Here is a 72089-nt window from a genome sequence, read left to right on the forward strand (position 1 = left end):
CTGGGCAAAACAGTGCATCATACGGAAACAATTTTTGAACCAAGGTGCCTCAAATGGGCTAACTTACAGAATGCATCCAAAATCCAGGACCCATGACTCCAGTGGAATAGAAATTTGGCAAATTTTATAAAACATTTTATGATATAAAAATTACCATAAAACATTTTATGACATAATACAAAATGTCATAAAAAATTTCCTGTGGTCAACTCCTGATGTTTGACTGTGCTATACAGTTCAGCTTGAATGACATGGGCTACTTTCAAGGCAGATACATCTCTGAATATCTCCCTGAATTTTAAAGATTTTTTCCAGTGAAGGCAGTACATTAAAAGCTCTGCCATTGTTGAAGGCATTGAAGAATCTGATAAGGAAATATCTCTGAAACAATGACCCAACTGGCTGTCTAGTATGAAATAAAATCCCAGCAGTTCCTATTAGTATGAGCTGAAAAGTTGTCAAGCTGCCATTCTGCTTAAAAGACCTGGTAATGCATCATAGCTAAGAAGCCAGGCATCCTCAAAAATGGGGAAACAGGCAACCCACAAACTCTGTGAAGTTAAAAAAAAAGCCATCATCTTGACCTTTTTTTTACTGTGCTTTCAAGTACATTACAGCTAAGCCAGAATAAATTGCCACACCTCTCAAATACAGCCTGTATCATGGGATCACAGAGGTGCTTTTGAACTGGTTCAAGGTCTTTGTGTGGAAAAGCTATTCTTAAAGGTAAATAATGACCACCTGTATATAGTTCAGGGAAAGAAGGAGCTGGAAGAGCTGTTTTTTCATCACCTTCTTCTTCTGAACCAAATACAAATGCTGACATGTCAGAGGTAGATCAGAATGGCATTTCAGTCCAACCAGAGTCAATAGTCATGTATGCTAAGATGCTCTTTTTCAGCCAGTACTTCTAGGAAATGGAGATTCCTATGAATTAGCTTTTGGGGTCTGGCTGGGGAGAAATGTTTCAGCATCTGCGTGGAAGACGGTTTATTCCTTTTTATCCAACCTTCCCTACAGACAAACTTAGCTCACAGCCTAGCTCTAACTTCTTAACTTAATCACACCTGCTTCTATTCATACCCTTCCTTTATTTTCCAACAGTTGATTTGCCATGTCCAAAGAAAAACCTGAGGACATGGGTTGAGCTGCAAAAGGAGCTAGTGCCTGCCTCAGACTATGAAATCCTCTGGGTTAGAGAAGAAGAACCTGTGAAGCATTCATCCTGTTTCCCAATTAATATATAGACAAGGTCACTGGCCCAATAGAGAGACAGCTTGTGAGTAAAGGAAGCAGGTGGGATTAGCAGGGGCAAGAAAGGTCAACTGCAAACCTTGTAGAGCCTAGAACATCCCATCTCCAAGTCCTAACTGATTAATCCACTCTCAAAGCAATGCTGTTTCCATACTGCTGTTAACAGCAAAACTGACCAAGATTATAGGGAGAGGAGAGTCATACATTCTTCTTCCATCGACCCAGTTTTAGGTCACTGCTAGATCAACACTCCTGTGGATCAAATGGAAGATGAAAGGCAATGTTATAACGCTGAGCTAAATTGGGGCCTAGCATTCACAGAAATCTTTATTCCCTGAAAATAAGAAAGGTTTTTTTTTCCCCTACCTTGTCCATTACAAGTATAAAAATTCCACAAGGAACTGTGAGGTAGCAGGAGGATTAGCATCATTAAGATTTTTTTTTCCTTTAAAAAAGCCTATGATAATTTTCTTCTACCCCTCTCTATCTTTAGGACTACCAGATCTGAGCTGCAGAAAATTTGACTGACCACAGATGGCACCAGAAAAATATGGAACAGTGTGGCTCTTGCTGCCACCTAGTGTTCATATAGATTTTTTCTGATCATATATGTTAGCTCTGATAAATAGTCATCTGATCACACAGCTGTGTTCTGTATCTTTAATTTTTGGTGATATACTAGCACCTCAATCTACAGATCTCTTTCTGCAAGAGCTGGGCATCTGTAATGTGGCTTGATATGTTGAACTCTCCATAAATTCATCTGTGCAATAATGTTTGGGGTGCAATATAAGTGCTCAAGGATTATTAACATAATCTTCTTATTAAATTAACATACTCCCTCAAATATAAACATAGAAAAATTAAGTTTTATTTAATTAATAGCCACATCAATATTATCAACATGAAGAGTCAAAGATGGCCTTGAAAAGTATGGAAGATACAGTATATTTCAGCTGTTAGCATCAATAACCACAAAATGCTTGTTGTTCAAGTCACTACTAAACGATGACTTGGTCAAGATGATTCAATGCTATCAATAAAATCCCCCTTAATGATTGCAGGGATTTAATGAGCCTATGAAGGAGCTGTGTAGGAAGTGGGAAACCAGCAGTAAATCAGCAGCTATGTACTTTGAAGCAATGAGATCTCAGGCTGTAGGATTTCAACAAGTCAGAAGGTGAAGAAGTCACTGTAATATTCACTATCATAGGGCAGTGAGGTCCAAAGCCAGGCTAAGAGGTTCTCAAGATGCATGACAGAATCAGCTCTTGTTATATCGATGATGTGATTTATTTTACCTATTAAATACAGAACTGGCAAAGTGATCACGAAGGAAAATCTAATGTTCTGGCAACAGCTTTGTTGTTTATTCGTTCAGTCGCTTCTGGCTCTTCGTGACTTCATGGACCAGCCCACGCCAGAGCTTCCTGTCGGTCGTCAACACCCCCAGCTCCCTCAGGGACGAGTCCGTCACCTCTAGAATATCATCCATCCATCTTGCCCTTGGTCGACCCCTCTTCCTTTTGCCTTCCACTCTCCCTAGCATCAGCATCTTCTCCAGGGTGTCCTGTCTTCTCCTTATGTGGCCAAAGTATTTCAGTTTGGCCTTTAATATCATTCCCTCAAGCGAGCAGTCTGGCTTTATTTCCTGGAGGATGGACTGGTTTGATCTTGCAGTCCAAGGCACTCTCAACAGCTACCTCTTATGATTTCACTCCACAATTTTACAGAGCAGAGATTCCAGATGAAATAGTTAAGCTATAGACTGCATTTCTGAAAAACAGTATGCTGCCGTTCTTTTTCCCCTTCTCCAAGTCTGCTATTTATTGTTGCTCTTGGCAGTCGACAGAACCTGATACACAACTAAACTGAAGACAAATTTTGCACTACCAGAAGTTTGTCCAGACCCATGGATCTACCTAGAGAGAAGATGCTGATGCATTTTATTTGTGATATTTTCCATTCATTCTGGACAAAATATCATAAATATAAATATCCTGAAAAAAGTAATTTCACAAACTGCTGTTAGGGCAACATGCCCATAAGGTTTAAAATGGTGACAGTCTACAGCCAATGAGAATCACAAAATCTGAGAAGGAACAAAGGAATAAGAAAGCAGCAGGGTGAATAAGAAAAAAAAGGAAGACTAGAGAACTTTGCCTGGAGTAGGTACTGTAGGTAGGTAGGTGGGTGATGACAGAGATAGATAGATGATATAGATAGATAGATAGATAGATAGATAGATAGATAGATAGATAGATAGATAGATAGATATAGGATAGGTAGCCCAATCAGCCATCAATATCATTGCATCCACAAGCATCAGTTGGCAATCAGAAGACATGAAGAAAATTCCTTAATCTTTCAACACATAGACAAAGTCAACTGCAATTTCAACTAGGAAGAGCTGAGGATCTTTTGGAGTGCAGGTGGTGTTTTCTGTCTAGTTGCTGATGCTGTCATGCAGGAAAAGAAAATCTGATGCTGCAAAGATGGAATTACCGTGGGAACATGGAAGGTAAGAAGCATGAACAAGGGAAAGCTCATCCCAGTGAAAGATGAATCAACTACGCATTTGCATCTTAGGCATCAGTGAATTGAAATGGATTGGAATTGGACACATTCAGTCAGAAGATCATATTTTTTATTACTCAGCACACACCAAAAACGAAGAAGGAAAGGCATTGCTTTCATAGTTAGGAAGCATATAGCAGACAGAATACATGGGTATGATGCAGTCAATGACCAAATATTATCAATTAGACTTTAGGGGCAAACTTTTGATATGGTTATCCAAATTAATGCTCGAACTACTGATGCAGAAGAAAAGAAAGCTGATGAATTTTATGGTTACATACAACCTGAAGTTGACAGAACATATAAGCAAGGTGTGCTGCTTGTGGTATAAGACCAAAATGCCCAAGTTGGAAGTAATGAGGTAGAAAACCTAGTAGGAATGTATGGCCTATGAAATGACATGAAGCAGGAGAATGATTTATCAGTGTCTGCCAATCCAGTGATTTCTTCTTTGCTAACACAGTCTTCAAGCAATCAGAATGAGGCCTATATGCATGGTATTATTGCCTATATGTAATTACTGGGTGGTCAAAGGATATGATTGTGAATTAGTGGCATGCAATACTTGGTACTCTAGTCAAGGCTTGTTGCTATGTTCCTTAGAATGTTCTTTTTTTCTTCCAGAATGCCTTAACCCGGCCATTCTGCAGACAGTTGTTCATTTCACCAAAGTCTTTCTTGGATGCAACTTATAGAATTCAGGAAGCCTTACACCTAAATAAATATATAGAGAACCTAGTAGTGATGCCCCTTATAAAAGCTTGGAATTTATAATGGGGGTATTGCCAGCCCAGAATAAAGCTTTTCTTCCTTAATCGCCTGTTGCCATAAGTGGTTATTTCAAATAAATAAAAACTTCATATTCCATGCACAGAACTGCATAGGCTGGATCTAAATTAGTACATCTTAAGAAAGAGCATTACACAATAAATGTGGTTTTTTTGCTCAACTGCCAACATAATACTTAAAAACAAACCCTGTTGTGTGTCTTACATCTCTTCATTTAAGAAAACATGAGGCGATAATGGGTTACCTTGTCAATAATGCAGAAGAGGATCGGGTGTTGGGAAGCTGTTTGCTTTACAGGAACTACTAGTCTACCCATCTAATCATTGTTTGCCTTGACTGTAGTGGCTTCCATGTTTCCAAAACAGTCTATATTTAAAGCAGAAGCATCCACAGCAAGCAAAATGATAAAATGGTCATTGTGACATGACAGCACAAGCTCCACCCCTTATGTGCATTGCAACACAAGCATAAAAGGGGTGAAGTCTGCATCACAACATCACAATATTCCTTTTGTCATTTCTCTTCCCTTGTTCCTTCCCCACTTTGTGGACACCTAGGATTTCAGGCAACCTGAAAATGCTAGAGGTTGCCCTGGAACATTTTGAATTCAAAATATTTGTTCTACATTGAGCAATGGTCTTTCAACCCTGCAAATGGACAAAGGCATCGTGTTGTTTAGACATTACTCTCTTCTTCCACAAAATGGCTTTCCAGTAAATTAGCTCACTCACCTTAAATGTTCAATTCTGCCTTACTTTTTATAAGTCTCTCCTGTGTGTGTGTGTGTGTTTGATTTGAAGATAAATGCTGAAGAGGATTAGAGACAAATGAGATTGAGTCAAAGAAGATGATCTCACCGATGGCCTGAACTTTGATGGGTTCAGGGAAAATGGGCAAATACCCCAAGATTAATTCTAAGAAAAGTAGATTCTCAAATATAGAAAATCTAACTCATTTTTCCACTTTTCCTTCTCCAAATCCACTTACAAAAGACTAGTAGCAAAGATAGCAATAAGTCTCAGTAGAGGGCCAGGCAAGAAGCAAAAATGCCAATGTTTCCTTAAAAAATAGCTTCTATTCCTTAAACTCAGTTTAGGAGGAGGAAGACACTAGTAACACTTCACAGAGTTGGTGGAAAGTATAAGGCAGCCAGCTCTCCATCTGAGTTCTAGCTATTGTTGATGCAGTGCTACATAGTTCAGGATCTTGAAACTGTTTTAGAAGGCTTCCATGTTCTTGAAGAAATTGTCTGATACACCAGGCCAGAGGCCATGCGATTGTCACCAGTATCTTGACTTTTTTGACACCCACACACTCTGCAGACATCCCTGGATTGAACAGTGGCTCATGCAAGCAACTTAAGAGATTTTTAAAGCCAACCTAAACAAAATGGATAAAACAGATTCTGATACTGTATTTTAAAAGTGTAGAAGAACATTAACGGGAACTTTTGGCTTGACCCGAATATAAGCCATAAATAGTTGAGGAGGAAAAAACAAGTAAGAACATTTTGGGTACAATCTCTTTCAGTCCTACAAGTCCATGACCTTTCATTGTCCATATCCTCCTGCACTTAATCACTATTCTGCATGGCCTGGTAAGTGCAATTTTCTTAATTGGTGTCATTAAATCAAATATGTTTTGACTCTACTTATCAAAGGTAAGAGACCTAAATGCCATAATTAATTAACATATGATCATCATTATGTTATCACCACCTGAACACCAATCACTTTGCTTAGTGGGACTTGTTGATCTGCATTTAATCTGCTTAAGCATCTGTCAAAATGGATTAATCCCTCTCCCCACCACCACCAATGAGTGGAGGAAGCAAAGGAAACAAATCTATGGATGATATTTCTCTTTGCATTGTCCCTTCTTTAGATGTGTTCTTAAAGCTACATTTCATACTTCCTTACTAAATAACACGATAATATTATGCATCCGAGAAGTATTTTCCGCTTTTGCAGGGGCATTTTTTATCAAAGCAGCTCCAGATTCTAAAAGTCCGTGATGCTATTTCATCTAAATCGTCAGCTCAGTTTTGTGGAATTTCCACGAGTGTCCACCAATTGCAAACTATTGCTTAATGTTAGAGGCATGTGCGAAATTCTGTTGGGTCAAATTCTGCTGCAGGTTTTGCACCCCAGTATGTATGGATTGAGTAGACTAGTCTGGGCCGTTGGCATTTATTTCTTCGAATATTGCAATGAACTTTTTACCTCCAGCCTTCTTAATGTAAGAAAGAAGCCTCCTATTACAACCATGAAACCCATTTCTAGTTGACCCTTTTAAGTTACTATTCATTGCTTTTTTATATACAGCAGGTGTTGCACTACAGCCAAAAGAGGGTAGGTGTTTTTGCATGATACACCCATCTATCAAATCACTAACTGCATTGTTAACATTCCATATTCTGAGAATCCCCACTGCATAGTTAGCTTATGATTCAAAATATGGTGGGTAGCTAAAAGTAAAGCCTCTGTCAAGCTGAGCTTGACACCTGTCCTGGTGTCCTCCTGGACATGTCCATGTTGCTTTATGGGGAGCAGATGGTGTTGCCTTCTTCCAGGACATTTTCCCAATTTCCTACCATAACCCACCATCCTGGGTTCTCCTGATGATCTCCCGCCTAAGAATTAACCAGGTCCAACTCTACTGAGCTTTTGAGGATCAACTAGGCATTGCCACTCAACTGGTAAATAAACTAAATCATGGTTAAATTAACCATGTGGCTTATAGGTAGCATATGGCCTAGCCAGCATTTGCAGTTCCTGTTGCCCCATGGAGTAGGCAGGGCTGAAACATTCAAATCCTATTTTACTGGGAAGCATCAGTGACTTTTCGATAATGGGTATAGGTTGCAGCTTCCCACATTTCATTTAAATAAAAAGGTAAAACTTCTTGACAGTAAGATGTGTACAACAGTGGAACAGTCTTTCCAGAGAGATTTGGGTTCTCCATCTCTGGAGATTTTTAAGAAGTGGCCTGATAGCCACCTCTTGAGGATGGCTTAATTGATTTTCCTGCACTCTGCAGAGAGTTGAAGAGCACAATGCCTGGCCCCTTCCAGTCATAATTCTATGATTCAAGGATTAAAGGACACAATGGATGCCTTAAGCCTTCTAGATCAGTGGTTCTTAAACTGGGGGTAATTTGGGCATACCTGGTGGTAATGGAGCAATTTGTAATTGCTTGTTTGTGAGTCGAAGATCCAGTTTGGGACTACCACTGTTGAGACATGTATGTAAAACGACAGTCTGTTTTTTTGTGTGGGGATTGATAATTACATTATTCAAGACCAGAAAAAGGGGAAATGGGTCCAACAGTTTAAGAACCATTGTTCTAGAGGCTTAAACACTCCTTGCACCTCTAAAAGGAAAACAAATCAAAGCACTCCAAATATCAGGCGATTTTCCCATTTTGAGTAGATTTTTAAGAGATAAATTGAGGGCCTAAACCTTGCCCAGCTACATCTCACCCACTCTTACAATATCATGATGTCCCCTTTGGCTTTCAGAAGAAACGCAACCACCTGTTCAAAATTAGTTTTTCTTCCTAGCCTATCATGGTATGTGAATAGAACCAAATCTTTTATTTGTCACCTGCATTCCCTCTCTCTCTACTTTCATATACCCTCTGTCCAGCAAGCATCTAAGAAAGGGGAAATTGCTCTCCCCAGAGGCCTTAGCCAAGGACTTCAAGTGGCTTTCTTCTTATTTTTCCCCCACTTCTGTGTCCTCAGTATGAATGGTTCCATACAAGTCTCTAAAGCAATATAATGTTCCAACATGGAGGTTTAAAGATTGAACATACTTGGTTCAAAGCCAGTTCTGACTGAATTCAAGAACCTTCTGGAGTCTAAGACCAAAAGATGTGACTGTTTGCCCAAAGTCCCTATTTCACAACGATTGCTTTATCAGCAAATCAGTACCGCTTTTATGAAGAAGGGATGAGGAAAGCATCCATTTATATGCACGGCAGTAAAATTCACATCTCATTCAAGGAAATATACTGTGTACATGGGTCCCTTGATATACACCAGCAACTTTTTGAAACCCCAGGTGTTTATTGCAGGTTTATGACCTCCTATCTGGGTTCAAATCCAAGAACCTTCTGTTCAGGATTCAAGAGCCATTATTTGTGTATAGGGGAAAGTCACAGTTTCCATTTCTGTTGATTTTGTTGACATGGAAACAGATGTATAATTCTGAACCATCTGGTACATGGTCTTGCCAAAACTTCAGCCAGCAACACTCAGATGGAATAGTAGCCCATTCTAAGATGCAGGAAAACAGGCTTGAAGGCAACCTGTCACCAAGGACATGTTCTGGAGAATGTGAGGCCAACTAGCCATCACCCTTCAAAATGGCATGGAGACAACAGCTTTATTAGTCTACCAATCTAGACTTAGCTAGAGCTTTTATATGGGTGAGTGTCTGTGTACCATGTGAATCCAGGGCATAGTTCATCATATTATACCATTCAGAAAATGGCTTCATTCAGTAAACAGTTCGAGCATATTGTAGAATCATAAGAAGATAAACCAAGACTTTGAGTTGCTTATTAGCAGTTAGCAACTGGAGACCATACACATCAACTGTACAATCTTTCTCAGCGTGGTAAAATGTATTATTTGTCTATTATTTCAGACATAGTTATTACATTTACATTTGTGGATGTATTACGTTATATGTGCCTTCCCATACAATCACATCTTGAAGTGGCTTGCAGTAAAAACAATTAAAATCTAATGATTGAGCAAATCAGTTGAAACAATATTTAAAAAAACATATTTATTGAAAAAAGATGGGAAGGAAACGTATTTAGCATATCCATTCAAATTAGAGTATGCAAACGTTACACAAATATATGTCTTTTTACATTCATTTTGGAGTGGCACCGTGCAGACCTGTGTGCAGGGGAGGGATCGAAAAAAGTCAAGATGGCAGCTGTAATTGTGCAATCAGAGCCCTGCCCCTACCGGTGTAAGTAGGTATCTTTGAATGTTCTTACACTGCTGCTGCAAACAAATAAAACTTGGCAGCAAATTCATTGGCTTTTAATTAATATGATGACTTAACAGAACATTAGGATTGGCTGTCTGGCCTCTTAAATCCCCAGCTTTGCCCTCTTACTGGGAGAAAGGCCAGCCCTTTTTGCTGCTTCGAGGGATTTCCCTGAATCATTTAGTTATGTTTTGACACAATACCAATGCAGGAAACCATTTCAGAAATCAGTCTGCAACCAGAACCCTATGGAGCTTGCATGAACATTAAACTGTTATTATCCACAAGAGGCTTTGCAAGCAGATGGCAATTCGTCTCGGTATTAATAGGCGTGGAGCATCAATCCAAGCATTTTACTTTCAGAAGGAAACATGTTATCATGTTTGGCTTTTTGAGAATACAATAGGAAGAGAAAGAGAGGTTTGGTCTTGGGTGGTTGTGATCTTAGTCCCTGCTCTTTCTACTCTGGGCTGGTCAAATTGGGTGGGGGGAAAAATACCGTTCCTGCTCCCCATTTTAATTTTGTTTTGATTGTGTTTCATGGAGCCTATAGTACATGTGAATGATGTTGCAAGATGCCTGGAAATAGAAAAGGAAAAGAGAGATATCAAAGTAGCCCCTACAAAGGCAGTCATTATAAAGTCATCAAAATGGACTGGTCTATGCTTTGACTATACAGGTAGTCCTTGGGTTACAACCATTCGTTCAGCAACCATCCAGTTATGATGGCGCTGAACAAGGGGAATTTACAGTGGGTTCTCAGAGTTCCAGCCATCACAGCATCCCCATGACTGTGTGATCATGATTTCCAACGTTCCCTGTCAGCTTCCCACAAGCAAAGTCAATGGGGAAGCTGGCAGGGAGTTGGAAGTCATGATCAAGTGAGATCCTCACTTAATGACAGCAACAGACTGCCAGAAGTACTGTCACTAAGTGACACAGTTACATGACATCGCACTTTACAGCTGCATTGCTTAGTGATGGAAATTCTGGTCCCAACTGCCTTCGTAACCAGAGGACTACCGGTATATGTGTGTGTATTTTCTACATTTCTACCCAGCTGCAATCTAGAGACTCTCAGTATCTTACCTAGATGATAAAAACAATAAAACAATTCAGGGCATAATAACCATAAAAACAGTAAACCACACACACACACAACGTAAAGCGACAAAAGATAAAAATGGAAAGTAAAGGTGTAATGATAAAATCAGAAGCAGGGTCTTGGGAACAGGGCTGCAACTAGGGTCTGTGTCACCTGGGGCAAACATGGATTCCACGCCCATTTTGGCGCCCCCCCCCCGCACCCAGCACTCATTTTGGCTCCCCCGCCCCCCAGTTGTGGCCCTGCTTGGGAACAACTCCATCTTTAAAGGCTTCTGAAACATCAACACTATTGTGTCTCATCCTGACCCACCTTTGACTTTGGGGATCCCCTTCAGTAGCCAAAAGAGCGCTTGGCCTGGAAAATATGGAATCAAGCAAATTGTAGCAAAGCATTCCTTGAATCAAACTCGATTACTGTTGACTTCCTGACACGAACATGCTATCATCTTCACAAGGGTACTAGAAATGATTTGCTATTGCCTTCTTTCAGGAGGTGTTTTTGATGTCCCAGTCTTGCCTGTAGCTCTGACATCTCTTGAAAGTCTCCCATCCAAATACTAACCAGGCTCAGCCCTGCTTAGTTTAAGATTAACCAAGATTATTAGGTAATGCGCATTCATTGTGATGATGCAGATGAGTTTATTAGTAGTAGTAGTGATGGTGGTAATAGTAATACTCCTCCCACTAACATCAGTACTAGACATGGTTCTGTTTGGGTTCTTTGTAAGAGACAAACATTTAAATTTCAAACAGGTGACCCAGAATCTCAGATCTGACTTTGACAGTCTGAAAGTTTTCAAAGAAAAATACTCACTTCCTTCATAATGTAAAGCATTGTGCCTTTGGTTGATCCAGGTGCAAAGAAAATTGTGATCCAGCCCAAGTTAGGCCTGGCTCTGAAATGTGTTATTGCTGCAATCCATCTTGGAGGGAATGTCAAATTCTTGCTGATACAGCAATGAAAACCAACCTTGATCATTCCAGCAGAAAGCCCTTTATTAGATCGGCAGATTATGAACAGGTTAATCGTATCCTTCTTTAAGTTTAGGCTGGCTGGTCACTGATTGCTTTTCAAAATGATTAAAAAGGGAGAGTGAACTGCAAGGGGAAAATGGCCTTTTTTTAACCACAGACTTTCATATAAAGTGCAAAAAGAGAGAGAAAGCAAAGAAATTATATTCCGAACAAGCTATAATCTTCGTATAGAAGCATGCAGCTGTGATCTTTGCTCCCAAGGCACTGCATTCCCACTACGGTTTACTTTGAATGTATTACTCCTTTCTAGTTAAAACGTCTTGTTTTAATCATCCCTTTCATGAAAAGGATCTGGAAGCTAATATTTGAAAGAGGCTTGCATGCAACAGGGAGAGGAGACAGCATTCCCTATGCTGCACAGACTGCCTATCAGGGCTATGAATGAAACCAACATAGAGTTTCCAGTCCAAATAGTAAAGACTCCCCCTCATCAACCTTGTTTTTTTTCTTATCAACAGTGCAAGAATCGGCTTGCTTTCTTCCAGGATGTTTTCCAATTTGCTAGCCCTGGTGTTTCCAGCTGGCCTCCCATCCTACAGCATCGTCATGGCTCAAGGTTCAGATTCTGAGTCTGAAGCCAAAGAAGCTGCTCCAGCTGAGCCCGTGGAATGTCAGTCTCAGGAAGGACGAAGCCAGGCATCACATGAGGCTGATCAGTCACAGGCACCACCTCAGCAGCTGCAGCAGTCAGGTGAGGATGAGGTAACACCTCCCAGTCTGGCACCAGGCAAGTAGCGAGGTAAGTAGAACAGTGAAAATCTATTACACTACTTGCCGGGCAGAGGAGCAAGCAGACTGATTATTGACAGCTGGATGCAGGCTTATTTAAGAAGCAACTCAAAGACATGGTCTTTGCTGGAAACAACATCTGGGCATCTCACTGATGTGTGACATTTGTGTGTGGATTCTTTTTCTTGGACCTCTTATCTTTGGACTGGCTGACAACCTTGACCCGGCTCTGAATACCTGGACTGACTCTGGACAATTCTTCAAGGCTTCTGAACATCCCCTAGCACAGAAATCTCTTCCGCTGGAACAAAGCAATAGTCATTCCCAGGGCCCAGTGAAGGCCAACTCGTTCCCTAATCCAGGGTTTCTCAACCTGATGTCAGTCTTCCCAGGTAAACCAGACAGGAAACACAGTCAGATGAGCTAATTCTACTTTATTGTAGGGTACATTAACAGAATCTTGCAAGTCTGAAAATACTAATCTCCCGCCTTCACTTTTAACAGCCTAATACGTTAGGGCAGATCCCTGAACGTCCGCATTCAAGTAAGGTGAAAGGTAACCTGAAATAAATTTGGAGCATTAAGGGACGCGGTGGCGCTGCGGGTTAAACCGCTGAACTGTCGATCGGAAGGTCGGCGGTTCGAAACCGCGCGGCGGGGTGAGCTCCCGTTGTTAATCCCAGCTCCTGCTCACCTAGCAGTTCGAAAACATGCAAATGTGAGTAGATCAATAGGTACCGCTTCGGCGGGAAGGTAACGGCGTTCCGTGAGTCATGCTGGCCACATGACCCGGAAGTGTCCTATGGACAACGCCGGCTCCAAGGCTTAGAAACGGAGATGAGCACCGCCCCCTAGAGTCGGACTCGACTGGACTTTACGTCAAGGGAAACCTTTACCTTTTAACCTGAAATAAATTTGGAGCATTCAGTATTCTATTTTTTAACTGTGAAATGGATGATGTGCAAATTAGCACAACATGTTAGCTAATGCCTTGCAAGTATCTAATTGCTGAACCACCCTCACAACTTTAGTCGGATGCTTCCAAATTAAATAAGATACGATACAGCACAGATTTATTTCAATTTGCCATTAAGGAAGGAGCCCACCTGCAACTACAGTGCCTTATGGAGGAGACAAAAATCTTATTATGCAAGACAGATTCAAAATATGTTTAGAAAAGACCCAGCATTGAACTTCTAAACATTTCCATTTTCATTGCAAGTCTTCATTCTGCCATAAACTTGACAGCACTTCAGTATTCAGCTGGGTGTATCGGAGTACCTTATCTAATTTGGTTCTTTATAAAACAATTATCATTTGATCAGGAATGCAGTCATTGGTAATAATCTAGTCTACCATCACAGATCACTGGCACTTAATGTTGGTTATTCATATCTCCTTGAATTTTCCAGGACTAGCAAACACAACACAGTCTGTCTTTGGTTCTCCTGTCGATTAAGCCTCTGATAGTGCCAAGAAATGATTAATTCAGAGTAGAGCTGAATTAATTATGACAGCCTTGAAGAAGGCTGTGAAGAAAACTACACAAATGTCTCCATGAGATTACCTGAAGTTAATCTTAACTTAACTTTCGCCCAGCTCAGTGGCAACAGCTGACTTTGCCTAATCTCAAAAAAGCTAACCAGGATTAGACCTTTGTAGCATTTGGATGGAAGTCATCAGGAATTTCCAAGGCTGTAGACTACACTCAGAAGTTGAAAAAAGATTCCTGAAGGACCTAATGGCAACTCAAGACAACCACATGGATGTATCCATGAAGTCCCAAGCCAAGCGCAGCTTAAAGACTTTATTGTGTACTTATTGGTAGCTTTAGTTTTCATTGGTGAATATAATAAAAAGTATATTTTGTTCTGTTACCCTCAGAGATATAGGTGGGCAGCCCCACCTTTTAGTACAGGCATAACCTGATTTCTTTGAGTTCTTCTGGGGACCCACCTGGCTGCTGAGTTGCATGCTGAGGTTTCAATCAATGCATTGAACAGTCAGATCTGGTTGTTGCAGCACATGCATCATACTTTTAGCACCATTTCCTTCCATAAAGGGATGCAGTTGTTCCATTAATTGTCATTAATACAAGGCACTCCTAGATATTGCTTCAAAAAACCTAGAGAAAGATTCACATTCAAGAGTATCCACAAGCTCCTTCTAAATAGGACACCATTTGGGGGAAGAGATCTGCCACCTCCCTAGAATTTTGACTCCTTATATGGAACTCTTCTATCTTCTCTAGATTTGGCATCAATTTCTCCTTCATCCAACTTAACACAGAGAAACCACTTTGAGTGTCATCAGCACATCTGATAGCCCCTCAGCTCCCAGTTCTCTTCATCTCTTCCCATTGTATCACATAGATATTGGAAAGTATTGGAAACAGGGCGGAATCTTTGAAGGACGTCATAATGAATATTGTTTAGAGCAGTAACAGTTTCCAAGGGACAGTGTCTGGAATCTGGAAAAGAAATCAAAAACTCTCACCCCAGCTCTTAAAATGTCTTATAAAACAACACGTCTCTGGACTTCTCCCCCACCACCACCAAAAAAAGAAAAAGCTTACAAATCTCATCACTGGGGGGGAATGAGATTATACAACAATAGGTTTACACACAGATAATCTGAAGCAACTCCCTCCACCACCTGGTCCCTGGTAGTTGCAGCCCTAATGCATCTGGTGGCATCAGACTGGGGAAGGCTGAATCTTTCATTTGGATTCTTGCATAAGCAGAAGGTTGGAATCTGTGACTTGAATGGGCCCTTTTAACTCTAGGATAAGCCTGTCTTTTTCCTTCTTTATTAAAGTCCCTTGTGCAAAATATTGATTAACTGAGACTCTCTCTTAAGAGACCCTCTTGGAAAAGGGGAAGTCCATGCCATTTGGAGCTTCATGAATGCCCAGCCCAACACCCCCAGAATTCAAAACCAACCTCCTGAAAGGGTCTAGGGACGCCTGCAGCAGCCACCAGCCACCTAACTGCTCTTACGGCCCAGGTCTGTAGACAGAGGCTCCCCGGGCAGAACTGCTCTGCACCAGGAAAGGCTTCACACCATCTCTACCAGCCAGCTGATGCACCTCACCAAGTCTCCTAGGCTCTAGGACAGGTTCTGATGCTGCTTTAGAGTGGCCTGGGCAGGTTCACCCAAGGAGAGTGGTTGCTCTACCAGCAGAGAAGGCTGCCCTGCAGGCAAAGACTCCCCAAAAGGTCCTTCTTTTGCACAGGTAGGTAAGCACCAAAAGACAGGTAGGCACCAAAAGGCTATCTCCAAAACCAAGAGGAGGAAGCAGCCTATCCTGGCCACTCCAGACCAGAATGGTAAAATAACTGGAGCAACACCATCCAAGAATGTGTACCCTTACAGCACAGAGAGTTTTATTCATTGGGAAGCCACATCAGTTCATTTGTGATTTTAGACGGCCACCGCACCACACCACAAGAACCCATTTTAAGCAGGAGTGCAGTTCATCCCATCTGCATATATTTCAGCTTTGCCCATCCAGCAGTCAGCTGTGTATAGCTTTGGGAGAAAATAACCACTTGCAGAACAGCACAAAGCCTGGTATTTTTTCCTATTCAAACGTACGCCACTTTCACAGCAGAAAACCTGCTGCTGTGATGAATACGTACAGCAGGATTTATTTCCCAAGTATGTAGATAAGAGGAGGACACAAGGAGTCAAGCACAAGCAGTCAAATTTAGATCAGCTTATGAACCTGCCAATAGCTCCCCATCACACCTGCCAACTGCCCCCCCATCTCTGAAAGACCATCCAAAATGATGTGTTGAAGAATTTTGAAGGAAAAATGCAGAATAGTTATGTTGCAATGTTTTTTTATTAAGCTAAAAACTCCATAGGCAACTGGGCACATGGAACACATACAGGGTTTTTCACACAGAGCCTGCGCCTAAGGAAGTTAGTAATGAGTAATTGGCCCACTCTTTAATGCTGCCAATGTATACATTGCATTGAAGCTGCCCACAATATAATCCACTTCAATATAAATTCACGTGATGCATATAAGCATAAGTGCATCCTATTCTTTGCTTTATAAACTTAGAAACATCCACTGGAATTCCTTTTCTTTAATTTGCCGTTGTTGCTTCTTTCAATGGGCATTGTTGTTTTAAACTCTGTAGTCATTCATTTTCTCCAGTTGACTTCGCTGGAGCTTCCCATCACGTTCCTATCCATCTTCAGAACCAACACGTTGCATTATAATGGTGCTTTTTCAATTCTTTTTAAGACCTCTGGCAAGCATTCGCTGGAACTTTATTTCCTGCAATGCAACTGCTCAGATTTTAACCTGATGTGTAAGCCTTTGTCCTAGAGAATTTGCTTAATTTTTTTTTTAATAATAGACAAAAAAATACATAGTGCCACAACACTATTCAAACTCTTTGAGTAGTGCTACTGAGGAGAAGGCATTCTACTGGTACAGTGTGCTGGATCAGCCACATTGAAGTAACAAGGTTTTTTTTTTCTGCCGTTCAGTTAGGTCCAATTCTCGGCAACTGCCTGGACTAGTCCCTGCAGTTTTCTTGGAAATATTTCAGAAGTGGTTTGCCATTGCCTCCTTCCTAGGGCTGAGAGAGAGTGGCTGGCCCAGGGTCACCCAAATGGCTTTGTGCCTAAGGCAGGACTAGAACTCACAGCCACCTGGTTTCTAGCTTGATGCCTTAACCAAACTAGCTCTCAACAAGCTCCTACATGGTAGGAAAACACTGAAAAATCCACTGTGGAATTGACGTACATGTGAAACATCTGGTTTTATACTGCTCCATGTCCCATCAATGACAGCAATTGAGTAGTGTTGGGAAAGGAAAAGGAGAGTAACTCTGCGACCAGAGGAAGCATAGCAACAAATCTGGCTGGTTGCTAGGAGGGCCAGATAAGAGCAGCTGAACTTGATGGTAGGGTTGACTGAATTTACATATACTTCGGAGGACAGGAATCCAATAGCATTGACTATGGATGTGGAAAGTCTGCATCTACTTTAAGAAAAAGACCATTTCTGTTTCTCTTACAAAAGGCACGTAATATAGTTTACAAGCATAGCTTTGGACAGAATTCTGCCCATCTTGTCATTTGGGTGGGCCACAGATTAGTGTCACCCAGCATCCTTCAGCATGGTGGCAAAGATTCCAAGCACAGTTCAAGGGACAGACAATGGATTTCTGAGTGCATTTCTGAACCATCTATGTGGACCCCGAGTACTGGCAAAACCGAAAGGGGAAGAAAAACCAGAATCAGTGTTCTCTTGACAAGACCAATTTGCTAAATGATTCTTTTACAATGTCCAGACTCAAAGCCAATGCAGATGTGATCGTGGCAGAACCCTAAATTTGAAGATATGCCTGCTCCAAATGGGTGGGAAAGGAGGGATGTCTGGTTAAAGACCAGGTCAGATATTGGGGTTAAGAATATGGCTCTCCCGCACACCACCTATTTACCTGCTTGCAGCAAACTTGAAATGTACATTCAGAAGGTGACAAGTGATACTGAGCAGAAGGTCTTGCTTGCAAATTGGAGCTCGTCCTCCTCCCTTATTTCTACACGACTACAGCAGAGTCAGGCTTAAAAATACCGACAGCGCATCACATCCGTTGTGGCTCTCAGGTACAAGCAACACTTTTACAACAATATACATTTTCACCCATTTGTTGCAGTGCAATTTGCCAAAAAAAATCATGACGCATAGTAAAAGTTATTGTTCGCCAACCAATCAGGAAGAAGAACATGGATGTCAAATCAGGGAAAAAAAATATGCTGAAAGTTATGCTCTTTACTTGAAGGCCGGTTTCTCAACCTTGGCAACTTCCAGGTGTGTGGACTTCAACTCCCAATGGGGAGTTGTCTGGGGAATTCTGGGAGTTGAAGCCCACACATCTGGAAGTTGCCAAGGCTGAGAAACCGGCCTTATTTGCTGCCTTACTGGCTCTTTCTGTTAAAAGTACAGGCTGAACACAGCTCCCACCGCGTTTTGCAGTCAACAAAAACTGGAGGCCTTCAATTCACAAATTCTGCAACCCAACCCAAGAATAATATGGCAACAATACAACCTCCTTTCCACATCTTTTAGGAAAATAATTATGTTGTTATATATTCACTTTCTCCCTCCCCTTCTCCCTGCCTCTGGCTAGGTTTTTCAAAGGTGGGCTCTATCAGGGAAAGAGGCACAAGAAGGAATCCAAGACTTTAGTGTGGGAATACAGATCCCAGGCAGGATAAGGTGTGACGGTGCATGACACGTGTTGTATGTTAATGTTGTACAACATGGATATACAGCAGAATGAAAACGCAAAGGGTAAAAAAAGGTTTGTAATGCAGACTCCACAATAGGTAACTGTATAATACAGAGCAGAATTCTCTACTTTCTTGAATCCCTCACATCCCAAGATTGTGTGTATCTGCTGTTTTGCTTGCTTTGAATTATGAACTCCATGGAAACAAAGGGACCCAAGCAATGACAGCCTCTGACAATTTCAGGGCAAGCTATCACAGCCACAACCAAGCAAAACAGCAGATACACCCACATTTCTTGTTATTCAAGTCCTTAGCAAGTTAGCGAGAGAGGTTTAGGAAGAATAGGTCAGCCCCGAGTTATGAATCCTTTAACATGCGAGGTCCAATGGATTTTAATGGAATTCAAAATGTTGGGTTAAGACCCAACTTTGTCATGTTTAGAATATACCCACTGAAATTTCTCAGTTGAAATCGTGGCTATTATTAAGCCTAACTGCTTTCAACTGGCCTACTCTGAACATGGTTAAACTTGGATCCAACCCATTAATTTTTCCAGGTTCACTCAAGGCATCTCCACACCATCAAAACTTGCTTCCTTTAAAAACAGATTAAAGCATAAAGGGTATATACATGTGATTTCCATAGAAAGTGGAGCTCGGCAGAAATTCTCATTTGCAACCAAAAGGTGCTAACATACAAATATAGAAATGCTCTATATAGTTAGAAATAAATAGAAAAATACAGCTTTTTGTAGAACGGTAACACTATTCTTATGCGTGCGGGGAACTGTCTGGAACGGTCCATTAATTGTGGCTTGCCTCTCCAAAATTGCATCATTTCAAGATTGCGTCATTTTTGTTCCTATACGTCATGTAAACAATTTGCATGACCAAGAGCTGAGTCTCGAGACGTATTTCTTTGCAGGCATTAGGAAAAATTAGTAACAAAATCAGTTTATCTTGCTCTCCTGAGATCCTGCCATGGAGGCTGTTAATTCAGTGACATCAGTGCTAGTCTCCTGGAGGGAAAACTGCAGTGATGGAACTGACTCAAGCGCCTGGCAACTTGGAGACTATAATCCACTGAGAACTGTTTGTACTTGTGCTCTACAAAACATAAAAGGGGCTTCATACATACACGCACAGACAGTATCTGTATTTTTGCATAAATCTTGTTAATCTCTGAAGTTACACGAAGAAGACTCACTAAACCTTAAATAGAGACGTTGGCAGAGATTATCCTCTCAATGTGAGACGTCCGAACATGATATCAAGAAGTATTTTTGATTTCCGGTCCCATTTGCAAATAAATACGTAGCAGTCCATGATACTTGAATGGAAAGGAAGATCTTGACTAAGTCGCATCTGCCACAGGAGCAGATTTAGATGGCCAAAAAACCCCCCTCTGACTGGTCTCTCGAAACCTTTCCACTTGGAATCTGTCATCCTCTTTGGTTTGTAAACACATCCATATTATGAAATTCAAGAGGCCCACAATCTTCTGACGTTAATTGGCACCCCTGGCCAAGTGTGAAGTGTTGAAACAGCTCGCTGACCCATCTGTGGCGTTGCTGGAAAACAAGGTTGTGGGGCAGATGATCTCTTTAACACTTACATATGTGCCAGCTATGAAGCCGATCACACCAAGGGAGGCTATGGAAACATCTTTGAATATCACCCATGCGCTTAGTTTCTCCTTGGAAAAGGTGAGGATTTCAATCAGGGGGGGCATGATCAAAGCCAAAGTGCTGCTGCTTACGGCTCCAACAAGCGAGATCACAATATCCAGACGGGGGATTAATATCGCTATAGCACCTGAAAAAAATGAGAGTTCAGGAAGGAAGGCTTGTTATTACTTAAGAAATGTGGCATTTACATGAAGAAAAGTAGGCATCTGAATGAGTTACAGTAAGGAGGCATTTATTTCAATGGAAGTTAAGTGGATGTGGTGGGTGGAATCATTAAACATCAGTTTCGGCTATAATAGACTTCCTTCAATTATCCTCAAGCAATTGCAATCAAGCTGGATTATTCATTAATTATGTTGAATTAATACATCTGAAATTCATACTGATTATGAAAAGAAGGGATTATTTACTTAGGCGATGTTTAAGTTCCTGAAATGTAATGACTGAAAATGACCAAAAATGTATGCAGACCCATTTATCTAAAAAGAATTAACAAAAATATAATCCACAGTATTGAGAAATTCTCTTTCAATGGAGTGTCTTTTGCTGCCTACAAAGTTTGGGGTGAGTGAATATTCCATCTTCCCTCTGTTGATGGCAAATAACTGTTGCCTTCTCTATCATGGTAGCTCTCCAGCTGTGATGGAACTATAATTCCTAAAATTCTTGGCACCATGGAAAATGGAGGGAAATCTGGGAGCTATAGACCCAAATTTATCAAACAGTTAAGGAAAGTAGTTTTACTGCTTTTTGTTTAGGAAACTTCGTGTAGATTAAAGTATTAATCTAAAACATGCTAGTTTTCCTACTGTGTTTTACAAAAAGGCTGATGTTAAAGTTAATATGTGTCTAGATCCGCCCAGACAAATTTGGTTTTTATTTTGAACACCCTGTTCTACTAAGCAGCTAAAAAAAAAAGAGCTAAAACATCTGAATAGCTTGGTCTTTCAAGAAGCAGGAGCAGTCAAGACTTGCCATCACACCCTTAATCTTCTTCCTCCTCCTCTTTTATCTTTATTTATTTATCAATTTCTTTACTGCCCATCTCGTATTGCAATGACTCTGGGCGGTTTACAAACAATTAAAAATAAAAGATTAAAATATTGTTAAAACAATATAAATATAAATACACATAAATATAAAAATGCAAAATATAAGAAACAAAGTCCAAGATGGTGAATAACGGTCTTCTCATTGGCCTCATCAAGGTGCCAACCACCCCCATGATTGGATTTCCATGTCCACATCCTTTCACTGCTCTTTCTTCCAGCATTCTGCAATCCCTCCTCCTCTCTTTGGCCACCCCAAACAAGGATCCAGCCTTATTCGCCTTTTCATTGTCCATCACCCAGGACTCAGCCTTCCTCCATCTGTTGTTGTTATTGCTGCTATTACTCAAGGGTATGGTGTTCAGGAAGAATACAGTGAGGAGTATGAATGTATGCGTGTGCAGAAGTGCATATGAATCCTGTGTTTGCATATATGTAGGTATGTGGATATGTTGGACTTTGAACAGGGAGACCCAGGTTCAAATCCCTACTTGATCACCAAGCCGAGTTTGGTGTCATTTCTCAATAAGTAATTCTATGCTTAAAATATTGTAATATTTATTGTTCTTACGCATAAATGCCCTCCACCCCACAAGATGCTTAGAGGATAAACTACATTTCTTCAATGAACAACAGAGGCATCATTTTAGGGTCATCCAAGGTCACTTAAAAATGTAATTTTTGTACTGTTGGACAGAAATTGCCACTCAGGATGCAAAATTCTACATTGGAAAACAGTTTTCATTTTGAATCAGCCTTTCTCAACAAAATGGAAGGACCCCATCTGAACAAATTTTAGTCTGTTGTCTAAAAAGCTTTCCCTGTGGCCGTTCCCCTCTTCTGAAACAGCATACCCCCGGAGACAAAGGGCGGGGGTATCTTTGGTATTATTTCAGAAGGCAATTTAGACCTGATTTTCAGGGGGAGAGAAGCTTTGGGAATGATGTAGACAATAGCATTGAAAGGTGAAAGCACTCAGTGCAAGCATTGAGTCATGTCTGACCCTTTGGGGGGATGCCGCTTTCGCAACGTTTTCTTGGCAGTAGCTTCTACCAAATGACTGCTGAGGATTAAGACTATGATGAGTATGGCATCATATGTATGATGTATGATGTATGAGTATGACATCTCTGAAGATGTTGCCTAGTCTGGCAATGAAACATCTGCAAGAAAACAACAAGGCTCAGAGAGCACCAAGGACTCCACAGAGTATGGCATTGTCAGTGATTATGATTATACCTGCTATTATGTTCTATTAGTTTTAGTATTTGGGGTTCTAGTTTGTATTTTAACCTGATTTCTGTAATAAGGAGTGTGCACCGCTCAAAGTTTCTTTCTGAGTAGAGCTGCATGTAAGCTCTAATAAATTACTAGAATTTCCATGATTCCTTACCATAAAATGATGCTGGCTGAGCATCATGGGAAGTGTGGGCCTAAATATTGAACATCTCCAGGTAGCGTACCAAATTGTGATATGCAATGTAACTGCAATGTGATTGCAATGTAATGTATGCACATCTTTTTTTTTTTATTGACCTGGCAATTGTCATGCATGCCCACTGACATGGCCACAAAGAAAAAGACAAACTGAATTGTAGAAAGGTTCACACTTAGGCAAATTTGAGAAACTGCAGGAAACTAAACAAAGGGTTAGCACTTAGAAATTAAAATTAGGTCACGATGCCAAAATCCTGGTAGAAAGTCTGAACAGTAAAGGTACCTATCTTATGCGCTCTGAATCTGAGTAAAATTTCATCACACGGGCATGACAACCATGCAAGGTTTGAGTTCTATTGGGCTTTGAAGAAATTGCAAGCAAGAAAGATATTTTAGGAAAGATCTGAAAACTTACATAACTAACAAATACATTTTTAAAGGGCTTAGGTTAAGAGCCTTGCAGAAGAGCATCCTTGGACAGTATTCCCTGCATATACTCCTTCATCTTCCTTACCAACAGCCTACAGTGGAGTGTAGCTATGTAGGAACTGGAAAGCTGGTAGACCGATAGACTTAAGACTCCTTGTTCTAAGAAACTAAATCCCTGGGAGAGAATCAAAGCTCTTCTTCAAATGGTCATGCCAGATTAGAGCCTAACTTGGAGGGATATGCTTCTATTACAACATCAGAAAGAAAAAAGCTACCTTGATTTAATATATTTGTACCGTAACTAGCCCTCCAGTCAATGGAAGGCAAACATGAATAAGTTATTCATGGTATGAAAAAAAAAAAAAGACCAGTTCTTGTTCATTTTCAGGACAAAGAAATTCCTTCTGTATAGAACAGCATGAAACGAACTTGATGTTTTCAGCCAATATATTTACATACAGCTGTGGTATTCTACACCAAACTTTTTTTTTTTAAAAAAGAGATATTTGGAGAGGTAAATATAACTCTCCAATACACCCATTTTGTGCACTTCGTTCTTCGTGACTCATATTGTTTCTCTTTCAATTGCAATGACTCGCTGTAATGATTCCTCTCCATAAACTACACATACCACTTGAGTTTTGCGGACACCCCAAGCTGACAAGGAGAAATATTTTATCCTCCCCCAATATATTTTTGTCGGAGGATTGAATTGATAGCTCTGTTCCTGAGCTGTTATTTTCTCAAGAGCAACATTAACTTTTCCCCACGTTAATGTCACTGAGTTCCTCTGCAGTTGTTAAAGCATTGACCCAAACAACGGTTGATGATCCTGGTAACAGAAGTTGCCATCAGTCAATCCTTTTGGACAGTCAGGTGATACATTAATGGCTAGAGAGGTTATAAATTAAAGCTAAAGGGGCAACAGAACGTGGGTGAGAGCACAGAGGAAGATCAGCCCCCAGGAATCTTTTTACAAGAGCAGTTCAGAGATGAGGCAAGAATCATTAATTTCTTGGTGGGTTTCCAAGCAAAAGCATAGCTGTACTGAGAGTAGGGGGCTGGGGGAAAATACATTCTTTCTTGATAAAAGGCCTGTCATTTTGTTGTAAGTTGAATAAATCACATAAGCATCTCATAAATAACCATCTCCTAGTTCGGAGATATCTTAATCCCGTTCAGATAGGTAACTACCCACAACTACCACATACCAACCTATGGAGAGCATTAGGATTCAAACCTTTTACTGTAAATACTGAGCTAAGACCAGATACAATGTCCCATATGAAGGAGCCCAGCAGAGGCCTCTGGTAGAAAACTGCAATTTTGTCAAAATAGCAAAACACACAACGACATTGCAATGCATGCTTTCCCAGTAATGCAAGCAGGTACAAAAAGGAGGGGGAGCTTGCACTGTGAGGCGTCTCTGATCATTTTCCAGCATCGCCCCTCTGCAGATGCCCACGCAACCCCAGAACTTTATTTTCTGAGGCTCCACTTCCTAGAGAGGTGACAGAGAAATTCCTCAGAAAGAATTGTTATGAACAGGACTCAGTTCTGGAACAGACATCTTCTTTGGTGGCCTTCAGACAGTAAGTGAAAAGTAAATCCCTGAGATTTGCTAGCTCAGATCTGCTTCATATATTGCCATTTGTTTCAAGAAGATCTTAATTCATCAAGCTCATTGGCTCTCCAACACAGCAGGCAAAGATCTCCTGCCTCATGATCATTCCAGTTAACCACGACATAGAAATTCATCTTTAACATATGGACATAACATAATAAAGCCACACGAACATGAAAAGAGGGGAAATAGTCCAATAAAAAGGTTCTTCACCAATGAGCTTCACAGATGTCACCTGTGGAATTTAAACAACTGAGGACATACTCTGAAGGTAGCACTACCAGGTGTGCCCCTGCCCTTTTACCCTTCTGTGGACGCTGCTGCAGATCAACAATAATGGGAACATGGGAAAAAGCATGGCAGAACTTAAAAACATCCCCCAACAGCTAGTGACCCAGGGACATACCCTGCTTCTTGCACTCAGACATCAAGGAGCCCAGTCAACAGATACTCTGGAATTTGTAGGCAACATAATGCAAGGCCACAATGGTGGAAGAACACACAAAAACCATTCATACTTCACAGCACAGTGCGCTGCCCTTTCTTAACAAGCATGCTCTCTCAGTTCCTCTGGCAATTAAGTTTAAAAAATGGAAGAAAAGAGATTAACTGAACTGGCCCAAAGGTTAATAATATGTAATATACAACAAAAAGATATTCCTAAACTATCCAAATGTGCGTAACTATATGCTAAGTATTCTGGCCCAATAACTTTGGTTATTGGTGCATTAGAAGTAGAACAGATGCTTTCATGACTTATTTGTGTAAAACGACAGTACTGGTTGAGAGAGCTGTAGAGCTATATCTTTAGCCCCACCCATGGAAGCTTGCTAGAAGTAAGGGCTCAAGCTGGCCAAGCAGGACAGTTGTGTAAACATGGAGCAAGTGTATTTCAGTCTCAAGGCTGGCTAAACAATGGCCCAAGGTCCATTGACTCAAAAGGATGGGAGGAAAAGGCTTAAGTTTTAAACTCTTAAGGCTGAATATAGTAAGGGCTTATCATCTATGTTTTGCACTAGGCAGATCTTCTCCATAGATATGCCTTCTTTCCTGTCTACTGACTACTACCACTACTAACTTTCTAGTAGTGTTGAGTCTGGGAAGCCTCTGCTATTATCCTGATCCTGAATTGAGGGTTTTGTTCCTGGAGAGTAGAGCTTAATAGTTGCACCCGGCTTGAAGTCTGACAGCAGGTGACTTTGGGCCAGTTGTGATCGCCCAGCCTAATCCACAGGGTGATTATTGTCAGGGGGGAAAAAAATAGAGGAGGGAGTGTAATGTGCACCACTTTGAGCTCCTGAAAGAAAAGAGGGTTATAAATCCAATAAATAAATAATTAAACACCGCTGATCACACCTGCCATCACAGCAGCAACATGGACATATGAGACAGAAATACTAATGGATATAGACCTCCACTGACACCTCCTTGGTCTACAAGAGACTCCATATATTAGGTATGCACAGCAGGGCTTTCCTATTTAAGACATGGAGCAGAATTACATATGAGATTAGACCTAGACTAAAAGCCTGACTCTATAGCTTCTTTTTTACACACTTGGCCCTTTTCAGTGAGCAACATGGCCTCAGAATGACACATAGTTTAAAGCTGAGCTAGGTTTAAGTTCACAGCCATCTCAGAGATTGCTTACTAATTGATTCCTCCTGCCTAAACTGACATTCCCCATATGCGCTGAACTACAATTCTCATCTGCCTCAACCAGGCAGCTGGCTGAGGATACTGGGATTTGTAGTTCAACAAATGGCTTGGGAAAGAGTCAGATGCATGAAGGTTGTAATATCATAGAGTATACAGTGAAAATTTAGCCAAGGATATAACAAAAATATCCCAGCCTACAAGAGACAGGTAAATAACACAAATTTTAATAAATGTTCCTCCAGAAGGCCAAGTTCGTATAGCTGATATGTTAGGTGTATTCACAGAGAGAGAGAGGGAGAAGACTTGAACTCTAAATTTAATACATTTCTTTTCTTTCTGCCCATCACATCTGGAAGACACCCTACGTTAAGCCTTAGTACTTACAGGTTGAGCAGACCAGAAGCACTCGCACTATCAACTCAGAGATCAGCTTCAGCTTCTGTTGCACTCTGGCGGCTACAGCTGGAACGATGATCTCAGCTGGAACGTAGAACTGAATCGAATAGGTCACAAAAATCCCAAAGGAATAAAGTACCTTGACCATTTGGTACAGCCTGTGAGTAAAACATATTCATGGATTTGAACAAAATCTCTTCCGGTCTAAAGATTATGAAGACAGTCTGTTACAAGGAAAAGGAACTGTTGCAAATTATATTGGGTGAACTGTCAAATAATTTGCTCCTTTGGTTCACGGTAGAGATGTGCCCAAAGCAAAAAAATGTGTTTTGCTCTGTGTTTGTGCAAAACACATTGTGGCTTGGAACTCCAGCTAGACCATTCCACGTGGTCCTCATCATCTCTCCAGAGCCAAACCCAGATAACTTAGGGTGATTCAGGTTTCAACCAAGACAAATTGGAAAGAGCCTTAAAGGGCAACTAGGCAGGACTGGCATGTTTCTCTCCTCTTGTATGTTCACAAAGCCTATGAATCAGCAGGCCCACCAATATTCCCAGCACTTTTTCCCCTTAGCCACTGCTGGCCTTGAATTCAAGCATGGAAAACACACCTGGCCCACCTGAGCTCAATCAACCCAGTCTTCCTTTATCCTCCCACCTGCTGCACCACACCCACCTTCAACCCTTCTGTCACTGAGCATTTTACTTGTTCACTGCCACCCAGTAGTCACCCAACAGATCCACTGCCCTACCTCTTCACCACCAGGTTTCGCACTCACCTGACCCATTTCCCTGGTGCCCACTCATTCATTCCCCACAGTTGTCCTGCAGCTCTCCAAAACCACATGCCTTCCTTTCCCACCACCTCCCCACACTACTTCTTTATTGCCTACCTTTGCCCCACTGTTTCCCACCACACAACACCTCTGCCAGAAGATGGGTACTCCAGGTCCATGAATGGACAAGGCATACAAGCTTCAGTCGGGGGCTGGACCACCCAATAGTGTCAAATCTGCCTAACAACCAGGTCCAGAGGAAAACAATCTAGATGTACATTTCAGTTTTGCGTGCTTTCTCTGACTTAGAGCTGCCTTACTGGTTCTAGTCAAGCTTTTTGCTCTGATCCAAAAAAGCAACTGTTTTTTGAAAAGCTGTGGATTATGGATGTGCAACATGTTCCATGCACGGATCAGGCAGTATTGGTAAGAGAGGATTCCCACACTGATAACGTGGCTAGTAATTCTTATGCAAGCAAAATCCAAAGGCAGATTGGTTTGCCTTCTCAGAAGAGACTGAAATCTCTCCCGTTCCAGTAAAAGTGCAAAAAGAAGAAAAAAGCCAGGATCTTTTTAACTGCTTATAAATTGGTTCCAGATTTAAAAGCAAGTCATTTGTTAGAATTCTTGTCTTTTCCCTTTTGTTGTTGTCATTTTGGTTGTTATTATTTTGGAGGGAAGGGTATCATTATTCTAAATCAGCCCAACTCTCCCTCCTCGGTGGTTTAAAACCAGATATTCTTTTCTTCCCATTTCAAGACTCAAAATCTGTCTCCAAACTGACCATCTTGAAAAAAATCAGTGATGTGTAAAAATTAAAAATCTATAAAGCAAATATATAAAAATGGTATAACAGTGGTACCATTAGGGATAGAGCAATTAATCTTTTGTGTGTGTGTGTGTGTGTGTGTCTAGAGCTTCATTCCCTCCCACCCCCCAAAAATAGAGACCAGTGAATGGAACCTCCATGTCAAGTTTTAAGTATTTCAGAATTACTAGGGCAGCTTAAGTCTTATCATTGCTTGTAGACAGCCCCCACAAGAATATTGCTGGCAACTATTAGAGGCATTAAGTGCTGCAGCACACTCCTACACACAATTATTCCAAAATTCATGTCCCACTAAAGCTACCTGTGAGTTTAGGATTATAACCCAAAGGTGAGACCTTGCATACGCTGGCTAAATTACAGTGAGAATAGAGAAAGATCAGAGCTGGCATATTTAAATTTGAATAGCAAAATGTGATTTGATGTAAGAATGAGCACTTGTCAGGAATGTCTTAAACACGCCAGCTGCACAGGCCCAGGAAAACAGATAGCTGTTTCAAGGTATCCCCCCCAAATGCATACCCACATACTCTTCCAACCACTTTTTCTGCCTGGATCTCTGAACAGCCCTAATAAAGATAACTCTCCTACATATTCCAATCATTAAGTTCCAGAAGAAAAAGGTCTGTGTGGCGGCAACATGTCGGGTCATCAGCTTCCTCACACCAATTATGGAGAATACCTTGTAGTTACAAGGATACTAAAAGAATCAAAAATTGCAGATTTAAGTCTGCTGGGTTTCATCTCTTTATGGGGCTTCCTTTAACAGGAACAACTTTGTTTTAGTGTATTTCATGCATTTACAGCCATTTCTCTTCCATGATGGAACTCAAGGTAGTGTACATGGAGTGCTGGATAGTTGTCCTTCTAGACATGATCCAGATTCACACTGGTTTTGATGAAATGGATACATCGTGTGTTTCTAGACACTTCACTAGGAAAGCAAGCATTGCCACTTACTCCACACCACAATAACATCTATTTCTCTCAAGAATTTCTTCCCTGTTTTGTTTTTAGGACAGATCTCTTATACACAGCCTTTGTCATGAGTAAGGATGGCGAGCAGGGGGCTCCCATCCAGACTGTTAAGTGCATGCGTAGCACTGAGGAGTTGGGCGGCCATTCAAAGAGACAAAGATCGGGACCGCCTTAACCCTTGGGGTTTATGTGTCTGGGTTTTTCCCACGCTTCTTCAGTTTGTTAGGATTCCTGTTATGTACAAGCAATAAAACATTAGAGACCAGTTCCTTGTCTCAGCGTGGTTCCTGGCTGTTAGGACACCAATCCTAACAAACTCCTACTTCCATCGAAAGAGGGAGGAACAAGAAATTAAGGAGAGACATTTGGAAATGTCTTCAGAAAACCAAGAAATGCAGCTCGCCATCCTTACTCATGACAGCCTTGGCTGCTTTCTTGATCACATAAAATTCTCAAACAGCAGGCAGCCTCTTTATGAGCTTTCCTCTCCCTTACAGGACTTGCTTAAATTAATCATGTCTGCTGGTTAAAAACCTGACCGCAACTATCTGCTTTTCTCTTAATGCCATCTATAGTTCTCTATACTTTTTGTTCAGAAACCTATCAAGTCTTAACATGCTTCTACTAACCATCGATCTTGTGGCAGGTTGAGAGTGATGCTGGCTTTGATTTCGTCCCCAAAGCGTACGTATCCCAGGGTGGCTAATGAAATATACAAGGCCATCACGATTCCCATGCCAATGTTGAGTGCCAATGGGAAGCGGTCAACTTCTTTCATCCTATTCTGGAGGGGGAGCACCTGAAAAAGAGAGGATACAAGGTGAGGATAAGAAATGATCAAAGAAGAGTTTTGTGTCTGAATAGTTTCTTCCTACAAATTTTCAGAATGATTTAAATTGGCTTTTTCCAACTCAACTGCTGCAAACTTTGAAAAAAAATGCAATCGCAATACAACCTGAGGGTATGAGAATTAGGTAGGCTGACCTACGCTATTCTTCCAAGTATCCTAGACATCAGATACAACTGATTACACAATCAGATTTCAGCAGCGTTACATTGAGGGCTCTGGACCTAGAAATCAATTGCATCCCACTGATCATGGATTGCTCACCCACACCCAAAAAGATTGTGAAAAAGAAGCCGTGTAAGAAAGAGATTTTAAAGAAATGATGTGGTGACTCAAATATACCATACCCAAAGATGGGATTAAAAGTGATTGACCTAAATTAAACCTAGTCTTTGTACTTACTAGGAAAATCATTACAATAGCTATCTTGACTTTATCAATGAGCAGTTCTCCTGAGTTTCAGCAGGACTGGCCCAAAATATTTTGCAGTCTGAGGAGAGGGACAAGGTTGATATTTTATGAGGAGAGAGCCAGGTTGATATGTTACGCTAAGCCATAAACCACACTTTACAAATCACAATAGCTGAGGTTTGTAAGAGTGGGCGCGCTTCTGATCCCATCAATTAAATGTCATCTTAGGGGATCAAGAAAATGTGCCTTCTACGCCACAGCCCCTGCCCTCTGGAGCAGAATACCCCTGGACAGACACATGGCTCCCACTCTCCCTGGTTTCTGGAAGTCTCTTAAGACCTCATTCTGTTCCCAGCCCTGGGCTTAGGTGGCTGTGGAGCCCCTGTTGAGTTTTTCTTGCATGTTGGGGAGTGCTGTTTGGGTCTGGGCAGTCATGTTTTTAGCTGTATTTCTAATACGTGTATTGGACTTATTGTATGCCACCCAGAGTCTTCTGGAAGTTGGGCAGCCTTAACAAATCCAAATAAATTTAATTAATTAATTAATTTAAATTGTGCCTTCTAGTCACTGTTGACTCCTGGAGACTGTCTGGACTAGTCCCTGCCGTTTGCTTGGCAAGGTTCTTCAGAAGTGGTTTGCCATTGCCTGCTTCCTAGGGGTGAGAGAGAGTGACTACCCCAAGGTCACCCAGTTGGCTTCATGCCCAAGGTGGGACTAGAACTCACAATCTCCTGGTTTCTAACTGGATGAGTTAACTACCGCACCAAACTGGCTCTTAAGTCAAAGGTGGATGATCCAGACTATGTCTCAGTGCAGACTGTGTGCAATTTTCCCACGTATTCAATCCTGTATCAAGCAAGAACTGCTATTTTTCTGGGCCAACTTTGCAATGTTCCCCCAGGTACACTGGAGATTTCCCCTGAAGAGGATCTCAAGGACACCCACAGTGTAGCTTTTTTGTTCTTCAATAACCGTATTTTCTTCAGCCATTTGCACGTGAAAAAATACTGTGGAAAGAGGCAGAGCCAAAGATGGATGGGCTATTCATTCTCAGATTTTTAGGTGCCCTCTTTATTTCCTCTATTTCTGAGTCTCTTTTCTGCCAAGTATAGGACCAATCACTCTTTGCAAGGATGTGAACTGATTTGAGTGCAGAGAGCTTTTGGAAAAAGACTGCATGAAATTAGAGGGAAGGCCACAGCCTAGAAATAAGTTGACCAAAGACATGGGGGGGGATTCTAATGTAGCACCTTAAACATCAGCATTTATAAGACTGTACAACTCCAAGACACCTCAAAATAATATTTGAAGCTGGTTATTCAAAAATGAGAGAAGAAAAATGTTTAACAGCTAAGCATATCTATCCCAGCTTGTTATGTTCTTTGTAAGATAAAATGCATCTCAAATGGCAGCTTTGAGAATGGACCAATTTAAAGAAATTGGCTAAGGAAGAAAAATCCTTCGTTCCTTGCTCTGAGTTTTACAACTGAAAAAAATAAAACCAATATCTTTACTTTCTTCATCAGTTACAGGAGAGAGTTAGGGAAGTGCTAAGACTACAGAAACTTACATTCAGATCAAGATTCACTTGATTTTGCTTCAACAGTTTTAATTTTCTTAGCAATACCTAGAAAACGTTTAATACTAGCTTACAAATAGAACCAAGGTAGTCCTTACTATCATAAAATACCATACTTCTTAAGTTTAAATTTTATCTGTATAAAATTTAGTTGAGAAAGTTGGTATCCATAGACTATTTGTAATATCCCTAGATTGTTGTTTATTCGTTTAGTCGCTTCTGACTCTTCGTGACTTCATGGACCAGCCCACGCCAGAGCTTCCTGTCGGTCGTCAACACCCCCAGCTCCCCCAGGGACGAGTCCGTCACCTCTAGAATATCATCCATCCATCTTGCCCTTGGTCAGCCCCTCTTCCTTTTGCCCTCCACTCTCCCCAGCATCATCTTCTTCTCCAGGGTGTCCTGTCTTCTCCTTATGTGGCCAAAGTATTTCAGTTTTGCCTTTAATATGCCCCTCAATATGCCCCTTATCACTTGCCCCTCAAGTGAGCAGTCTGGCTTTATTTCCTGGAGGAAATAAATATCCCTAGATAGCATCCATCAATCCCTAAATTAATAGATTATTCAAATCAGTTATTAATTACATAGCACAAAATTTCCCAATGCCCTGAAAGGTCAGCAGTTGTGCAAGAATTTTTGCCTGAGTTTGTGCAAGAATTCAGCGTTTCACACCAGATCCCTGAACAGAGAATTTCTTGACATTTTATGATATCAGACTCTCAAAAGATGGCACAGTGTTACCCACTGCCTGAAACGGCTGCCAACAGCTGCTGTACAGGATTAAGACCATTTAACAAAAACGAAGTTTAAATGGAGGATAACGCTTTCTCTAAACAAAGTCCAAATCCTAGGAGGAAAATCCACCAATAAGCAAGGAAAACGCTTTATATTTAAAAACGTATTAAATTATATTAATTTTCACTTTTTGAGAGCTGCAGTGTGAAATGGCACTGCTACAGCAAATTCATGCATGTAATTGCACCAACTGAACAACTCTGGCCCTCTTCAAATGAAAAAATAATCTTATGCGGGCATCAAATATTCAGTTGTCAGCGGCTCCTGATGAATCTGTGGTGAAGGGAAAACACCAGACTCCTTGGGCGTAAGCCACTGCTCCATAAGTGCCTGCAGGCTCAGTGCTTGCTAAGCCTAAAGGCAGCTCTGAAGAAAAGGCAGGTACGGGGGGCTTGAGAAGAACCTTGAGGGAGAAGTTGCAGAGAAAGCACCTGCTGGGTTATCCTTATCAGGCCTGTATAAATGAACTCCCCTACCTTCTATGCTGCCTTATTGGGACTCAGCTCACTGTTAAGGCAGAGAAGAGAACGGGTTCCTCATTTAGGAAAGCCTTACTCGCTGGGCCGGAGACTACTCAAGGAAGGAGTTGTCTATATGCTCACAGTTGATTCTGGAAGGCTACTTGAGACTGTTGGTGCAGGAGAACAAGCCTCAAATTGCCAATGCCAGATCCATTTACTTCCTTGGTTAGATATTTTGAGAGTGACGTTGAGTTCTTGGTTTGGACTGCAGAGGCTTCAGAGAGTCTCTTTTTGTTGTCAACTCCTGTCCCTAAATGCTCAAAGGATTGGGAGAATAAACTTCAGCAAGTTCTCAAAATCTCTGGAGAGTCCAGTCTTGCTTTCTGTTACTTTCTAGTCAGCATCCCACCTCTCAGTCTACAAGGGTTTCTGCCCCAGAATTCTATCAATTTGCCTTCCATTCTTGATGAGGGACTTCCATTTCCATGGAACAGATTTCACAAATTGCTGCATACCCCTGCAGCCTAAAGAAACACCAATACAAGTAAGTATATAGCCTGTTGATTTGAACTAACTAGTGAGAAAGAACTGAAGTATTAAGCAGCCCTTACTGCTTATGTGAATTACGTAGTACGTCCAGTATTATGGATGGGCAGACAGAAGACGGCAGGGTACTAGGAGATCTCCAGGTGATTTGCTAAGGATTTTTTACTTCCACTTGCATAAGAGTAGCAACAGCTGAAAAGCTTACTATCTTCTCTTTGACCACGAAGAGGGTGAGTGAAGCTCCTCAAGACAGACCATTCCCCAAATCTTCCTTATATAGCTACTTAAATAGACAAGTTAGATGTTGACTCTGTTAATGACCCCCATACTCCTAATAATTGTTTCTTGGTATGGCTGGAAATTTATGCTTCTAGATACTTCCGTTTTGCTTCATTTTAATTCCCCTCCTCTGTCTTTTCATATTTTTTCCAAGCATAGTATGAAAGATGACTGACCCACGTTTATCCCCAGTATTCAGAATCTCGTGTCAATATCTGCAAAGTAATCAGCAACCTGCTGTTACAACATTTAAATGCGGAAGAAGTTGAAGTTGGCAACCTCTGCCAATCACACTGTGATGTTCTCCTACTCACTTCTCCTCTGTATGCAACTCAAATAGGAAAAGCCCCTTCTGATTAACACTGAGGCATCCCATTTTGAGGTGGGGAAAAAGTACTGTTACTCCAGGAGGCATAGCAGAGTTTTAAAGAGAGAAACTACACATACAGACACAAAGAACAGCTGTGCACCACATGTGCAAGTTGTCTTCATCAACTTTGCAGCCCAAAGCCCTGCCAAGAAATGTGAAGTGTAGCCTCCAGCCATTAAAATGTTGCCCACCTTTTCAAGAAGCTACAGGGCTGTGGCCCAAACAGGAAAGGGAAAAAGATTGTTGAAAAGTCAACATGGAGGCCACAGAGCTGCAAATCCACCCATTTGGGTAAGCACCAAGCCAAAGACTGCCAATCTGACTTGCCCTTTCAAGTCTACCTCCCATGTTCCTGAAGCAAAATTTGCAATCAGTTGCTGCATAAGCAGGACTGTGTGCTCTGTGCTAAAAGAGTGTTGTTTATGATTTATATGCAAAAACACAATTGTGAAACTTCTCTTTTATTAATCAGCTTCCCCAGATATTTACCTACTGCCCAGCTCACACAACTCTGGGCAATTTACAGTAATTAAATTAAAAATCAACACAATCAAACCATGAAAATTCTACATCTAAATAGCAATTGTGCAATGTTGGCGCATCATCTGCTGCTGCTTAATGCAGTTTATGTTGGCTTTGCTAGTTATTAGAACGGGGATCTACTTGCAAACTGACCCTTAGCCACAAGCTGTAGAGATTCAACAAGATCTACCCACATACTCTCATGATGCACATATCAAACAAATGGAGCTTTGATCATATTGCTGCAGCCACCATCTTGACTTTTTTTTATCATTTCTCACAGACACCCCTGCTGAGTGTGTGTTCTTCTCAACAGTGAGAGCCAAAACATACTTTGCTTATTGGTTTAAGAGAAAGCTAAAGGAAGATTTCACACTCAAGACAACATCTTACAAATCTTTCCGTGAATTAAGGCAGAAGTAATCTAGGCTGACAGATTCAAAGAAGGATTAATCATTTCTGCCAAAGCGTGTAATATATAAAGAAAGGCAGAAAGCAGAAGGTAGACTGGCATTCAAATACAACAGCCTTTTATTCTAAGATTTTTGTGCTCTTATCAAAAATGTCCTGGGGACAAATTGAGAAAAGGCCCTATTGCATTAAGATGCACTAAGTAATAAATTTTTGGAAACATTCGTTCTATGTGGAATCATAAACTCAGATTTAGATGGTAGGAGGAGAATTAGAGGAGAAACAGCTGCTGTTTTTTATCTCAGCTTCTTTTTAAAAGCCTGTTCTTAAAATTTAATCTTATAATGTTCAGAGTAAATCTCTTATAACTAAGCAACAAAGAACTTCTACCTACAGTACATGTCAGTTACAATGAAAGACTGAAGCCTTCTTTCCCAAACTGGGATCTTTCCAGGTATGTGGACTTCGACTTCCAGAATTCTCAACAATAGCCATGGTGGCTGGGGACTTCTGGGTGATGACGTTCACACAACTGCAGGGTGCCCAGATGTTGGAGAACACTGAGCTACACAATTCTCAGTTTTGCAGGCAGTAGAATGATAAAGCAATGTCACACAGTTGTGATGCAGGCCATGCACAGAGGATCTAATGGGGTAGAGCCGGCAGTGCAACATTGCAGTGCTGATTTCTAATGAAAGCACCAAGCTTCTGCAGGTGCCATTGCTTGCAGGCCTCCCAACAGGCAATCTAGGTTGGCATGAAATTCATATGCCTTCTTGCTTCTGTTCCCCCTCTCCTGCAACAACCCTTGTGCATATCCCACCCAGCTCTATTTGTTTCCTTCCTTTCTCCTACATAGCATAGAGAACAACTTTCCAATCAGTTTCCTCCAGATATCCCTAAAACTGGGAATCACATGTTTACAGAACATCTCATTCTGCTACTACAATACAGGGAAGAGAAACCTATTTGAATTTGAGCTGATTTATGCAGAGCCTTAACTCTAAAGCAAATACTCACCACTCCTATTCCTTCAAATGCAAATATAGCTGTGCCAAAGAAAAGGGGATACCTGTTCCATCCAGCCACCAGAATCAGTTTTCGAGGTTCAGATAAACCCTGGGGAGAGACATTAAAGAGAGGATATGCATCTGCACCAAATTTCACAGTAGTTTCAAGAGCAGCAATTTCTTCAAAGAAGCTGCCTAATGCCTACTGACATAACCAAACTCATATCCAATGAGGGGGCCTGACCATATTAGTACTGTATCTCATTTCCTACAATTTTCAAAAGCAAAGTGGTCTTCTATGCAATCAACAGTGGGTAGGATGAGGGATAATATTAAGGTGTAGAACCCCTCAAGTCTAGCACAACTCCTGATGACTTCAAGGTCAGGGTCATACTGTTTTCTTTGGAAAAAATACTGTTGCTGCTGTTCTTGTTCTTGTTACATGGCCACCAAATCAGAAAGGCTCAAATCAGCTTACATGAAGGTAGTTGTTTGCCATGGCTGTCTTCTGGAATGTGCAGCTGAGATAGTTTCAACCACCTTTGGTACTTGTGTGAAGGTACGCACACAGAGAACCAAAATCTCACTAGAAAGGATCAGGGTCTAGATGGTCAACCAAATGTGACACTGAAAAACCAAAGAGTGGAGAACTAATTCCTGACTCACCAGTACAACATAGTGATAAATCATGATCAAGCTGATGGCCATGGCTAAATTTGCAAGGAATGAGAACACAGACAGATGCTTAAGATCTCGAATGAAAACCAAGAGGATTATGAATGGAAGGAAGCATAACATATATAATCTCAAATCAATGGTCCTTTTGTCTGAGGTGCCAGTGCTTCCTGTGGTATTCATAGCAGCTGATTTAGTATGAAAATATCCTTCACAAACCTGCCATAAACAGAGAGAAAGAGATTAGCACATCTGGCATTGTTAGAACTATAGTCCTTGCTTACAGACTGCCTTGTTTAACTACCATTCAAAGTTATGATGATGTAAAAAAAAATAGCTTTGTGACCAGTCCTCACATTTACCACCATCACAGTGTCCCGCAGTCACGTGATTGTCATTTGTATGCTTCACAACTGGTTTGTGCAAGCAGAGTTAACAGAGAAGTTGGAAGTCAAATCGTAAGTCACGGTCCCGTGCTGTTTTGCTTAACAACCGAAGGGGAAGTGCGGTCACAGCCCATCTCGATCACATGTTGTTTCGCTTAGCAACCACAGTGCTTAGCAAGAGTTGCCGGTCCCAATTGTGGTTACTAAGTGAGGACTACTTGTATATAATATGTAAGAAGTGGTTCAGAGGAAAGCAACGCTAGAGGATTGTTTAGTTGGTTTCCCTGCACATTGCACAGGGTTGGACTAGATGATTGTGTGGTCCTTTCCAACTCCACAATTCTATGATTCCATGAATTCTGATAGCATGTTATGGGCCTTCACAGAGCATCTTGCCATAGTTACTAGAAAATAAACTGTGAGGTCACTCCCTACTGCACAGGCTGGTCCCTTAGGATGCTCTCATCCCAATTCTCTAGTAGGTGGGATCACTTCCAAACAATGCACTGGGCTTCGAACACCACCACGTTTTATTTCCTAACTATGTAAATGGGGCCTACAGGAGGCTCAGAAGCGTCTTGGAAATAACGTGGTTTGAAAGGCCAGTGTTTTGCAGAATGTTGGCATCCTATTACTAACAACTTTTAAAAGAAAAAAAAATGTCTTGTGGAGCAAGGAGTTATGTGTAAGCACACTGGAATCTACTATACATACAAGTACAGTCTACTTGAGGCATAGACAAGTTTTTAATAGAGGGAAGATTCCCAGGTCCCTGTTCCAGGTCCTCCTAGACCTACAGTGATTGTAAGACTTCTTCAGTAAAGCAAAGAAGTATAGACTGTAAGAAAGATTTTCCTCTCTTGTAATTGCACCAGCTTATACTTTTTCAACAAGAGTTAGTAAGTTTCAGTTTGACCTGAAAGTCTTTTATATCTTGTAACAAAATTTGGTATAGTTCCAGCCTTTCTATTACTAGGCTTACCATCAATCCTGGTTTGACCAGGATTGGCCTGGTTTTCGGCTTCAAGCTAAATATCCCAGCCAGTTGACCAAAACGTCCTGATTTAGCCAATCTAAGAAACCTACTCCCCCTTTGCGTACACAAGCCAATGGGTTTTCACAGGTCAAGGGAGAGTGGGCTGAAACGGCTAACCTCACACCATCTTTTTGCTTGGGAGATTCTGGGTTTAGCTGTCAAAATCTGCTTCCCCTTTCCCTGTGCAAATGGTGTAGACGAAGGGGAGCGAGTTTTGAATGAAGGCTGGTCTACCTTGGAGGGCTGACACTCACTGTAATTTAGAATCCAAAAGCAATCTAGACCCCTTAGCAACCTGTACCCACCATCTCCATACATGGTAGCAGCTGGCTGCAAATTCTGGGAACTGAAGTCCCAATACATTTGGAAGAGACCAAGTTTGCGAAGGCCGTCTTAGACAACTCTGAATGTCCTGGTTTATAAAATCAGAACTGCTTATGTAAACAACCCTTTCTCCCACCACAATTTATCATTAACTGCATTAATAAGATTAGTATTTATTGTCCCGGAATAAGATTCAAGATTCACACAGGGAGAATTCTGAACACTATAAACTGTCTTACATTGCATTTAAAAAAACAGAAGTTTGGGCTTAGAATTGCAATTTCCTTTAAGAGTTTCCTCCAACCGAGAGAAAATATAATGCTAGCCCACAGGAACAGAGATGTCTGCTTGGAATGGGATGTCCAATCAAAAGTCTCCTACAGCTTTATCCAGTGTTAATCACCCCACAGAAAAAGAAAACATTTTTGACCATTCAGTCTATTCCCTATTAATTCATAGGGATAACAGGTTGTTCCACGGGGACTCCCTAATAATTTCCTGAGGGACCTGAACAATTCTTTGAGCATGGGAAATATTTTATTACGTAAACATCTGGTATCCTTTTGGCAGATACGATATGCTATTAATCCTCTTTGGGATCCTACTGTTTTTCATTATGATGGAATGTAAACATTTTTAGCCAGGCTTTTGCATTATTAGACCTAACAGACTGTCAGCATAAAAGTCAACGTACCTGCGCGGAGAGCTGTATGGCAGTATAATTTGAGTTTTATTCTGCTCATCCCCATAACAATGTTTGACCTAACTAGCACAAAAAGCTTTCATAGAATTTGCACCCCAAAAGAGAGAGAGAGAAAGGGAAAAGTGGAACTGTATTGATACATGTTCAGTAAGGCTGACCTGTAGGACTTGTGACATAACTACGGTGCCCATATCTTCTAGGAAAAAATGCAATCCTGAGAAAGGGGCAAATCTGGAAGAGGTTCATAAGGATTAAAAAAAAAAAGGTTTACATCTATAACTTTCCTTTACAAAGGAAAATTCAAGAGCAAAACCAAGTGAAACGTTACAAAAACGCATATTCTAATAAAAATATCTAAAAAGCATAGCTATGAAGTTATAAGAAGCAAGTATTAAAAAGGATTTCTGCCGTCAGACTGTGCATTAAGTGGCACCTTTTGTATGGTAAAAGTTGATGACCAAAATAAAGGACAAAAGTGAGTTTTTGAAAGATAAATACATGTAAAGGACAGCTTTCTGAAATAAAGGACGGTCCTTTGAAATAAAGGACGGATGGTCACTATAGTTATAACCCTCCCAGCATGCCTTTGGTGAGTGTGATTGAAGCCCCCTTTTCTTCTTTTTCTTTGTTCCCATCCAGGTTTGTTATCTCTGCCATCTTTGTTCTTTTTTGTTTTGTGTTGTTTTCTTGTTTTCATGTTTTTAACAATCTGCAAACTGCCCAGAATCACTAGGAGTCAGGAGGCATATAAATTTAGTAAATAAATAAACACAAAGATTAGATGATAACAAACTGAACAATAGACAGAAATGAGACCAAGGCTTAGATCTTAAAAAAGGCTGCTGGACAAGTGGTGCATTCTGGAGCCCCCTGGATACCAATATAAAAGGCTCTGAATGAAAGTCTATTCTATGGTTCTATGCACTGAGAACAATAAAAAAGCATCAAAAGTTGTCAGTAAAAGCCACCAATATTATACTAGAGAGAGCATAAAGAATGCCTTGATGTTGCTTTCTTTCTTTCTGCCTGTCTGTCTCCTACATTCTGGATCAAACGTTACACAGGTAAAATAGCACTACCCACAAAAGGACAGAGACAGGTTTGAGGGGATCCCAAGATTTGCAGAAGTCAGAAGAAACTTAGAAAACACAGTGAGGAGCCAAAATAATTCCATGAGGACGGGTTTGCTCATGGGCAGTCGGGGAAAGAGAAAACAGAAAGGGAGTGAAAGAAATGGGAGGCAATGATGCACTGGAATATTCTCCAGCAGCAAGTGACAGATTTTATTTCCAGGTGTGGGGAAAATGCCCACTTCAAGAAGGAACCAAAGCATTGGGAGATAGCTGCAACAACCTATCTTTTATTGACAACTGCAATAATCACTGGGCTCCTGGCCAAAAGAATGCAAAACACCCCCAAACTAAGCAAGATTGGGTTATATATGCCCAGAATTGTTACAGCAGTGATAAAGAAAACAATGCAAATGGTACAGTGACCTTCACAGGTGGAATGTAACATCTGATAATACTATGGAATGACCTTAGTATGGCTATCCCAAAAGCAAAGTTGAAAAGGAGAACCACTGCAGTTTAACAAACAGTTGCTTTAAGACCGCCAGGGGGCGGAAATTACGAAGTTAAACAAGAGAGGAAACAAACACTGTAACGGCGGGGAAGCTGCATGCAAAGCTAAACCATATCCTGTTTCAATGTGCAGAAAGCAAATGCAAGAATGAATTTGTATGGAGAAAGAAGCTGCTGTGCAAGCAGACTCACATCCTGCAGTTCTCCAGGCACTCACCGACCTACTCTTAAGCACTCAGGCTGATAGAATATTTTCTTGTTTGTTTGAAGCAGACTTTGTCATTACATATGGACACAGACTACAGCTTGAGCAATGCACCCAGGTTAAGATTGCAGGCCAATGTTAGTAGCCTAGCACATTATGACTGGAAGTCAATTTATAATTCTCTCTAAACCATGAATTGGAAGGCTGCCTGAATGCAACCAATGTAACCCAAGGAGAATCCCAGGATAAATTTAATCCTTGGTGTAATACAAACTCTGGCACAGTGATTGGATAACTGAGTCAAAGAAACTAGATGGATTCTGTAAATGGATGAAAATAATCAGACCAATTAAAACCAACCGATGGTGAATTTATGCTATACATTAGTGAAATCTTGGTGCGTGCATTATAGAAGTGGGGACAGCAGCCTAAGCTCCTCATGAGAACCAGAGGAATGACTTAGGAAAGTCAGAGGGGGGAAAATGCAAAAAGTTCCTTCAGTCTGCATAAAATTGCACAGAACTCACAGTAAGCAGAATAGGAAACTCCTGGCCTAATACATTGTCCCAATTTAGCAACACCTAGAAACCTTGCCTGATCATCATATGGGAAGCTACCAGGAAGTCCCACTAGAGGTTAGACTGGGAAATTGGGGGAAGGGGGGAACATCCCTCGAAAAGGCAACTGCAAGCGTTTTCTGTATGGTTACCAAGAAAACTACATGGACAGACTCTTGAAGTCACCACGAGTCAAGCTTGACTCAAAGGAGACCTAATTATGTGCCCTCAAGTCAGTGTCAACTTGTAGCAACCACGTGTAGGTATTGTCCAGGAGGATCTGTTCCAACCTGGTCGTTCAGGTCTTCCAACAGTGCATTCACTGCTACTGTAACCAAGTCCCTCCACCTTGCTGCTGGTCCTCCTCCTCTTCTCTTTCCTTCCACCTTTCCCAGCGTAAGGGCCTTCTCCAGAGAGCCAGTCTTCGCATAATGTGTCCAAAGTAGGGTAACTTGAGCCTGGTCATTTGTGTCTTGAGTGAGAACTCTGGGTTGATTTGTTTGATGATCCACTGGTTTGTTTTCTTGACTGTCCACAGTACTCTCAGGAGTCTTCCCCAACACCAAAGTTCAAAAGCATCAATACTCTTTCTATCCCACTTCTTCAAAGTCCACAAAGGAGACTTTATCCTTTCCTTTTTTTGTTGATGTTTTAATTGACAGAGAGAAGCATTTCAAAATTGCATTCATTACTTAAAGGAACGCAAACTATCATCTTTAAATGTTTTAACTGCTTTATCCTGCAGCACGCAGAGATTCAAGTTCAGGGGTCTTATTCCTACCAAGGAATGGTGCTTTAGCCATTTTTCTTCCTACATACTCAGACACCTTAGGCTAGTTTATCACTTTTTTTTTTACAAGCACTGTCAGAATAGGACTTCAGATGAAATAAGGAGAAGAGCAAAAAGAATCAAGCAGGGGGTATTAATGGCAAAACTGACCCTCTCTCAGTGATCAGGCAAATGACAGCAAATGGAAGCCACTGGGAAAGAAAAGGCAAGGCTGTCTCAGATTGGAATGGATCTTTCAATATGGTTAAAACAAGATACAGCATAGTCTAACGTGTGGACCACACCACAAGGTCTATGCTAATATTACCAGCTTACTGTTTTATCTGTATATTATGTGTGAGCAAAGTAAACTTGCTTTCTCCAGCTTGTCACCCTCCAGGTCAACTTAAGTCTGGAAACTGCCATAGCAACATATTTGAAGGGAACACGAGAACATCATGGAGTGCCAACCAGAGCAAAAAGATCCATGCAAAGGATGCAAGCTGACAAGATTCTGAGCAGAATCTATGAATGACAATATAAAAGAGGTGGACCATGATCAATAATTAGTTATCCAGAGTAATCTTCTGTGACTTACATGCATGTGTCCTCTAGAGGGTGAAGATAAAGTATTTTACCTCTGAGAAACAGAATTACAATTAGCAGCTGAAGGAATAGAATCCTTTGGGCTCCCCCTACAGTTAAAAGGAGTATCTAAATTGGATCCCAATTCCAATTCTAAATTTTCTATTGAAGCAAATAGGAAATTCTCAGTTTCAAGATCACACGGCTAAACACGTGGCAGCAAAACGTCCCAGTTTTGATGCAGCTATATTTTGGGTTTTTTATCAAAATCCATTTTGGGAATTTATACGATTTAGAGGCCACGTGACTTTCAACGACTCTGGCTGGCTTATATTTAAAAAGCAGGAAACAATAAAAGCAAGGATACCAAATGTAGACATCCTTCAAACAGCCAAGCCCTATGTCATGAAGGGGTTCATAGGTGGTAACAAACACCTTGAATTGCACCCAGTGGTGTCACACAGTCATACCGAAGCATGCCCAATTATTGACTGTGCCCCTGCATTCTGGACCAGCTCTAGCTTCCAAGTGGGCAGCCCACTGCAGTGGTCCATTCATGTGGTAATTAGGGCATGAGTGACTGTCTGAAGGGCCTCCTGATTCAGGAACAGGCACAACTGGTCCACTACAAGAATCTGCGCAAAGCCTCTCCCCACTTAACCACAACTATCCCTCCCATCCCCACCCCCCAAAAGAACCTGAAATCTCTGTTTTTCCAACTTTCAGGAGCTTTAAGAATAGAAATGGGATCAAGAAGCTTCTGGGAGTCAAACATTCCCATTCTAATCCTTAAGCCTCTCTAATCCTGAAAACAGTTCAGAACTGTCTCTAAAAGAACAATTTCAGACAAGAATAACGAGCCAAAAATATTTGTTCCTATTCTGCGGTCATCCAAGGAATTTCCAACCTGTATGGGCTGTTGGAAAGCTAGCTGAGGATTATGAGGTCTGAGGTTGGGTTCCCCTGGTAGGTACCATCCTGGGCAAAACTACTCTATGCATGTGGAATATCCTTGCTGAAGCCCTCCACATCTGAATGAAAACTTTCTATGCTATATTTAAAGTCAGAGTGAAGAAACCAGGCCATCCTAAATGTTCTGTCTAGATATGTTTAGAAACCCTCTAGATATGCTTAATCCAAGCATTTAAAGCTTTACAAGTAAAAGCCAACAACAAGCACCTTGAATCATAAAACTGTAGAGTTGGAGGGGACTACTGTACAAGTATCATCTGGTCCAACAGTCTGCACGGCACAGGAAACCAATTTCACAATCCATGAGAGGTGGCTATCCAGCCTCCATTAAAAAAACTCCCACAGATCAAGAGACCACAATCTCCATAACCTGACCATTCCCTCAGAAAGTTTTTCCTTAGATGTAAACACAATCTAGATAGCTGCAGCTTGTACTTATTTCTGGTCCCAGTTTCTGTGGCCATGAAGAAAATAGTTCTTGGCCATCTTCCCCTTCATATACCTAAGCACAGCTATCATATCTGCCCTCAGCTCCTTTCAAATTAAACATCCCAAATTCCTCCAGCGTATCCTCATGGGCCACGTGCTCGAGTCCCTGTATCATTTTTGTTATCTCTTCTGAACTTCCTCTAATTATCAATATCCTTCTGGAAATGGGATGCCCAGAACTGAACATAAGTACTCCAAATATGGTCTCTTGGGCTTCCAAGAAATAAGGGAACCAATTAGAACCACAATGCATCCTTCAGCAGTTGGGCTACTCCTTTCTATGGAAGCAAGAAGCTTTTGAAGAGCGGTCAAGGGCAGGGCTACAACTGGGGGGGGGCAATCAGGGCATGTGCCCCTGGCACCGTGCTGGGGGGGCGCCAAAATGAGCGCTGGGGGGGTGCCAAAATGAGTGGGGGGGCGCCAAAATGGGCACGGAATCCATGTTTGCCCCGGGTGACACAGATCCTAGTTGCGGCCCTGGTCAAGGGCATTTAGAGCAGAATGCAATAGTTCAGTCTTATGAAGAAGAACCACAGATGAGACCCACAGGCACGCACAAAGAGTTTAAACAGGGAAAGCATGTCTGTCATACCAAAAGAGAAAAAGGGCAAGACCATAGCGCACATCCAAACAATTTTTTGTTGTACTTACTTGTTTCATATTTTCAGCTAAGAATACAAAATAAACGCTACAAAAGCCCAACTGGGTAATCACAAGGAAGAAGTCAACAATGTATCTATGAGGACATAATGAGAGGAAAAATAAGTATTTAAGTTAGCTGTTGCTTGCAGTGCACAAAAGCAATGATAATGAAAATACATCAAATGCATCAGAAGAAGGGGTGCACTAAAAAGATAATTCTGTGAGACAGGAGCTTACTCATTTGTTTTAATAGCATCTACAGGTTTATATCTCCAGTGGATTAGTGAACACTCTTCTTTAGATGCCCTGGTTTCATCCTGCCCTGGGTTAGCAGACTCATGGTTTGTATGGTTTGTATTTTAAAGGTAGTATTTTAATTGGAATTTTGATTTTCTGCTGCTAATCACACTGGGCTGTTTTCAGTTCATTTTTAAACTGTTTAACCCTTTTTTGCAGAAGGAATGCAATTGTTTCTTTCTCAGATTTTGGATATACCCTACTAGGTGAACAAAACCTAAAGAGGAACATGGGGATATCTAATGGCCTCTCCCAGTTACATGCTGTTCAAGATACACGTGGATCTCTAGAATCTTGACAAGCAAATAGCAAGATTGACTGAATGTTCAATACAACATCCTGGTTATGATTAACCTGCATATTAACCTTCTCCCAAAGTTACTAGCAGTTCTCTTATGAACGTTTTTTTCCAGGTATGGATATATCTCCTTTTCTTGGTAAACAGGCTACAGCTATCTTAAACTTGCAGCAGTCGACAGGGTGGCAAAACTAGAGTTATTTGTTCACAGTTTGCATAAACCGGGGTAGCATTTTCTTGCAACTGAGGACTGCACTTTAAAAAAGAAAGCCCCTACCCAAGGGCTGCTGAATGGAGGAGGGGACTGGCCAATGGCATCATAATTTCACTAGGATGGACAGAGCCAAAATTTTGCAGGGTTGGGATGATTTAAGGAACAAAATGGATTCTTCAACCCTGGCAAAACTCTTGGGAGATGCAACAGGGGCACTGGGATGCTGAACATGGCTTGTGGGTTGCCCATGTGGGCTGCTCCATGCTAAGCCATTGTGCATGTAATCAGCTTATTTGGGGCTCACTGTGGTATGTGATTTGTGAACTTTGGTTTGTGAACTATGAGCACGGAAGTGGCAGGATTCATACCTTCATAATCAACGAACATAAACAACAAGCCAGGATTAAACAAAGCCAAATGACAAGTTGTCTTCCCTTTCCCTCACAGTCCAAAGTTGCACCATCTGATGATTAGGGCAAACTAAATATACCGAAATGGCAATACTGCTAATGGTCAGAACACTTCTGCTGGATCCTAATCAGTTTGTGTTCATGACTTACCAATTGGGTTGATACACCACAGTAGGCCATACTTGGTTGAATAAACTAGACTCACACAACCAGAAGATAGCAACTGTTTTCAGGTGGCATTTTATTTATTCTTGTATTTCCAGCCTCAAGGGCTGCAGAGAGGTTGTTTCGTAACAGAGAAATGCTACATAGCAGGGGTAGGGAAAAGGAGAATATATACGTATGGTCTAAATTCCCAACATGACATCAACCAGGTGTGTCAAACCTGCAGCTGTTAGGCCTTCTGAGAATGGGCATAATAGATCACCATGGCAATGTAGCAGGAATTTTCCTTTGCAGACAGAGACTGGGGGAGTTTCTGGAAAGGCCCACCCATTCTGCTCTGTTATTATGGAACCAGCAACCCAAAGGCTATTTATTTCTCTGCATTAAAAATAACAGAGTTCATGCAAAAACAATTCTTACCTTCCCCAAGACGATCGTTTCTGTAATAAGTTAAAGGGACATGCTTCCATGGCCTGGCTAACTGTGTCACTATACCCCAAGAAAGGTATTCTCAATCTATCAAGAATGAAAAAAGTAAATTATTTCCCCTCCAAATGAAAAAGTTTTAGTAGTTTATTTGTTTACTGCTACAATTTTTCAGAGCTCTGAGCAGCTCAGAGGATTAATATAGAAAGATTAAAAACAAGAATGTAGTAAGAGGGGGAAGTCTGGCTATCCAGGAGTATGCAGTACCAAGAGAGGGGGGCCATCATCAGGAAGGCTTGAAGACAGAGTCCCTAGCAAGACCTCTCTCTCAGATCTTATTCAATGCAGAGAAGGCAGTCCCAGACATAACCAAACCCTGATCCATGCAGGACTTTAAAAATAACAACCAGAACCTGGAACTGCACTTGGAAGCCAACTGGCAGCACCGCAGCTCCAGTAATAGTGGTGTTACATGGGCAAACCTCAGTGCACCCATAACTCTCTGGGCCGCTGCATGTTGCACCGGCTGAAGCTTCCAGATAGCCTTCAAGGGCTGCCCCTTGTAGAGCAAGTTTCAGTAATCTAGCTGTAAGGTTACAACGGTATGAGTGTCTGTAAGCAAAGCCTCTTGATCCAAGGACATCTGCTACTGGCACACAAGATGAAATTGCACAAAAGGGTCTCTTGGCCATGGCCTTCCTCTGCTGTTCAAGCAGGAGCCTTAAGTGCAGAAGGACCTCCAGGTTGCAGGCCAGCTCTGCCTAGGGAAATACTATCCCACCCATAATTATAGATGGACTATCTCTGGACTCAACTGGCTTCTGAATCCACAATTACTTTGCCTTGGTAGGATTCAGTCTAAAGCCTGTTTCTCCCCATCCAGATCTCCATGCAATGGGTGGAGATATGTAACTGAGTATCATTAGCATATCGATGATACCTCACCCCACACTGGCAGATGACCTCTCCCAAGTGGCTTCACATAGATGTTAAACAGTAGGGGAAAGAAGATCAAATGGCTGAGAGCTTGACCTCTTCCTACCCACCACCATCATCTAGCATCCCCCACTCCACCACCAGTGTCCCCCACTCCAAGCCCTCACAGTCAGTCCAGGAGGATACCATAGTTATTGGTATTGAAGGTCACCAAGAGGTCTAGCAGAACCAGGATAGTCACATTCCCTCCACCTTTGTTTTGCCAAAGGTCATCAACAAGATGATCAATGTGGTTTCAGTCCCACACCCAGGCCAGAATCCTGGCTGAAAAGGGTCTAGATAATTCATTTAATCCAAGGCTCTCTCTAACTGTGATCCAACCACCTTATCAACAACTTTCCCTTAAAAAGGAAGGTTAGAAACCAGTTGATAGTTGTCTAAAACACCTGGTTTAATTATGGTTTCTTGAGAAGGGGATGCATCATCTCTTCACTCAAGGATGTATATGGACAGAGGAGGGTGTTTGCTTCAAAAATCCCATAAACTGGAACTGACTGATAAGAATTTCAAAGTAAGCTGTTAAGAGAAAGAGAGATGTGGGGGCTGGATAAAGCTAAGCCATTATTAAAGTTTTGAAGAAAATATAAGCTTCCTCTTGAGAGTAGACACAGTTTCATGGAAAAAGAAAAACGAAGTCCAGAAAAAGATAAGAATGCAAAACTGTACTCATATTTACCATGGTAATCAAATACACGGTGATCAGGAATTCCATGCAAGTAAGTGAACAGACTGGAAGGAAAGGGACAGAACTCTGAACTTCTTTTGCCAGCCTGCTTGGTTTCTGTATTAGCAAATCCCAGAGGGAAAAATGTTTCCTCTCCTACAGCCAGCACAGAAACATGGCAGGCACACTGACTCCATTAATCCACATAGTACAGAGAAAAGCAAAACAATATAAAACAAAACCAGACCACAAATCTAACCTGCTAGGAGCCTAGATGTTTTCATGCTAGCTGCAAAGAAAGGGTCTACCCCTAAATCTCAATATCCTATATAGAAATATAGGCTAATAACATTTCCAGGGCAGAAGTGACATCAACAAAATGAGTTAGTTCCATACTAACCTGATGGATAGATACTGGCTGCATCGTACCAAAATCTGCATGCAGTGAACTGACACAATTCCAATGAAGAAAAGACTGATTGGCCCAAGCTGCATGGAAGAAGGAACAAAGATAGTAACTTGTTTACAAAGAGTAAAGTGCCCCCCCTTCCTGCGGCGATGAGCAGAAGGTAGATCAGGTTCTCCTGGAAGATTTGCAGTGTATCAGAAAGGATGTCAAACTTTCAATGGTTCAACAATACAAATAAAATAAGGCTTTTGTCATCCCTACTAGGCTCCTAAAACTACAGAAGCTTGGATTTGTATATGAAAATGTCTGCATATCATTCCAATGGGGAAAAATAACACATCTTGTCCCACATCCATCTTCCTGAGTCACTATTCCAGCTGATGTATTTTGGGGTTCTAGTAGCAAACACATTCAAGAAAACTAGTCTCAAGCTTGTCCGCTTTGCTGCTCTCAAAACCCAGTGGAAGTTACAGTGAAGCCTTGATTATCCGGACCTCAAGATAATGGTCTTTGCACACAACAGGCCAACAGTGATTTATGTTATTTGCCTGTAGCCCACTTAGTTGCATGAGAGCCAGAGAATAAGTAAAGGCATAAAAAAGCTGATGCAGGTCAGAAAAGGCTGTTAAGCTAGAATTACAAGACGTAAAGGAAACAGGATACTTAGATGGTGAGATATATAGAGATAGAGACTGATGGAAGTGATAAAGAAGCTCTTTATTTGACTGACGTCCAGGGTTAGAGTTTAACCAGCTTTTAAAGCAGCTCAGGGAATAGAAGGGGGGATAGAATGAGAGGTAATTCAGAAACATATAAAAACTACAGATTTGGGTATGATAAGGCAAAGGAAGAAGAAAGAGGAAAAGAAGATGATTAGGCAGAGCTGGGAACCCCCTTCTGCTGGCAAAGAGACAATTCCAGGATCAGCAAGAGATAAAGGGAAAAAGCGTCTCTGCAGCGCTTTGCCCAGCTGGATTCCAGTCCCTGCAGCTAACAAGGGGAGAGATGGAGCTAGAGGGAATACCAAAGAGGATCTTTGGGGGTGGGGGGAGGCAACATGGGTGTAGAAACATACAATATGCTAAACCTGGGAGAGCAAATCACCATTGGGGGTGGGGGTGTGATATGGTGACAGTGAGATTGTTTACAGGGGTCTCAACTTAAATTTTTAATTGATTTGGATTCTGTACTAAGTTTTTATCTTTGTTCACCACTGAGTTCCACTGGTTAGATGGGTGGCCATACAAGATAGTCCTCGACTTACAACCACAATAGGGACCGGAAAATTCTTCGTTAAGTGGTGTGGTCGTTAAGTGAGGCATCACGTGACCGCACCCAATTTTACAATATTTTTGTAGCAGTTGTTAAGCAAATCACCATAGTCGTTAAGTGAATCTCACGGTTTCCCACTGATTTTGCTTGTCGGAAGCTGGCTGGGAAAGTCACAAATTGCGATCATGTGACACTGGGACGCTGCGACCACTGTAAATGCATGCTGGTTGCCAAGCACCTGAATTTTGATCATGTGATCGCAGGGACACTGTGATGGTCATAAGTGCGAGGACTGGTTGCAAGTCACTTCTCCAGCACCGTCGTAACTTCAAACGGTTGCTAAATGAATGGTTGTAAGTTGATGACTACTTGTATAAATGTGTTACATAAATAAATAAATACTCTTTTCACATAATAAGCTACACCCAAAGAAATAAATCATATTCTGGCTTCATAAAACGGCCTGGTTCACAGAATATGGAAAGATACCGGTCGGGTTACCACAACCCGCTGAATCTCCCACCGAGTACCCAACTCATCTCATGTATTATGCAAACCCAGCCACCTTGCTGCAGGCATCAACGGCGAACTGTAAATAGCTTATTTTTCTCCACAGCTAGCATTGGCCAACACTTACCAAAATGCCTGCATTTTTTATTGCAAGTGGGAGGCCCAGAAGCCCTGTCCCAATGTTTCCCTTAAGGAGGTGAGTAAGCGTTTGGAGAAATCTGAAAATGCAAAGAAAAACACAAAATATCAAGGGGTAAATTGTGTCTAGTCTTACAGAAGTCTGGACAGGGCTGAAAGATTATCGTTAAGTATGTGGGAAAACAGTACATACGTAATGCCCTCCTGATCATCAAGCTGATAGTCCTTCTCTGCAGACAGTAATTCTGTTTCATTGTCATAGTCATAGTCTGTGTCTGAACTCTGTTCTTCTATTAAAGGCTTCATTACTTCCAGGTCTATTTTAAAACATAACATTCTCTATTACTGAATACAGTACCTAAGAATATCTTCAGATCACCATCAGTTTTCTTATTAGAACATTCATACAAATCACCATTATAAAATCATTCTAACATTATATAGTCCACGTACGTCCCTTGTTAATTCTGCTTTGAAGTGCTATTTCCTAATCGAGTTTAATTTATTTTGTATCAGTGCCATGGAGTTTCCTCTTTATGTTCCCCTAAAGTCAACGAAGCAATTGATTTTGGTTCATAGAGTAACAGATGAAGTGGGAAACTTCTATCGTTTGCAGGATTTACAACTGAAATTGGAGTGATTTAGATCCCTAGATGCTAAAAGATAGTTTAAGGAATATTAACTTAATTCCTTATTGAGGAATAGAGTTTTGGTTTTGGGGAGTGGGGGCTGTACCTTCAAATCATTCTTGACTCCTAGTGAGTGCCTGGATGAGTTCCCACAGTTTTCTTGGCAACATTTTCAGAAGTGGCTTGCCATTGCCTGCTTCCTAGGGCTGAGAGAGAGGGACTGGCCCAAGGACACCCAGCCGGCTTCGTGCCTAAGGCAAGACTAGAACTCATGGTCTCCCAGTTTCTAGCCTGGAGCCTTAACCACTACAACCAACTGGCTCTTCAGGAAAAGTTTAGCCAGAATTATTTTCCAAGATTTGCATACCAAGGAATATTATTTATTTTGCACTCACCACAATCAAAACAGACTCTCTGCAGTTTATAGAAGAGCAACACAAAACAAGGCATATGAATTGAAGTAGCCACAGCTAAAAATAGTAAAATCAATAATACCAATAAATCAAAATCAATAATCACAATGAACAATCCTGGACATCCTATCATTCACCATAAGCCTCTAGATTAGCTCAGTTTCTAGTTTCCAATAAAAGTCTATTCCATAACATAGCTGCTGCCACCAAAAAGAAGCATATACTTGATTAAAATGGAGGACTCCTAAATTTTAAAACTTTTTTTTGCTGTTCAAAGTGATGGTGATTAGCTACAAAATCCGAAGAGGGATCCAGGCATGGGGAAGGGGTGGGAAATCAATTACATAAGCCCATCTCAACCCCTTTAGCCACCTTCACTTGTGGGAGAGGGTAGGGGGAGAAACAGGAGAAACACACATGGATTATACATGTGCCTTTTTAAATTTGAAATTTGAAAAACAATTTATTAATGCAAGAGAAATATCACCAATCCAAGAAATATAATCACATCAGAGAGGGATGAGAACACACACTTTTTCCCAAGCTAAAAGATTATAAAGTGCTTTTAATTCATATAGTCTACCTATAGAGACAGCAGCATCTGGGGGAGAAAGGGTGGGGTCAAAGTAACAAAAGCAGCATGTCAATGTGTTGTGAGCCCCACCCCTTTCCTAGTATGTGCCATGCAACATCGCACACCTGCAACAAAGAGCCAGAGTCTGCACTGTGACACCACGATACCCCCTTCATCATTTTATGGATGCTGCTGTACACGCGACAAGGCTTTCTAAAAAAATTAATTCCAATTAGATAAATGAAGTGATAAGCTCACCATCACCCTGCAACCTATTCAGGGCTTCAGCAAAAATAACAGCACACATGCAGAAGATGTACCCTTAAATTAGTTCAGCTACAGAAAGTTTGGCTTTCTACCTCACAGTCCTTCAACCATGCGTGGCTCTTCCTAGGAAGAGTCACCCAGCACTTGGAGCCAGTGACCTACATATTAGCAGTTTTTAAAAATACAGATTTTTTCCATATTCTTCACAGTTTTAAAGAATAGGATTCTCAACTTGATGGATCTGGTTAGAATTCTTTGTGGCAGAGAACTGCTCTATAATCTGTTTCAGCAATTATCAAGAATTCACCCCAAGGACAACCTACAGGCAAAACAGTTCACTAAAATAAAATGATCACTTGCAACTTGTCTAGAATCTGTTGGGAAGACATATAAATTTATATATATATATTACCCTCTTTGGAGACAATGCTCATTTAAAAAAGTAAAGTCTCCCTCAAGTGAGACTTAACTCTTGATGATTTCTGGTCACCTCCATGTAGGTTCTTGGTAAAAAAAAGAAAGTGGATTTTTTTAAAAATCCCATCATTAGCTTTGTAATTTTAGATTGAAACACTGAAAAGTGATGTTTAAAATGTTCTCATCTGTGCATGTATATCCCAGTTAATATCTATTTTTTTTTAAAAAGGAAAGCTTTTTGTTTTGCCTTGATTGATTCTCTTTTAATCCTTTATTTTTACTATTAGCTTTGAGTTCTTTTTATTTTGGCTCTGTAAAAATAATGATTATAAAACTTATTTTTAAAAAGCTTGAGCTGCCCAGCATCCTAGCCTCACAAAGTAACGACTATAATCTCCAGGAGTTTACGGCCTTTAAAAAAAGAAACAAATTTTGTATTCTTTCAGATATTTGATTGTTTGGAACTGAGAAAGAAAATGATTTTAAATGAAAAGCTGGTTCAGGCTAGAACCAACAGTGTTTTGCATCCAAAGCAGAGTTTCACACTGGAAGTAAAGTATTTTGAATTCAAATCAGATCAGCACCAACCATTTTGCACAGTCCTACTCCTGGTCATGCACTCATTATTCTACACCTTTGCCCCTTATAAAGCCCAACGCACAGTGGCATCTCTGGGAAGGTCAAAAGAGGCAAAATGGTGGTTGTGGCATCTCAATTGAAGGCCCACCCCTCTTATACATTGAGTTTAACATCAACCTACTTACAAAGGTGCCACCTTGCCTCTTTTAAGCCCCCTATGGGTGCTGGTGCCAACACCTCGTCCAGATCTTCACCCTTTATTTTCCCACATTAATTCCCAAGAGGCTAAATTAATATAGCCTACAGAAGTTGACCCCCATCTCCTTCACACCACATCATCCTTGGATGAGTTAATTTCATTGCTACCTCTCTATGCTTAACACACAAGCTGGGTTAAGTCCTTCTCATCAGCACCTGTGAATGTGACATGTTAAGTGGACAGCTCTTCGCCATAAGGAGAACCCTGACACACAGTGCTGCTTCTATGGTTACCAGCTCTGAATGCAAAAAGTCCTCACCCACTCTAGACAGGGGGCGGGGCTTGATGGAACATGGCAGGCAAGGGGGTGGAGCTTGATGGAATCTTCAGGTTACCGGCCACAATCCTGAGAGTTTTACTGGCTGGCAACTGAGCTGCCCTGCTCCAGAAGACCAAGCCTGTAAAATACAAAAAAAGATATACTCAAGTGCTGGGGTACAGCAAGATATAAGGGGCAACGACTCATCCCATCCCTGGACTCGCTCAACAAGCTAAGCCATAATGTAGACTTTTTGGTTTTTTGGCTTACACCAGTGTTTCTCAACCTCAGCATCTTTAAGACGTGCGGACTTCAATTCCCAGAATTCCCTGGGGAATTCCGGCAGTTGAAGTCCACACATTTTAAAGCACTGGCTTAGAAAACTGCACAGACCCAGATTGTAAACCATGATTTGTGGCTTAAGTGTTGTGCAAAGATAGTGTTTATTGTGGTTTAATAAATCATGTTTAAGCCAACCATGGCTTAACATGTTGGGAAAACACAGCTCACCATGGTTGGCACAGTTAGAAGCTGCTGAGAGTGAGGAACTCAAAAGCATTCTTAGCTTACCTGTGTTATCTGAAAAATTATCTGGACTGCTTTAAAAAATTAGGAAAGTCTCATGGCATCTTAAAAAAAACCACTTAAGTTTGTGGTCTATGAAAACTTAAATTTGACCAATATATGAAATACAAGATTCCTTGTTGCTTTTGTTGCAATATAATAAGATGGTGCCCTCCAACTTACAACCTAAAAAAGGAACTTAATGCAAAAATGCATAGGATGGGTGGCAAAGTAGAAAACAACTCACAAGAGTAATAATTTAATAAGTCCCTTTGGGGGAGATGGGCGGTGACAGAAATTTGAAATATAAATAAATAAATAAATGAATTATAAGATTTGAAGACAGACCAATAGGGATGAAAGCGTTCAGGAAAGGCAGGGCTGAAAACTGGTAATCTCTAAACTGAGTCATTAAAAAAAAAAACCCTTCCCATCTCTCCAGCTGTTCAGCAGGACCAGAGGTGTCCACAGGGGGTGTCAAAAAACTCAAATTGGCTGCCACAGCCATGGGATCCCTTTTTAATGCAGCGCCTGAACACACTGTATGTGGATAAGTGAATCAGGCCCATTAATTGAACACAATTTAGCTATTTGCAGACACAGTGGAATTGTGGAATTGCACAAACCAATATGACTACAGTACTTCTATTTAGAAACAGCACTAAAAACTGTGCCCTTCTCCAAAGCGATACTTATCTTAAATCACGAACTTATCAAGGCAATCTGTAATACAGGGCTACAATTAACTTAAACTGTTTTGCTTTTTCAGCTCCTTTCATCTTACAATTTTATATTAGATGAAAGAGCATATAAAAATAGAGGAGGAGCTGCCTGCTTTCTGATGAAGACTAGAGCTGTGATATAAATTACAGGCAAGCAAATGTTTGCAGCTAGGAATTGTAAAATGATGATTCCTTCTTAGATGTATACCCCACCTTTCAAGATAAACTTGAAATGTCTTGATTTTCTTTGCGTTTGGGAGCAGAGCAGTGGCGTTCAGCAATGACACCCAAATGTCGACATGCGCCATGGTGATGTAATTAAAGAAATTCCAAGATTACATTCTTGCTTCTTGATGTCTAGTGCAAATGCCTAAGTCGTGTCACTTGGCCAATTATTCATGTTTCGTCATTTGCCCTCCTCCCCATGGACACCCATGGGGGAATAGATTTAAAGTAAAATAGGTGCATTAATCTTGAGGACACAACAGGTTGTAGCACCTATCTGACCTTGGCTGATCTCAAGAAGTTAAGAAGGATTGAACTTGGTTAGTACCTGGATGAGACACCACAGGGACATCCCAGAACTTCAGGTCAGACAGAAGTTGAAAACTCATCCTGGAAGAATGCAGACAGAAACCACTTCCACACTAATATCAGAAAATCTGTTGTCTAGACCACAGTCACTAAACCCTGAAGCCCAACACTGCCCAACACTTCCATATTGTTGCCAAGAAAGCTACCAGGAAATGCCAAGAACTCACCAGGAGTCAACCATGACTTGAAGGAAACTTTGTCTTTTAAACCTAGCAGAGATTTAACACATCAACTGTTCAAGCTATTTTTGTTACCTGAAAACAAATAAGCAAGTCTCATTGTTCAAATCTGGTAACCTGATTTAAATGCTCGGTATGCTCACAGCCACCATGAAAACTTGAGTTGAAAACTTGAGTTGAAAACTCAAGCAAAAGTCCAGAGAATCTAGGGTGAGCCAAGTTGAGACATCAGACTGCCATCTGCTTGACTACACAGACTGTATTTGATGAAATGCCATCATCTTCCAGTCAATTGTGGTCAGACCTTTACTTAAACATCAAGAATCAAGACGATGACTTCATGAAATGCGTCAAGAATTGCAAGAGAAGCAATTGTAATAAAGTTCATCCAATTGGTGAATCTCTGGTGGTTGATGCTTTTTAAAATGTTTGCTTAGCACAGTAGGAAACTAGTGATTATGCATGGCTTACAACTTAATGCTGTCTCAACCCAGCCACTGTGGCATATGTAAACCATGCACAAAGCACGAAGGACTCCATAAAGCAAATTATGGTTTAACACAATAGGCTATCGGTAATGGTAAGCTGTAAACACATTTCATTATTTTGCTCTTACCAGTATCAAAAATATGCTTCTAATCACTTTGATTAAAGTTGTGTGGTTTCTCTGTATAAAACTGAAAAGTTACCTTCCTATTTCTCCAAGTGTCTACCACATATAATATGAGAGGAGTCTGTGCAGAGTATAGTAAAAAAAAGTCAAGTGTTTTGTGTGAAAAACAAGCAGAGCTTCAATCACACAGCTGTGATCGTCACCTTGACTTTTTTATCATATTCTGTGGATACCCCAATAGACTTTCTTCAGATCCATTTACTTCTAATTCCTCCTTTTCAGACACGTCTTTTCCTGAAGCAGATATACAAGTTCTTTCCATAACACAGAAATGTATTTCCTTAGTAAATTGTTAGGATTTTTTTCTTTCCCTACTCAACCCAAAAAGTACACTTGTGTTGTTAAAAGATAAAGCATCCTCAGTGTGAAATCAATACAAATACAGTAGATTTCAAACAACAGTTGCAAAACGTAATTGACCAAATACATTCATTAGAGACAGATCTTAATCATAATGTTCCTTTTATTCAATAAAGTTTTAGGAACAACCTTTGATTTCAAATGTTGGAAATCAGGAAAGTAGAAAAGAAAATTATTTAAATTTCTAGGAGGGGAAACAAGATCAAGGCAAACTTTTTGCATCATAGTAGTTTCAATCATTAGGATTCTTATTCAACCAATAAATAAAACCAATAGTTCCATTATATTTGGGGTGTTGTTACCTCTTTTTTACAGATATACCTCCTGAGAAACACCCAAAAATATTTTGTTCTGAGCTCAGACCAAAACAGCCGCCTTCCGAGTAGGTTCTGTTCCAATAAAACAAAATTCAAAATTAAAGTAGTACAAAATGTCTTGTTCTGGTTTTTTTCCTGGATCAGGATAATTTTGACTGTTCAATGGATGGTCCAAAGCTTTTCCAGAAGTAAACAGGAAGTGATTTATCCACCACCAGAATCGCATGAACACCTTCTCATTCTGGATTATTTTGTTCCAAAAAATCCTTGGACCACCTTTGGAAAGACTAGCTCACTATTTTTTGTTTTTCTCATAAAAGGGGAAGGTAAAGGTAAAGGTAGAGGTTTCCCTTGACGTAAAGTCCAGTCGTGTCCGACTCTCGGGGGCGGTGCTCATCTCCGTTTCAAAGCCGAAGAGCCGGCGTTTGTCCAAAGACACTTCCTCTGTGGTCATGTGGCCGGCATGACTAAACGGAACGCCGTTACCTTCCCGCTGAATCGGTACCTATTGATCTACTCACATTTGCATGTTTTCGAACTGCTAGGTGAGCAGGAGCTGGGACTAGCAACGGGAGCTCACCCCACCGCACGGTTTCGAACCGCCGACCTTCCGATCGGCAGCTCAGCGGTTTAACCCGCAGCGCCACCGCGTCCCTAAAAGGGGAAGATGTCTCCCATTTTGGCTCACTCCTATGGGATGGGAAAAAGCTGTGCTTAAGGGGAAGAGGAATGAAAAAAAGAGTTGCTACTGAGCTTGATATCAGTAGTTGAGGAAACTGTTGAGGAAATATAATTAGGAACTTATATTGGTAGCAATCACATAAAGACATGAAAAACCAAACCAGATGAAATCTCCAGTACTGACAGAAGACCAAAGAGATAGTAGTGGAAAGGTGTGGAAGAAAAGAAGATTACATATATTTGGCTATATGTATTATTTATACAAATTTCCCAACAGGTTCAAGAAGTAAATGCAGTTATTAAACCAGGTAGCTGCTCATAAGGTGCTGATCCTTGATCATCAAAACATGTAAGCTTAACATTGCATACCTAAAGAAATTGAACACTGCTTCTGGAGGGATTTTGAAAGAAAAACATGATAATTGCAGAAAACAACACTGATTATTTGATCAAGTATATATGATTTCCAGTTCTGCACTCCACCTGAAGTTTGCTATTACTGCTGGTAGTGCTGAAGACCTAGGCTGTTGTCCTCTACTGTTCAACATCTACATGAAATGATTGGGATTTGGAGGCTTTGAGTGAAATGCTATCATTATGCTGAGAATTTTCTGCTCTTCGGCTTCTCAGCATCCAGCTCCAAAGAAGCAATCAGTACTGCTGAATTTTGCCTAAATTAGATGATGGGCTGGATGAGAGAACAAACTGAAATTAAACCCAAACAAGGTGAAAGTGCTGTTGGTCTATGCGAATAAGCAATCTGTTGGTGGGCATATCCAATTTGTTCTACTCTGCTGCTTTGGTCACACAAGCAGGTAGCAAACTAAGAGCAGGAGGTTTCATAATAGGACTGAAATCTTTATTACGAATCAGGATTTGTAACTTAATCCTTAGTTTAAAACTGGCTTATGATCTTGGCTTGTTTGGGAACAGTTAACAATCCCTAATTTACTAACTCCATCCTGGAGAAGGTCTATTCTACATGATTACTAAAGGTTGATGTTGATTTGACGGCACATAATAAAGTTATTTTACTAACTGCAATTTCATGTTTGTTGAAAAAGAGACAGGATTTTTTCAGATATACACACTGTTGTTCTTTATATTACAGTGGTGTTTGTTGTTACAGTGCTTTTCAAGTAAAAAAAATATGCTTAATTTGTCAGTAATTAAAATTCAGCCGTGTAAGTGTTTAGAAGCAGGCCAATACACGGAAGTAGAATGGGTCTGCCAAAAACAAATTGTGTCAGAGTAACTTCTTATCTTTCCATGACAGAATGCCTATTTCAGTAGACCAAGGGAATTATGTGGATGTAAGTATACTATGATCTCATTAAAGCATCTGACAAGGCATTGTATGATACCACTGTGGACAAGACAGATAAATGTGGACTAGAGGTTGCTACAGTCTGCTGGGTTGAACTGGCTGAACTGCATCCAAAAGGAGCTCATAAACATTATGCATTAATCCGGAGGGAAGCATTGAGTGGGGTTATCCCTGATTCCACTCTCAGTCCAATGCTATTCCACCTATTTATAAATGACCTACAGCATGGAGTGAAAGAGATGCTTATTAAATGTGTGGGCTGCACGAAGCCAGAGGATTTGGCTTCCACCTTAGAGGCCACAATTCAGAATGACCTCACAGGCTTCAGCACTGGGCCATACCTAACAAGATGAAGTTCAGTGATGACACTGTGACCGTTCCTACACCCGAGTAAGAAAAGTCAAATGCTAAGTACCAGTTTGAGGACATACAGATTGGCCACAGTCCATGTGAGAAGAATCTGGAACCTCTAGTGCCAACCAACTGAACCACTAGAGCAGAATCACATGAGCAAGCAGCATGAAGAAGCAACTAAAAGTTTATGTGATCTTGCGCTGCGTTAACAGAAGCACTGAGTCCAGACTGTGCAAAATAATAGTTCTCTGCACCGGTTAGTCCATATTCACAGAGTACTGTGTTTAATTCTTTAAATGAAGCTGGAATGACAATGATATCCTCTTTTGGGGGAGATGGGTGGTGACAAAATTTGAATAACAAAAAATAAATAAATAAAGGATCCAGAAGCCAGGTCCTACAGGGAATAGCTCAAGGAGGTGGGCATTTTTCACTTGCAAAAGAGAAGACTTAGGGGCAAAATAACAGTGGCCTACCAATATAACAAAGGCTGTCAAGTGTAAAAGGGAGAGGACCTATTCTGTGTTAAAGCAAGGACTGGAGAAGGATGGTCTGAAATGAAAAAAGAAACGCAGGCTGAGCATTAGCAAGCAAAATGCCCGCCTCCTTGAGCTATTGCCTGTAGAACCTGGCTTCTGGATCCTTTATCATTGTCATTCCAGCTTCTCTGTGTCTCATTTAAAGAACTATGTACTGTGTTCTCTGTGAGCATGGACTAACCAGTGCAGAGAATAATGGAATTATTATTTTGCATAGTCTGGACTCAGTGCTTCTGTTAACACCACTCAAGACCACATGGACTTTCAAGCTGCTTTTTCACTCTTGATGCCAAGAAAGCTACACAACCTGTTGGTTCTTGAAGTCACAAGGAGTTAAGCTCAACTCGACAGAGCCTTTGACTTTTCAAATACAAACCCAGGCAGTCATTGTTAAAGAAAAGAGTTTTAGCACTATCAAAAAACACTGCACAGCTGGACCCTGGGGGTGGGGCACCAACGGAAGTTGCCTCTTTCACAAAATTTTCCAAAGGTCTGGGTGATGACTTCCTTCGTTAATGCCTGTATTTTTCCACTGAGTCCTTCATTAACCAAAATAAAATACAATAAAAAAAATCACCCATACAAAAATCCATTAATGACGGAAGGGCAGAAGAGTTCCACCGTTTCTAAGGACGCTGCTCCCAATCTTTTGTCCGTGCACCCTCCAACGAAGGCGTTTATCGGGCCATTCTGCCTCGTTTTCAGGAGACATGGTTCTGCCCGCGTAACACCCTTAGTTTGGATCAGTTAAAAGAAGGAAAGAAAAACTAAGGATTAACATTGGCTTCGAGCAACTCCTGCATTGCCTCCCAGCCCGCAGGAGACAGAGGAATCGACGGAGTTAGCAAACGAGGCAAGATCGCCCGGCGACCTGCGCCTCGTCTGAAAGCGGTCCCCGTTTTGCACCGGGCGCGCCTTGCAGCCCTGCAGCGCCCGTTCTGCAAACCACTTTTGCTAGCCGGGATTCCTCCTCCCGACGTTGTTTGCAAAACCTGGGCTGCAATAACCTCTAGGGGGAACCCCAAAGCCCCGACACGGGTGTCAAAAGAAATAAAGCCCTCGTTTTCCTTCTTCTGCAGCCTCCGCCCGCTCCCGACGTCCACGTCCAGCCTCCCCGACTCGCAAGCATCCGTTTGCAAAGTACGATACCTAATTCTTCTCTGGCCGGCGTCCCCATCGCGCCCTCTCTATGGTATCTTCCTCTCCCTTCCGCCAATGTGGGGCCCGAGCGCCAAAGGAACAAAAGCGCCTGCGCGGGCCAGCACTGCCCGACACTTGCTACTCGCTATACTGTACAGTACTGTACTCCTCGCCTCGGGTACCATAGATAGGCTGAGTGCCAGAAGGGTCCAAGAGATAGCTAATCTCCCCATCTAGGGCCTTCCAATGGCAGGAGGATTATGGGAGTTCCAGCAGATCTGGAAGCCCCCGGCTGGGGAGTGGATACTAGCTGGGCGAGGTGAACTCTATCCCGGGTACTCGGCCTGGACTGCTATATCGAGTCTACCGCTAGAGGGCAGCAGAGAGATAGTCCCCCGTCAATTTCAGAAGGGAACTCTAAAGATTCCGAATCGATTTTTTTTTTCTTTCAAGTTTTTTACTCTCAGGACGTGGTGCTTGTGCTGTCGTATCAACTGTACAAATAAAAATATATGACATATATGCAGCTCTCTGTCTTTGTTGTTTATTCATTCAGTTGCTTCCGACTCCGTGACTTCATGGACCAGCCCACGCCAGAGCTTCCTGTCGGTCGTCAACACCCCCAGCTCCCCCAGGGACGAGTCCGTCACCTCTAGAATATCATCCATCCACCTTGCCCCTGGTCGGCCCCTCTTCCTTTTGCCCTCCACTCTCCCTAGCATCAGCATCTTCTCCAGGGTGTCCTGTCTTCTCATTATGTGGCCAAAGTATTTCAGTTTTGCCTTTAATATCATTCCCTCAAGTGAGCAGTCTGGCTTGATTTCCTGGAGGATGGACTCCAAGGCACTCTCAGAATTTCCCTCCAACACCACAGTTCCAAAGCATCGATCTTCCTTCGCTCAGCCTTCCTTATGGTCCAGCTCTCGCAGCCATATGTTACTACGGGGAACACCGTTGCTTTAACTATGCGGACCTTTGTTGTCAGTGTGAGGTCTCTGCTCTTAACTATTTTATCGAGATTGGTCATTGCTCTTCTCCCAAGGATTAAGCATCTTCTGATTTCCTGACTGCAGTCAGCATCCGCAGTAATCTTCGCACCTAGAAATACAAAATCTTTCACTGCTTCTACATGTTCTCCCTCTATTTGCCAGTTATCAATCAAGCTGGTTGCCATAATCTTGGTTTTTTTGAGGTATAGCTGCAAGCCAGCTTTTGCACTTTCTTCTTTCACCTTCATGATAAGGCTCCTCAGTTCCTCTTCGCTTTCAGCCATCAAAGTGGTATTATCTGCATATCTGAGATTGTTAATGTTTCTTCCAGCGATTTTAACTCCAGCCTTGGATTCCTCAAGCCCAGCATGTCACTCTCTGTATACTTGCAATAAAACGTTAATAATTGCAATAAACAAAAAGTCAGTTAAACCTAATATTTATTCTTCAGCTAGGGTTCTTAATGCATACAGTATGTTGTTTTCATACAGATTTAGAAATACGGTCCAAGGAGCGAAATCATTATTAGTGTGATATTACTACTTGAAGACTAGGAGAAGACACCCAAGCTGAGGTATGCAAGGAACAGGGGAACAAATATAATTGTAGACCCCTCTTAGATAGGTGTGCTATATATGACCTACAAAAATGTGGAAGAGCATGTGGTAGCAACCCAAACAGCAAACTCCAAGCTGGCAAAATCCTGCCTCCTAAAATGCCTTTTAATAACTCTGTTTCATTTTTTAAAGTTGAACACACACAGACCCCTTAAAAAATCCTTTCCTGTTAAAGAGTTGAGATAAAAATGAGATTCCTCCCCAACTTTCAGTTGAGTTAATGTTCCCTAACAACCATCCTCTTCAGAACACATAAATGAATCCTTTTATGATCAGACAACTACTTTTTCTAGGGCAGAGATCACAAGCAAGTCATAATGTAATTAAAATACAATAAAACAATAAAACAATAAAACAGTACAATAAAAACAGTACAATAAAATTAAAAAATGGTTTATGGTTTTCTATTTTGTGCAATTATATTCTTCAGTGCTACAGTTCAGCAAATAGTGTGTGAGCACAAAATGTTAATCAACTTCTAAGTTGGGCTTTCTCTCTCTTTGAGGAAAGATCTAAAATACAAGTGGATTGGAAGGCCACACCCTCAGATACCCATTTTTACCAATGTTTTTCTCCCATATATATATTTAAACTCCTTTCTCACTTCCTAATGTCTCTTCCAAAATCCATTCAGATGTCAAACCAAGTTTCCCCTTTCCTGCCTATAAACTAGGTCAGCAGAGGCATGAAGCAAATTATCCGCTCCCCTTTACAATACAAGACGAGAAAAAAAAAAACACAGTCCACCTCAACCAGCAGAGATTCTTGTAGGCTTAGAAAGCTTGGTTGAATGGCTTACAATATTGGCCTACACATCATTTTTATACAATGTTCATCCAAGCAGCAGACAAGATGATTAAATAATATCTTGATTGTGCCAATGCAGAACACACTCTGCTAACATTCTTAGGTGCAGAAGACTAGAGTGTCAGGATCTATCACTGGGGTATTACTTTATTTAGCATTTAACCCTGTAATTCCTTAGCTGTGAAAGGTGAAAGGTCCCCTGTACAAGCACCAAGTCATGTCTGACCCTTTGGGGGGATGCCGCTTTCATGACATTTTCTTGGCAGACTATAGCGGGGTGGTTTGCCATTGCCTTCCCCGTAGTCATCTTCCCCAGCAAGCTGGGTACTCATTCTACCAACCTCGGATGGAAGCCTGAATCGACCTGAGCCAGCTATCCGAGAATCCGGCTTCCGCTGGGATCGAACTCAGATCATGGGGAGAGTTTCAGTTGCAATACTGCTGCCTACCACCCTGCGCCACATGAGGCTTGCTAATTCCTTAGCTACAAAAGCGAAAAACCAAGTTGTGGATTAGTAAATCACCAGTTCTCTCCTCAGGTATGAATGCACCAGATTTCTCTAGCTAATGACCTCCGGATTCCAACTCCCATAATCCCCATGCTAAGTAGGGACCACAGGAATGGAAGTTCAACACACCTAAGGAGGATCCTGGACATGGATTTTGGAAAGCCGGATCTCTCACACTTACTCCCCACTCCTGTAATCTGGGGTTAATAATGTTGAGATTCCTTACAAGGTTAATGAAAGGGTTACGGTGAAATGTGTACACAATGCTGTGTTACCAGCCAAACAAGAATGTTATGAAAAGCCAGTAGAACAGTTAAGTTCACAGCTAGAAGAGCAGAGGCCAAGTTTCAAAACTCTGCTCAGACTTGTATTTGTAGAAGACACTTACTCAATTGTGGGTGGAGGTAAATTGTGGTTTACTCAATTCAATTTTCTAGATTCCCATGATACACTGAACAATAAATTAACTATGTGGACTGGGTGTATGCAGCCAGCTAGACTAAAACATAATTGGCTTAGTTAGCTGGTGATTCAGTGTGGTGCTCAAATATAGTAAGGCAAGAACTTCATCCTGGGCAGCCATGGGCTGTTTCCATGGCTGCCCTCCCACATAGAGCTTTTGAGAGTAAAAGGTGGGTGGAGAAAACTCTGTCTTCAAGAAGTTCAGGGTAGTGTGCAATTAAATGACAATTGTACCTCCTCTCATGTTTTAGAACTCTGGCAAAAATCCTGTGCAATGCCCAGTTTTCTCACCTGATCCATGTAGGTTTCAGCTCCAGCTAAAATGAGTCCTGAAGGCTTCCTCCTTTGAATATATATGTGCAACTGTCACACTAGTGTGTGCAAAGGTGTATCTGCCTGAAGCCACACTCCAAAAATCATCAATTGAATGAAGAACTCATTAAAATGCAGAACGTATACTATATGTAAAAGTGAACCCCCTACTTGCATACACAAGCCTTTGTCTCTCCCATACACAGAAATGCACAAGTATTCACAGACACACACACACCCCTCCAGGAGTGTCCGCAGAGGCAGCGGTCAAAAATGTCAGGATGGCAGCGGCAACCACATGATTGAAGCCCCACCCCTTTTTAAAAGTGCATTGAAGGCACATGAAATGCACATAAAAAGAGATGAGGTTTCAGTCACGTGGTTGCCACTGCCATCTTGACTTTTTTGACCTTGCCACGAATGCCCCTGCTCCTTTCCCTTTCTAAGAGAAGAGATAGTTTTAAAAATAGAGATATAGGTTGGAAATTGGGGAAGAAGAGAAAACAACAAAAGGAATAGACTATCACCTCTGGCTGAAAAGGTTTAGACATTATGGTAGAGTTTTCTGTATCCTTTTTTAGCCTAATTCTGGTAGATCTAAAAATGAAGGAACAAAAGTGGAGGGGGACAAGGTGAGAAGAAGACAGGGAATAAAAGAAAGAAAAGGGCATTTAAAATTAAGCAAGTGGCTTTTCCTAAGCAAGAACTAATCTTCAGACCAATCTTCAAAGCCAGAGGCAATGTCATTGTTTGCTCTTCCTGTCCATTAAATCCCATCATAATCCATAAGCAAACAAAGGTCCCTGTGTTCGCAAACAATTGTGCTTCTAGAATATAAGCATTTGCAATTCTACTCACATCAACACCTGTAGCAGGTAATAATACAATGGCTTGCTTTTAACTTTCCTTAACAGTTTTTGAAATCAACAATAAGAATCATACATCAGCTCCAGGAAAGAATCAGGCTGCTTTGAAATTCTTTTTTAGTACATAATGACTAGATGCCCATACCTATCTATAGCAGTGTTTTTCAACCCTGTCAACTTTAAGACGTGTGGACTTCAACTCCCAGAATTTCCCAGCCAGCATGGTGGCTGGGGAATTCTGGGAGTTGAAGTCTACACGACTTAAAGTTGACAGGGTTGAAAAACACCGATCTTTAGGGTGATACACTATTTCATTTCTTTCTTTTTTAAATTAAATAATAAAAGAGGGTTCTGCCTGATATTTGGGAGAGCTGAGAGGCAGCAGTTATTTCTCAGGATAAAATCGATAACTAGATTCATAATTTTTTTTTAATCTGTTCAATCATGTCTGATTCTCAGAGGCTGCCTGGACAAGTCCCTGCAGTTTTCTTGGCAAGGTTTTTCAGAAGTGGTTTGCCATTGCCTCCTTCCTGGGGCTGAAAGAGAGTGACTGGCCCAAGGTCCCCCAGCTGTCTTGGTGCCTATGGTGGTACTAGAACTCCCGGTCTCCCGGTTTCTAGCCTGATGCCTTAACCACTACATAGTTTGATTTTGATCCAGGATACTCTCAGTCAGTCCTTATACCCAAGTCAGAAGTCAAACTCGATTCACTTATCCAAAAATACAGTTCAATATTTATTCATTAAACATCAGCAAACATTGAAAAAACAGCTCACTTGCAATATGGGATAAAAGGCAGACAAATACAGGGAGAGAGAGAACCATGAACAAAAGGCAAGAATTCGTATAGATCAAGATCTAAATATCAAAAGGGATAGAAAGTTCCAGAGCCCCTGGAAACAGTCCTGTGGGTAATCAGCATGGACAGTCCCAAGGGAGGTCCTTTCTTTATTCCAGCGTTAACCTATTTATGTACCTACAGCAGTGTTTCTATCTTTGGTAACTTTAAGATGTATGGACTTCAACTCCCAGAATTCCCCAGCCAGCCATGGCTGGCTGGGGAATTCTGGGAGTTGAAGTCCACACATCTTAAAGTTGCCAAGGTTGAGAAACACTGACCTACAGCAGCAGAACAGAGATGGAAAGTGGGACACCAGGGATCCCTTCTTGATTCTATGCTATTAAAGAAACAGCTGGGTGGGCAGACAGAAGTTGCACACGTCTTATTTTGAAGGTGGAATAGATAGAGTTAGTTCCTGAAAGTGCAACTGTAGATCCTCCGGATTGATGGACAAAAGGATGAGCACCCTCATTCCAAAATGTTTCTGTTGCACCATGTGCCGACAATATTGGCTAGATCAGCCTCCTCAACCCAGTGCCTAACCGAATGTATTGGATTACAGGTCCCAGCACGGCCAGCCAGCATGATAGGAACTGTAGTGCAACAACACATCCAAAACTTACAAGACTGAGGACAACCAGTTTGGTTACTACCCGTATGATTAGTGAACAGACAGAGCAAGACGGGAAAGAGTCTAGAAAATGATGCCTTTGCGAACGAAAAATGAGAGGGTGTCTCAGATACAGCTGCTTCTCAGCAGGAGACCATAGGTCCTTCTCTCCCACCCTTTTAGTTCCTTTTCCCCATTACTGTAAGCTCTGGATGAGAATGGAGAAGACGGTGTGCTGTTTTGATAAGATGGACCTAAGTAATTTTGTTCCCCTACAAGTAATAAGACAAGTGTCCTTGTCAACCAGTTTCTGCCTTGAGAATGGAGGCCAGTCTCAGTCTAATAACAGCATACACACATGGTGTTCTTTGCAGCAAAAGATTGCTGCAGGCTGACAAAAGAACAGGTCAGACAGAACAAGTAAAAGGGTAGGAAAATGTAGGAAAGATAAACACTTCTACAAGTTAAGCTCAGTTCCTGGTGCGAGTTCCTGTGTGGGATCCAAGTTGTTTACTTTGACAGTAATATGGAAGGAATTTGCTGCTGCTGACAACTGGGCTATTGCTCAATTACCTAGGCTCGCTTCCAACTCTGGGATGTTCAGGTGATCTCCCATCCAAGAACTAGCCAGGTCTGACTCTGCTTAGCTTCTGAGATCAGCCAAGAATAAACTAAAAAGAAAAAATCATCATGGGTCAGTTAGGTTACTCCAAAGACATATCTATTGGGGGGGGGGGGGCGGTTGGTGACAGCACAGAGACTTGCTTTATTATTTGTTTTACAAGTAGTCCTCAGTTAACGATGGCAATTGGGACCAGAATTTCCATCACTAAGCGACACAGTCATAAAGTGCAACATCATGGGACAGCATCACTTAGCAACGGCAGTTCCGACACTTCCAGTTGCCATCGTTAAGTGAATCCTGTGCCGTCGTTAAGCATGACGCCATGTGGTCACCATTTGCGACATCCTGTCACCTTCCTCATTGACTTTGCTTGTCAGAAACCAGCAGTGAAGGTCGTAAAAGGTGATCATATGACTGCAGAGATGCTGTGAAGGCTGGAATTTCAAGGACTGGTCATAAGTACCACTCGTCCAGCACCGTCATAAGTTCGAACAGTCACTGAATGAGTGGTCGTTCAGCAAGGACCACCTGTATTAGATTTAAGAGCTGCCCAGTGACATCTGGGCAGCTTACATTTTAAAAGAGTAAAAAACAAACAGGAAATCATGTATGTCTGGACAAGAAAAGCTCCATATACTACCAAAACATCATACCCAAAAGGCTCAGCAACCAACCCATCCCAAGGTCTGGGAGAACAGCCAGTAGGACCACCTATAACCATCTCTGCTATACCATCAGTGCTGGTCATCTAGCTAGCTACCAATGTTAATCAAGAAGTAGGTTCATTCTTCCAGTAGGAAGAACCACCAAGAATAGATTTAACAGTGGCATATGAATTCAATTCTTGTTTCAAGTGCATTTTGAAAAAGCAAGTAGGGCATATTAATTCACAAAGCATATTAGTTTCTCAGGCATAGCACACACAGAAACACACATTTATTTATGACTGTAAATATGTCTATCCCAGCTGTCCTCCTCAGTAAAGTTGAGATCAAAACATAATGTTTTGCACTCACTGACTACTTTTCAAGAAATCAAATGAATATGAAAGCTCATGTGGGCTATAATATTTTCTGGATAGATTGAGAGAGTCTGCTAGTTGTAATTTAGAAGGTTTCACTCTGGAAAAATTATACCAGGGATCATGTGATCATTTTCTATTTACTGTTTGGGGCCCCTTTTAAAATTACACTGATGATGCCCAATTATAACTGGCAACCCAAGGCAGGCCAATGGAAGCTGATGAGATTCTGTCCCAGTGCCTGGAGGCTACATGGGCCTGGATAGGGAGGAACTGGCTGCAACTCAATCCTACCAAGATGGAGTGGCTGTGGAGATTAGAACCACCTAGATCTGGGGATGAGATCCAGCTTGATCTAGTTGTTAAGACACTGGGCTAGAAACTGGGAGACTGTGAGTTCTAGTCCTGCTTTAGGCACAAAGGCAGCTGGGGGACCCAGGGCCAGTCACTCTCTCTTAGCCATGGGAAGAAGGCAATGGCAAACCACTTCCAAAATCTTGCCAGGAAGACTGCAGGGACTTGTACAGGCAGTCGCAAGGAGTCAACACAGACTTGAAGGCACGCACACACAGAGAGATCTGGGGATATTCCATTTAATCATGGATGGGGTGGCACTTTTCCATTCAAGAGTGGTGCACAAACTAGAGTCTTCCTATACTCACAGCTCCTGCTCAAAGAGCAGGCGGCAGCTGGGGCCAAGGGGGCCTTTGCACAGCAAAATCGGGTGCACAAATTGTACCCTTTCCTGGATCGGAAGGCCCTTCAGATGGTCATCCATGCCCTAGTTATCTCACAACTTGACTTCTGAAATGCGCTGTACATGAGGCTGCCCTTGAAGACCACTCAGAAGCTTCAACTGGTCCAGAATGCAATGGGGCGGGCAGTGATGGGCATGCCCTGGTATGCTCAGGGGGTACTTCTGTTTCACAAATTGCACTGGTTACCTGTAAGCTTCTGGGTGCAATTCAAGATGCTGGTTATGCCTTATAAAGCCCCTCATGGCATAGGCAGGGCCACAACTAGAGGGGCGCAACCAGGGCATGTGCCCCAGGCTCCGCGCTGGGGGGGGCACCAAAATGAGCACTGGGGGGGGCGCCAAAATGTGCGTGGAATCCATGTTTGCCCCGGGTGACACAGACCCTAGTTGCGGCCCTGGGCATAGGGCCTGGTTATCTGAGAGGCTGCCTACCTTCCTTGGTGTCTGCACAGCCAGCACAAGCTGCCAAGGTTGGCACACTATGGTTCCCTTCTATTAAACATGTCATCTATCAATCAGACGCAGGAAGCAACTCTTTTCTGTCACAGTGCCTGCCCTCTGGAATGAGGTTCCCCCCGAGATCCATGTGGCTCCCACCTTGTTGGCATTCTGAAAAGCCTTAAATACCTGGATGTTTTCCCAGGCCTTGGCTGAGGTGGTTGAGCCTTATTGAATATGTCTGGAAGTGTGGGTGTTGTTCGCCAGACTCGCCATCTGTTCTTGTTCTTCATTCCTTGTTTTATTCTTTTTCTTTTTATAATTTGATTGTACCGTATTTTGTTTGATTTTACTGTACACCACCCAGAGTCATTTGGGAATCAGGCAGTGCCTAAACTGAATAACTTAAAGTAATTTTTCAGTATTCTACTTTATCCTTTTTTTTTTTAAGCAAGTGCTGCAATCTCATTGTTAGAGACTTTGCTGCCCCCATGTGGAACACCAAATTTTGCTCACGTTTGTCACTTAGATAATCCACCCTGTTTATAGCAGGGATTCAGATATTTGCACAACTAACTGAGCATTGCCTCAGCAGCATCCGATTGATTTTGGCTCATCCAGAATAGTAAGCAGGGATGGCCCTGGTTTCTATTTGAACAAAATATCACCTTGGAAGAACAGATTGTAAGCTAGGTGTGTGTTTGTGTGTGCACCTTCGAGTCAATTTTTTTTACTCCCGGCAACTGCTGGACAAGTCCCTGCAGTTTTCTTGGCAAGGTTTTTCAGAAGTGGTTTGCCATTGCCTTCTTC

The 72089-nt window shown here is 41.5% G+C and overlaps 1 protein-coding gene across 1 annotated transcript; it reads right to left on the minus strand.

Annotated features, from left to right (window-relative positions):
• Positions 1 to 18911: 18911 nt before the first annotated feature.
• SLC36A4 (solute carrier family 36 member 4) lies at positions 18912 to 51914 on the minus strand. Its single transcript, XM_063304745.1, has 10 exons — positions 51772 to 51914; positions 51568 to 51658; positions 49650 to 49738; positions 47584 to 47679; positions 45789 to 45873; positions 37520 to 37747; positions 36864 to 36962; positions 30252 to 30421; positions 27031 to 27200; positions 18912 to 20575 (listed from the first exon to the last, which is right to left on the minus strand). Exons 1-10 carry the CDS (start codon positions 51912 to 51914, stop codon positions 20268 to 20270), a joined length of 1479 nt encoding a protein of 492 aa, XP_063160815.1. The 3' UTR covers positions 18912 to 20267.
• Positions 51915 to 72089: the final 20175 nt, after the last annotated feature.

Source organism: Candoia aspera, chromosome 5 (genome assembly GCF_035149785.1).
Source record: "Candoia aspera isolate rCanAsp1 chromosome 5, rCanAsp1.hap2, whole genome shotgun sequence".
Taxonomy (NCBI): Eukaryota; Metazoa; Chordata; class Lepidosauria; order Squamata; family Boidae; genus Candoia; species Candoia aspera.

Excerpts from the sequence above, each read along its gene's own strand:
- SLC36A4 (XM_063304745.1), bottom strand. The coding sequence starts at position 51,914 with ATGTTATGTTTTAAAATAGACCTGGAAGTAATGAAGCCTTTAATAGAA. Across the intron at positions 36,963-37,519 it reads TTTATCACTATGTTGTACTG|GGTTTATCTGAACCTCGAAA; the intron begins GTGAGTCAGGAA and ends GTCTCTCCCCAG. Across the intron at positions 27,201-30,251 it reads AACCTGCCACAAGATCGATG|GCTGTACCAAATGGTCAAGG; the intron begins GTTAGTAGAAGC and ends TTTTACTCACAG.